This window comes from Rutidosis leptorrhynchoides, chromosome 10 (genome assembly GCF_046630445.1).
Source record: "Rutidosis leptorrhynchoides isolate AG116_Rl617_1_P2 chromosome 10, CSIRO_AGI_Rlap_v1, whole genome shotgun sequence".
Classification (NCBI taxonomy): domain Eukaryota; kingdom Viridiplantae; phylum Streptophyta; class Magnoliopsida; order Asterales; family Asteraceae; genus Rutidosis; species Rutidosis leptorrhynchoides.
In genome coordinates, this window is record NC_092342.1 from 269,710,931 (window position 1) to 269,783,019 (window position 72,089).

Genomic DNA, 72,089 nt, shown 5'->3' on the forward strand with positions numbered 1-72,089 from the left:
CAAAGCTTAACATTCCGTCCGTTGAATACCCCATAAATTAGTGCTAGAACTACACTGTTTCTCGAAAATATATTTCACCCGTAGACGGTAGCGAACCGTCAAGGATGAGGGCTGTCAAACCCATATGGCCATATAACATAAGTTCTCGCTTACACCATCTGATGTAACTAATGATAATCGGATTGAGGATTTCTGTTCTAAACTCGTATGTAGAATGTTTGTTTTCCCGTTCTTGTGTTCGCTTAGTTCAAAAGAAATGTTTATGTTTTCTCATCCCAAAAGTTTATATAAAAGAGTAAAAGTGGGACTATGATCTCACCTTTGATTGCAAGTGTAAATAGGTACTTCAACAAGTAATGTGCGCAAAGGACAACGCTAGTCTCGACCTAAACAAAGGTTGTATCAATAACGATAGTCACGAAGGGTCAAAGTTGTTCAATTAGTCATATGGCTCGACACGACTCGATTATGTAGCATGTGAAGCAAATTGTCAAGTTTCATGCAAGATACAAGTATAAAAGCATGTTAGGAAGATTGCATAAAAGTTTGGTTAAGTTTGACTAAAAGTCAAACTTGGTCAAAGTCAACGAAAAAGTCAACACGTTCGGGTCGGGTCTCGGACAAATTTTCTATGCTAGTTATTCATATATAAGCATGTTAAAACAAGTTGCATGTGAATTGGAGGTCTAGAACATGGCAAACATTTTTGATAGAATGGAAAAGTTGGACAGAATCTGGACAAGGCAAATGTCGCGCCGCGGCAAGGGGTGTCGCGCCGCGACATAACACATGGTCTGGTGTCAGGTCGTTTTCAAGGTTCAAGTCTTGGTCAAAACTTCAAACAAACGCAAAATGCAAACCGCAAACAATTAGAGGACGTATCTTATACCGTTGGAAAGCTCTTTTGACAAGGAACATAACTAAACACAAATCCTCAAACAAAAACATCATTTACAACAATCGAATTCTCGTCATGTGATCAATAAACGCTCATTTCAAAGCCTCAAGTTCATCAATATGCATTTTAAGTTCCGGGAATCCAATTTACACATATGATATGCCGTTTTGAAGGTAATGAAGCATACATTACAACTAATCACTAACAATTAACATTTCATGGCATTCAAGCATCCAAAAATTCATTTCAAGAACTAGCAAACCCTAGTCAAGCAACACCAAAATCAATAATCACGTTTTTGAAGTTTCTTTGATCAATCTATATATCAACATGAAGCTAATGATGCTAGTAACACTTTTAAAACATGAACTTTAACAATCTAACAACCTTTAATCATCCAAATCAAAGATTGAGCATACAATTTTCATTTTCAAGCTAGTTACACCAAAATCAACAAATCAAGCAAACAAATCATATATTCATGTTATACACGAGCCATAGTCACTAACTAACAACATTTCAAGTAATTAAAACGAATTTAGAGAAATTTAGTGTTTTAGAAATGTTACCCAAAATCAATGAGGTTGGTATCAAATCGAAGAGGATGAAACGAGGATTCCAAAAGTACAATTTGTTTTGATGTTTGATTCCTTGCTTGAATTTGGATGATGATTGAAGATGATGAAGAATTTAAGGTTTGAGTTTTTGGTTGAGAGAAAAGAAGAAAGAAAAGAAATTAAAAATGTGGGGAATGGTGGAGAAGTAGTTGACTTAGTCAACTACTAGTGATTAGTTTGGCCATATGGCAAAAATGGTCCCTCGAGTTTGTAGTCGGGTGCGGGAATTATCCAAACGAATATTTTAAAAACGCTCGAGTAAACGGGTGACGTTATATTTAAATAACGAGGATATTATGAACGTTAGTTAATGAAGATACAAATTTAAATCGCGAAAGATATTATTTAAAAAAAAAGACGGTGTTAAAATAAATTTAACGGAAAAACGCGGGATGTTACATTATCCACACCTCAAAAGAAATTTCGTCCCGAAATTTAGTTGGAAGTAGTATTTGTTGAATCTTCCTCCAGATCTCGTGTTGCCAATTCTACGAATAAGTGAAGGTACGTCCTTGGACATTTCAGCGAACTTGACGGTCGGGATCATATTTTGTTTTAAGGTTTGGTTTCACGATCCCTGGTTTTAACTGGTTTTCCCATGAAGAGAAGTTTGTCATCAATATTTGGTGTATCTGGCAGGATTGCACGTTCCTGTTCCGCAGGACACGTTTCCAAATTTGTTACACGAAATGTAGGGTAAACGGAAACTTAATTGAGTCGAAAGTTCTAAGCGGTAGGAAGCGGTCCCAATACGCCCCAAGGTTTCAAAAGGTTCGATATTGCGGCTAGCCTTTCTCGATTTCCCCAAAATGGATTACACCTTTCCAAGGTGCGGTTTCTCAACATTATGCGGCTACACACTGGGATTTGTGAGGTTTTCATCTAAGTTTGGTATAACTCTTCTGGCGACCATGGGTTGTCTCGAGCCCTTCTCGGACTTGAAAGATCTCAATTGTTGCTTCTTGATGGAGTTCAGATTCGGTGATTTGCTTTGATTGAATGAACAGGGGTATGACATTAGCAGTCATATGGGGTTTCGGAAAGTGCGTGCGAACACACGAGTGGTAACTACTGTTGTAAGAGTGATCTACTAAAGGTGACAATACGAGTTCGTGACATGTCTTTTCAAGACGTAAATCGTTCGTTTGCTTGGTTCATCGGTTTGTGGGTGGTACGCGGTGCTCATGTCTAAGCGGGTCTCCAAGGTTTCTTGTAAAACTAGAAGTGAAACGAGTATTTCGATACGGGATAATTGACAAGGATACACCGTGTTGGAATAGAATCTCTTAAGATATGTTTGAACAAGTCAGTTAGGGTTCGAAAAATGTTCGTTAGGACTATTCACCCTCGTGGCGAATACTAATGTAATATGAGGAGTTTCTCTATCCATGGAGAAATGTTACAAGGAGTTTCCTTAAACGGAAATGTGAGCGATAAAGATAGGAGTGAAATGAGGACTTAGAATAGGATGAGCTTACATCTCGAGGTTGCCATATCGTGCCTCTAGTTGTCAAAAGTTGAAGTCTGAAAGAGAAACGAGATCGTACACGTAGTTGTTTAGTTCGGGGTTGAATAATAGTTGGCCGATTATTAGAAACACAATGACATTAAGTCAAAGAAGAGTGAAGTATCATTGGATCGTGTGTTATCTTAAGTTCCAGTAATATCAGACGGTAACGGTGAAATAACAGAGATATGTAGCGTGGTATGTGATGACGAGAAAATTGATCGGATCCACAATTTAGTATTAGAATTCTTCGCGCAAAATAACGAATTTCAGTTACACTGATTTTGAGTCGAGAGAGCATGCCTTCCGGCGTTCATGTAGAAATATTTTCATAATTGAGTTCCATCTGGTGCTATACGATTTTAACTAGAAATGTTGGTGTGAAGTATCACGCTCAAGGTTCGGACATGGGGGGGGGGTTTAAATTTTTCCCTCAGTGAGTTAACGAGGTTAAAAGTCGTGTAACACGAGAAAAGGCAGAAATGAATCTTCGGTAATAACCGGCGAGATCTAAGATTTTACGAATACAAGTCTGAGTCGGGGGAGTTTCCTGATTACATGTGGCTTGATTTCGAGATTGATTGAAATGCCTAGACCATTCACATCATGGTTTAGAAAATTGTACTTCGTTCAACAGAAATTCTCACTCGGAGAATTTGGTATAGAGTTGCTCTTTTCTCAAAAGTTCGAGCGTAAGATGGTGATGTTGTTCGTTTTCCTTCTTTACTTGAATAACTCAAGATGTCATCTATAAATACGATAACCGATTTGTCTAGATAAGTTTGCATACGTGGTTTAGGAGGTTCATGAATACGGACAGAGTCCTAAATAAATCGAATGGTACTAAGAGAGATTTACAACTAACGTTGTGAGTTCGGAAGATGGCTTAGGAGACATCGTCTCCCCTAACCGGAACGGAGGTCGATTTAGGACGCACACGGGATTCATGCAATAATCATGAGGTCATGGATACAAGGAAGAGGGTATCGGTTTTCAACCGAAAATTACTTAGTTCACAATGATCTATACAAGACGTCGGGGAAACAATTTCTTTCTAACGAATAGGTTTTGAGCTCCTTAGTTCTATAGGTGTCAAGTCAAAATTCTTAACGTATATCCTCCGATAAAATATATAGGCACACAATATTTTCCGTTGGTCACTTAAATTGCCTAAGTAGTGTTCTAGGGGAAAAAGGTGGAGTGCAAAGAGCACGAGTCAAAGCCTTGGTTACAAAACGTCTAGCGGTAACCGAATCGAATAAGTATGAAATATACGGTTTGTTGTGAAGAAACGTACCCGTGACTAGTCCATCGTTGTCTCGGGCATCCTAAGGGTCGATGTTGATAGTTCAACGGCGTGCTTTGGGGTTGATTTCTTCTTTGGGCACACATTCCTAAAATGACCCAGTTGGCCACATTCGAAGCAAGCACCCGTCCTGTGTGCGTTGGGCACCTTTCGAGCGACGGTAGCGGTACTCTTACAGGCATGGGCCACATGTCCACTTATGTGACACTTGATGCAAAATGGTTTGCCACACTCACCAAAATGATGTTTGCGACACTTGTTACAATAAGGTAGATTTCCGGCATACCCTTTCTTGCCGCCGGGGGTGAGAGGCTTCTTGGAGAGGTTGTTATTGTTGTGGTTGCTTGGTTGCGAGGCTTCCCATTTTCTTTTGTTGTTACTCGAGTGGTTCTCGACCATTGGTGCCGGTGCTTCCATTTCATTCACCGTTTCTAAAGTTTGGTGGGCCTTTGTTAAAGCCTCTTGTAGGTTAGTGGGTTGGGATGCCATTACCCCGTGTTGAATGCTCTTAGGGAGGCCATCCATGTAAAGTTCGACTCTTAGGGATTCGGGAGTCATGAGATTCGGACACATTGAGACTAGTTCGGTAAACCGTTGATTATAAGCTCCGAGGTCATTCCCGACCGTTTTTAAATTCCTTAGACCCTGTTCGAGCCTTCGAGTCTCGTCGCGCAGAAAATATTCGGTGATCATTCTTTCTCTTAATTCGGTCCATGAGAGTGTGTGGGCTTCATCGATACCCACCGATTGTACGTACTTGTTCCACCACGAGAGAGCAATGCCGGTGAAAGTGAGAGTGGAAAACTTGACCTTATCTTGGTCTCGACAACCGCTTGTGTTAAAAACGGTCTCCATTTGTTCAAACCATCGGTTGAGAGTAACCGGTCCTCCGGTTCCATCGAAAGTGGGAGGGTTGTATTTCATGAAGTTCTTGTAGGAGCAACCTTCGCTTGAATTACCGGATCCATGATTGTTGTTGTTAGAAAAGTGATCGGCCACGGCCGTACCCACGGCGGTGGTTATCATTCGTTGAAGAGTTTGTTCCAGAGTTTCGAGAGGAGTATTGTGTTGACCTTGGTAAGCCATTGTTCCTTCATGACACAAGAATATCGTTGGTTAGTATTTTCAACAATACTAACCGGAGTATGGAATAAGGATAGAGAGAAAAATTTTCCTTGACTCGCCTTAAATTCTTTATGTCATAATGTCGGAACGTCCATGTGAATCACCGTAATATAATCCCGGAAATTATATTACCCTGATTCTCATGTGCATTTAACATTACTTCATAAAGTCAAGGTGGCGCATCAACAAAATTTATCAACGTAAGATCAAGATCGAATACGAGTCAGATATGATAGAAGAGTTCGAGTATAAATGCACAAATAGTCAAGTAATTCCTACTTCAGTCTATATGCCGGTTGTAGTCTAGATTCACCTATGTACCCTATGACTCGGGGTTGACACAAATGAACTCTAAATCCCTACAACCAAGGCTCTGATACCACTTGTAGCGACCCCGACAAATCGTCAAGTGACGGCGTCGACTACGTGGGTCCCATTACCTGATTATAAGTCTTTAAGATAACGTTTGACCAAAATATGTCGCCTTCATTTCAAAATAAGGATTGTTTCAAAGTTTACAAGAATTGTTCAACCAAAAGTTAAGTTACAACGTTATAAGTACGATTGAAATCTAGGCGACACAGTTTAAGGTAAGTCAAAAGACGCTCCATGAAATGCACGTATACTCGACATCCAATGCAAGTATCATATAGTAAGCGGAAGCATGTTTCACATATCGTGTAGTGACCTGAGAAAAACATAGAAATCTGTCAACGAAAACGTTGGTGAAATCATAGGTTTAAGTAAGTAGTTGAGTAAAAGTAAAGTAAGCCGAACCACAAGATTTGCAAAATTGAAATGATAATAGTACATTCTAAAAGTTAATATTCACGAGCACCCAATTATCAAAGCTTAACATTCCGTCCGTTGAATACCCCATAAATTAGTGCTAGAACTACACTGTTTCTCGAAAATATATTTCACCCGTAGACGGTAGCGAACCGTCAAGGATGAGGGCTGTCAAACCCATATGGCCATATAACATAAGTTCTCGCTTACACCATCTGATGTAACTAATGATAATCGGATTGAGGATTTCTGTTCTAAACTCGTATGTAGAATGTTTGTTTTCCCGTTCTTGTGTTCGCTTAGTTCAAAAGAAATGTTTATGTTTTCTCATCCCAAAAGTTTATATAAAAGAGTAAAAGTGGGACTATGATCTCACCTTTGATTGCAAGTGTAAATAGGTACTTCAACAAGTAATGTGCGCAAAGGACAACGCTAGTCTCGACCTAAACAAAGGTTGTATCAATAACGATAGTCACGAAGGGTCAAAGTTGTTCAATTAGTCATATGGCTCGACACGACTCGATTATGTAGCATGTGAAGCAAATTGTCAAGTTTCATGCAAGATACAAGTATAAAAGCATGTTAGGAAGATTGCATAAAAGTTTGGTTAAGTTTGACTAAAAGTCAAACTTGGTCAAAGTCAACGAAAAAGTCAACACGTTCGGGTCGGGTCTCGGACAAATTTTCTATGCTAGTTATTCATATATAAGCATGTTAAAACAAGTTGCATGTGAATTGGAGGTCTAGAACATGGCAAACATTTTTGATAGAATGGAAAAGTTGGACAGAATCTGGACAAGGCAAATGTCGCGCCGCGGCAAGGGGTGTCGCGCCGCGACATAACACATGGTCTGGTGTCAGGTCGTTTTCAAGGTTCAAGTCTTGGTCAAAACTTCAAACAAACGCAAAACGCAAACCGCAAACAATTAGAGGACGTATCTTATACCGTTGGAAAGCTCTTTTGACAAGGAACACAACTAAACACAAATCCTCAAACAAAAACATCATTTACAACAATCGAATTCTCGTCATGTGATCAATAAACGCTCATTTCAAAGCCTCAAGTTCATCAATATGCATTTTAAGTTCCGGGAATCCAATTTACACATATGATATGCCGTTTTGAAGGTAATGAAGCATACATTACAACTAATCACTAACAATTAACATTTCATGGCATTCAAGCATCCAAAAATTCATTTCAAGAACTAGCAAACCCTAGTCAAGCAACACCAAAATCAATAATCACGTTTTTGAAGTTTCTTTGATCAATCTATATATCAACATGAAGCTAATGATGCTAGTAACACTTTTAAAACATGAACTTTAACAATCTAACAACCTTTAATCATCCAAATCAAAGATTGAGCATACAATTTTCATTTTCAAGCTAGTTACACCAAAATCAACAAATCAAGCAAACAAATCATATATTCATGTTATACACGAGCCATAGTCACTAACTAACAACATTTCAAGTAATTAAAACGAATTTAGAGAAATTTAGTGTTTTAGAAATGTTACCCAAAATCAATGAGGTTGGTATCAAATCGAAGAGGATGAAACGAGGATTCCAAAAGTACAATTTGTTTTGATGTTTGATTCCTTGCTTGAATTTGGATGATGATTGAAGATGATGAAGAATTTAAGGTTTGAGTTTTTGGTTGAGAGAAAAGAAGAAAGAAAAGAAATTAAAAATGTGGGGAATGGTGGAGAAGTAGTTGACTTAGTCAACTACTAGTGATTAGTTTGGCCATATGGCAAAAATGGTCCCTCGAGTTTGTAGTCGGGTGCGGGAATTATCCAAACGAATATTTTAAAAACGCTCGAGTAAACGGGTGACGTTATATTTAAATAACGAGGATATTATGAACGTTAGTTAATGAAGATACAAATTTAAATCGCGAAAGATATTATTTAAAAAAAAAAGACGGTGTTAAAATAAATTTAACGGAAAAACGCGGGATGTTACAAATACGGAGTCTAAAATTAATGTATCGATGAGAGGAACACATATAAACACTTTAATTTAACAAAAACATCAGTTAAGTTTACAGAAATGATCAAATAATCCGTTGTCCAAAATCAATCAAACCGAAATCATGAATTAACGAGTGATTCTATGCATACAATCAACAATCCAACAACATACAAGCACTATACTATCACAATAATATATAAAAACAGAAAAATTAAAGAAAAATCAAAAAGTTAGGGTTAGGGTTTATACCCTAATCAAGAATCAAAGAGTATGAACTCGTAGAGATCGTTGTGTAGAATCCGATTATGTGTAAAGCCCTTTGATCCAAGCTATAATTGATTGAAGATGATGATGATGGTGTGAGGTTGGGTGACGGCCAAGGAAAAAGAAAAAGGAAGAGGAGACAAATGCTAGAGAGAAATTTAGGTTTTAGGAAATGTGTTAAAATGAATGTAAAAATCAAAAATGAGATAACACCCCTTCCCCATGGGGTATTCGGCCGAATGGTGTGGGGTGGGCCCCATTTTTGGGCCAAATTTTTGTTATATGGTGATTTGCTTTTAGCCCGAACGCCCGACCGAAGCCCGAAACGCGAAAACGTATTACGCGATTGATTTTTCAGAGAGTTAATAAATAAGTGACGAATAAAATATATAAACACTATATATAATCATATGACATTAAAATATCATATTTAAAATAATTTGGATTTAAAAATCCCAAAAGTATGATCGTTGGTTTGAAAACCGAAAAGATTCGCCGGATAGTAATCCACGATTCGTATAAACGTACATTTTAAAGTATGAATACAAATATTCATTTAACACATAATAAATAGTATATTATCATACAATAATAATATAGGTCATAGAAATGACGTGGCATGAATAACAATTAACGGACGTTAAATAATAAACGGTAAAAGATAACGGAAAAAAGTAGGGTCGTGACAGTACCTTCCCGTTACGGAAATTTTGTCCCGAAATTTAAGCAGGTGCAGGGGTTGACTCGGCATCTGGGAACAAATGCGGGTACTTATGCCTCATCTGATCTTCACGCTCCAAAGTGAACTCGGGTCCGCGTATGGCGTTCCATCTAACTCGGACAATAGGAATTCTATTCTGCTTGAGTGTCTTAACCTCTCGATCCATAATCTCGACAGGTTCCTCAATAAAATGGAGTTGTTTATCAACATGAAGTTCGTCTAGAGGAATAGTCTCATCGGCCTCGGCCAAACACTTCTTCAAATTCGATACATGAAAAACGTCATGAACGGCACTGAGTTCTTGTGGCAATTTCAAATGATAAGTCACGGGTCCAACTCTCTCGGTAATTTCAAACGGTCCAACAAAACGAGGATTCAACTTTCCCCTTTTAGCAAATCGAACCACACCTTTCCAAGGTGATACCTTCAACATAACACGCTCACCAACTTGAAATTCTAAATCTTTTCTTCTCTTATCGGCATAACTCTTTTGCTGACTTCTGGCGGTTCTCAATCTTTCTTTAATCTGTACAATTTTTCGGTAGTCTCTTGAATAATCTCTGGGCCTATGAGTTGAGCATCCCCAACCTCATTCCAACAGATAGGAGACCTACACTTTCTACCATACAGAGCTTCAAATGGTGCGGCTTTAATACTTACATGATAGCTGTTATTATAAGAAAACTCAGCCAACGGCAAATATCTATCCCACCCATTACCAAAATCAATAACGCACGCTCGTAACATGTCTTCCAATGTTTGAATGGTCCTTTCACTCTGACCATCCATCTGCGGATGATAAGCGGTGCTCATATGCAACTTAGTACCCAAAGCTTCCTGTAAGGATTGTCAAAACCTCGATATAAATCGACTGTCTCGGTCAAAAATAATAGATAGAGGAACACCATGTCTAGAAACAATTTCCTTCAAATACAATCGGGTAAGCTTCTCCATCAAATCTGTTTCCTTAATAGGCAAGAAATGAGCTGACTTTGTTGTGGCGACCCGACAAATTCGTCATTAACGGCGCCGTCTACTTAGGTCCCGTTACGTGGTCATAATTCTTTTAAAACAACGTTTGACCAAAATATATCGCATTCATTTCAAAAGTGAGGATGTTTTAAGGTTTACAAAATAGTTCAACAACTAGTTACATTACAATGTTTAAAGTATAATTGAAACATATGCGACACAATTTAAGAATAAGTCAAAAGACGCTCCACGTATGCATGTATACTCGACATCCAAGCAAGTATCAAAAAGTATAGTGCGGAAGCATGTATCACTTAGCATTCAAGGACCTGAGAAAAACATAGAAAAATCTGTCAACGAAAACGTTGGTGAAATCATAGGTATATTTGTAAAGTATGTATTTGAACCACAAGATTTAGTATAAAATGATTATCAAGCGTATACATCTCAAAGATGTTATGTGACGACCCAGAAATTTTCGACCAAATAAGTAAATAAAAAAATATATATAAATATAAATATAAGTGTATATATTAAGTTGAATTAATATAATACCATTTAATCATTTGAATTAAATATGTAGAGTAATATACAAAATCATTAAGATGTTACAAAAATAAAGATATACAGATATATATATATATATATATATATATATATATATATATATATATGAATCCTATACATAATTAATATAATATGTATGTTGTAATAAATATACAAATCAATATATAGGAATTCTATGTATAAGTATTATTATATGTAATAATTCAATTAGATACTGTATAATTAGTAAATCTTACATAAGTAGTAAATGTGACGACCCGAAAATTTCTGACTAAATTTAAATCTAATCTTATTATAATTTCAACACGAGAAGCAAAGTCTGTAATGTTGAGTCACAAAACAATTTAAACTGTATTCATATAAGCATTTGAACCTCGACCAACTCCCGGCGATTCACGAATAATGATGTGTAAATAATTATGTAAATAAATATATATATGTAAATAAATATATGTATATGTGTATTAATATAATACCATTTAATCATTTGATTTAAACATGGAAAGTAAATTAAAAATAAATAAGATATTATTAAAATAACTATATAAATATATATATGAATTCTGTACACAATTAATATTATATGTATGTTGTAATATATCTAATATGTTTAAATATTAAGTATTCAAATATGTAATTATAGGTATTACATCACTAATAGAATATAATTATATTAATTCATAAGTTGAAATATAGTAATTATATTACTTTCATTATCAATGTTGATATCTGTATTATTAATAGATTAGTTTAATATATATATATATATATATATATATATATATATATATATATATATATATATATATATATATATATATATATATATATATATATATATATATATATATATATATATATATGAAATTTGATATGTATAAATTGTTATATCAATATTATTATATTTGCTTTCATTATTAATATTAATGTTAATATCAGTATACAATTATTTAATATAAAGTATAAAGTTAATACATTTAGTTATCATTAAAATTAGTAGTAAAATTATAATTTTAAGTTATTATGATTATTTGCTTTTATTTTCTTTGTCAACAGTATTATTATTATTATTTTCATTTTTGTCACTTTTATTGTTTTTATCATTAATTTTACTACTTCTAGTGTTATTTTGATATCATTATTTATTATTATTATTATTATTATTATTATTATTATTATTATTATTATTATTATTATTATTATTATTATTATTATTATTATTATTATTATTATTATTAGGATTCTTTTTATTATCTGTATTATAATTAATAATATTATTATTATTTATTTATCTAAATTACCTATAAAATTCATTACAGATACACAATCGATTAAGTATACCTATCTGTTTTTATTCTTTTGTTTTCTCCATCTGATTAACCACCCTTGTACTTCTTGTTTGCTAGAGTGGAAAAGGTCGACCTCATTTTCAATACCAAACAACGATTAATCACATGGTATTACTGCATCAAATTTTTGATTTTCCTCATTATATATACAGCTAATCACTTCTGCAATTGGGGAATTTAAAAGAGGTTTTAATAGAAACTGAAAACAAAAACTCTGTACCTGTAATTTTTTTTTTTCAAAAGCTCGAATTCATTTTAGTTTTTCAAAATCTATGATTTCAGTTGTGTTAGGAATCTTTTAAACAAACTATCTGCAAAATATCACGATCCAATTCATTATATCGAATGCGAATTCGAAGAGTCAAAGTTTGGTTTCAAAAGTCAACCGATTTGTTTATGAAGAAATTCGAGTTCTTTGTTGTGTTTCAAGTTCAATTAATTATTGAGATAGTTTCTAAGAAAGGTTTACCACATATTTCATGTAGAAATCTAAAGCTAAAACCTCTTGTAATTCAAAATCACGAATTTAGTTGTTCATCGAGTCTTTTTAGTTACAGTTTGATTTTATTAATTTTTTTCCTTTTTGCTGTTTTAAATTAATTCAATTACTCACTAAGGAACGTTTCTATTTTAATTGCTTATATGATTCGAATTTTAAAACCTGTTAAAACCTTAGTATGATCTTTGGTCGATTTTGATTTGGTGAAGAAGAAAGAATAATCAGAAAACCAGACGGGTTAAATGAATTTAGATCGGGTACAATAACAGAAAAATAGAATAGCTTGGATGGTTTGGGTATTGGGTCGGTTAACGAGAGGTCACGGGTTCGAATCTTGTTTGGACCATTCTTTTTATAAAAGCTATTAAAAGGGGTATACTTTCTAATCTAATTCTTTATTATTATTATTATTATTATTATTATTATTATTATTATTATTATTATTATTATTATTATTATTATTATTATTATCATTATTATTATTGTAGTATTGTTATTATGATTATTATTGTTATTATTATATTTATCATTAATGTTATTATAATCATTAAGAATTAGAACTATTATTATTATTAAGTATTACGAATATTAACTATTAATATTATTGTTGCTAAAATATGTATTATGATAAAAATTCTCATTTATTACAAATATAAATACCAGTATGAAAATTATTATTATCACTAGATATTTGTATTATTATTATGATTAGGATTATTATTATTATTATTATTATTATTATTATTATTATTATTATTATTATTATTATTATTATTATTATTATTATTATTATTATTATTATTATTATTATTACAAAAATAATACAAGTTACCATTATTCTCATTAATATTAGTATTAGTATCACTTTTGTAACTAATACTATTATTATTATTATTATTATTATTATTATTATTATTATTATTATTATTATTATTATTATTATTATTATTATTATTATTATTATTATTATTATTATTATTATTATCATTAACATAGGTATTATTATTAATATTAACATTATTATTAGTAATAATACAATGTATCATTAATAGGCTTATCAGTTAAACATTAATATTAGTAATACTGTATAATTACTGAAATTTCTATTAAAAACTATTAAAAGCTACCATAATTGTTAAAAGTATTATTTTCACTAAAACTATCATTATTACCGTTATCAGTATTATCTATATCATTAATATTAAAATAATTACGATTATGAAAATAAAAGTTTTAATGACATTATTAAAGCTATAAGCACAAAAATAAAGATTATATATATATAAATATATTTAATACACATAACTTAACTATATTAATATAGCTGTATATAAAAATGAAAGTATATATAATGAAACTTATTAATCTACTATATATATATATATATATATATATATATATATAAAGTACATCACTAATAGTAATATATTTGTTCGATTACAATTATGTGTATTAATAAATATATAAATGATATAGGTTCGTGAATCCGAGGCTAACCCTGCATTGTTCAGTATAGTCATATGTATTTTTACTACAAAATACATTAGGTGAGTTTCATTTGCCTTTTTACCCTTTATATTTTTGGGCTGAGAATACATGCGCAATTTTTATAAATATTTTACGAAATAGACACAAGTAATCGAAACTACATTATATGGTTGAATGATCGAAGCCGAATATGCCCCTTTTACTTGGTAACCTAAGAATTAGTAAATCAGTCTACTAATTGACGCGAATCCTAAAGATAGATCTATTCGGCCTACCGAACCCCATCCCTTGTAGCGGATGCTTTAGTACTTCGATGTTGTTTTATCATGTCTGGTGGATGTCCCGGAATGATAGGGGATATTCTTATATGCATCTTGTTAATGTCGGTTACCAGGTGTTCAATCCATATGAATGGTATTTTTGTCTCTATGCATGGGACGTATATTTATGAGAACTGGAAATGAAATTCTTGTGGTCTATTAAAATGATGAAAATGAATGATTATGATAAACTAATGAACTCACCAACCTTTTGGTTGACACTTTAAAGCATGTTTATTCTCATGTATGAAAGAAATCTTCCGCTGTGCATTTGCTGATATTAGAGATATTACTTGGAGTCATTCATGACATATTTCAAAAAGACGTTGCATTCGAGTCATTGAGTTTATCAAGAATATTATCAAGTCATTTATAGTTTAGATATATTATGAAATGGTATGCATGCCTGTCAACTTTCGATGAAATGAAAGTTTATCTTTTAAAAACGAATGCAGTGTTTGTAAAATGTATCATATAGAGGTCAAGTACCTCGCGATGTAACCAAATGTAATGTATTCGTCCAGATGGATTAGGACGGGTTGTTAGAGTTGGTATCAGAGCGGTGGTCTTAGCGTACCAGGTCTTGCATTAGTGTGTCTAACTGATAGTTGATTATGTAACGACCCGACCAAAACCGTTATTGACGGCGCCGTTAACTTAGGTCCCGTTGCGTGGTCGTAGTCCCTATATGAGACTCGTTTGACCAAAATTATGTCGCATTCATTTGAAAGGTGCAAGACTTGCAAGTTTAGTTTACAAAAGTCATAAAGTATAAATGAAATAACTTGCGACATAATTTGTTTAAAAACACAGTTGCTATAAATAGAGTAAGTATGTAAACAAAAGTTTGAATCCAAAAGTGCTATCCCTAGCGTATGTATGTATGTATCTTGACTCCAAGCAAATGATCAGAGTGTATGCATGTATGCTTGACCCCAAGCAAGTATGAGTGAACGCGGAAGCATATATCAAATAGCCAAGGATGAACCTGAGAAACATATAGAAAACTGTCAACGAAAAACGTTGGTGAAATCATAGGTGTTTGTAAACGTTGTTTTTGAACCACAAGATTTAGTATTCCCATAGTTGATTATCAAAATCGTTTGCATTCCAAAAGTATTGTTCGCGAGCACCCAATTATCAAGACTTAACGTTTCCTTCCATAGAACCCCATCACAATAGTGTTAGAACATACACTGTTTCTCGAAAATATATTTCATCCGTAGACGGTAGCGAACCGTCCGTAATGAGGGTTTGTCAAACCCGTATGGCCACACAATATAATTTCTCGCTTACACCCTGCAAGTGTAACTAATGATAATCGAATTGAGGATTTTTGTTCTAACTCGCTGTGGAATGTTTGTTTCCTTGTACTTGTGTTCAAAGTAATAAAGTATGTAGTATAAAACTGTATATGTTTCTCATCCCATAATTTAAAAGTATAAAAGTTGTTGAAAGATGGGACTATGATCTCACCTCGAGTGCACGAGTATAAAAGTACTTCACAAAGTAACGTATGCATGAAAGTTGCTTAGCCTTGACCTAAACAAGTAAGTTGTGTCAATTAACCGGTTACGATACAAGGTCGGGTGAAATGTGTTCAATTAGTCCTATGGCTCGTTACGACTCGAAAAGTATAGCATGTGAATCACGTTGTCAAGTTTCATGCAAGAATCAAGTATAAAAGAAAGACTAGAACGATTGCATAAGTGTTTAGTTAAGTTTGACTAAAAGTCAAACTTGGTCAAAGTCAAAGTCAACGGGGTCGGGTCGGGTATCCGACAATTTTCCCATGATGAGAAATCATTTATGAGCAGAATGGCCAAGTTTCATGTTAATCGGAGTTACGGTTAAGCGAGAAACATTTTGAGAACATTTAAAAACACAATAGCCTGGCCTGGGGGTTTTGCGCGGCGCGCAATGGGTTGCGCGGCGCGCACCCAAGTGTAAAACCAGGTCAGAACTTGACTTAAAGAGCCATTCATCCGGGATTTTGGATTCGCGCGGCGCGCGGTGGTATGCGCGGCGCGCATACCTGAGAAAAATGCTGTTTGCAGAAAAAAAATGGTCCAAGTCACGAACCAAAACATTTTCCAACCCAACTCTTGACCCGCAGACACTTATAATGCCTATCATATATCGTCGAAAAGGTATTTTGACGAGGAATACAACTAACTACCTTTCACAAGCAAAAACATCAATTACAATAATCGAAAACTCGTCAATTGATCAAGAAAGGTTTATTTTCAAAGTTTCAAGTTCGTAAAACGTATTTTATGATTCGGGAATCCAATTTACACATACGATATGCCGTTTCGAAGGTAATTAAGCATACATTGCATCTAAACACTTACTAATAACATTTCATGGCATTTGAAACATCAAAAGCTTGTTTTAAGTCTATCAAACCCTAACCAAAATCCGCAAAAATCAATATTCATGTTTTTGAAGTTTCCTTAATCAACCTACGCATCAAAACGAAGCTAGTGATACTAGTAACACAATTAAAACATGAACTTTAACAATCAAACAACATTTAATTTTTCAAAATGCAAGATTAAGCAAACCCATTTCCAAGTTCATACTAGTTACTCCAAATCAACAAATCGAGCAAACAAAACATATATTCATGTTATACACGAGCCATAGACACTAACTAACACAATTTCAAGTCAAAAACACGAATTTATAGAAATCTAGAGTTTTTAGAAAGTTACCCAAACTTGATGAAATTGGTATCAAAATGTAGAGGATGAAGAGAGGATCACGAATATGTAATTTGTTTTGAAGTTTGCTTCCCGATCCGAATTTAGATGATGAATGTTTGAATTGGGTGTTTGTGTGTGTGTTCTTGCTAGAGAGAAAGAGAGAGAGATGGAGGTGATTGAATGGTGAGGAAGGTGGGGAGGTGGTGACTAGTTGCCCCAATTTGGCCAAGTGACGAGATTGGTCCCTCAAGTTTCAAAGCGGGTGCGGGAATTAACCAAACGAATATTTTAAAAACGCTCAAGTAAACGAGTCATGTTATAATTAATAACGAGAATATTATGAACGTTCGTCAACGGAAACTACGAATTTAAATAACGAAGGATATTATTTAAAAAAAAAAGACAGTGTTAAAAATAAATTTAACGGAAAAACGCGGGATGTTACATTACCTACACCTTAAAAGAAATTTCGTCCCGAAATTTAGTTGGAAGTAGTAGTTGTTGAATCTTCCTCGAGATCTTGCGTTGTAAATTCTACAGATAAGTGAAGGTACGTCCTTGGGCATCTCAACGAACTTCGACGGTCGGGATTTTTACGTTGGATTGAAGTTTGGTTTCACGATTCATAATTTCAACCGGTTCTCCTAGGAAGTTGAGTGTTATCGTCGACAGTGAGTTCATCAAAGGAGATAACAAGTTCTCGTTTCGCAAAACACGTCTTTAAGTTGATACATCGAATGTAGGATAAACGGAGACTCGAAATGAGCCGGAAAATCTAAACGGCTAGCAACGGGTCTAAAACGCCCCAAGATTTCAAAAGGATAAAATATCACGGATTTAGCTTCCTACGTTTTCCCGAAACGGATTGCACCTTTCCAAGGTGCGACTCTTAACGTGACGCGGTTTCCCACGTGGAATTTGAAATGTTTACGTCTAAATCGGCGTAGCTCATTTGGCGACAACGAGTCGTGTTGGGTCTTTCTTGAATATGAATAAATCCTCTCGATTGCTCATGAATAAGCTCGGCCCCGGTGAATTGATCATCGTTTACTTGGTTTCGACAAAAAGGAGGATGACGTTTCCGGTCACATGTGGTTTCAAAAGGTGTGACGTTAAAACTCGAATGAAAATCATTGTAGTACGAGGATTAAGCTAAAGGAAAATACTTTTCTCAAGTAGATTTGAAGTTAGTAATACAACTCGTATTACGGTTTCCAAGGTTTGAATCGTATGTTTGTTCGGTCCGTCGGGTTTTGGATGGTACGCGGTACTCATGTCTAAACGTGGTCTCGAGGCTTTTTGTGAGGCACTCCAAAGTCTAGAAATGAAACGAGGATCTCGGTCCGAAACGGAGTACATTCCGTAAGGTATATTTGAACAAATCCGTTAGGACTCGAAAACGTTAGTTAGAACAAGTTTCTCAAGAAATTTGCGTTGCGGAAGATTTATCGGTTTCCAAATACGTTCGTCGAGACTATTCACCCTCGAGGTGAATACTAGTATAACGTGAAGAGTCTCTCTCCATTGAGAATTTAAAATAAAAGATTTCCTGAACCAGAATTACGAGTGTAAGGCGAGAGAAGTTTCCGCCTCGATGCGAGCATAACGAGTAAATTGTAGTTAGTCAATAAGACTGTGCGAGGACGAGATAGTATACACGTGTAACATACGGTTGAAGTCGAAAGGAATCGGTAATTCATTCGGAAGCATAAGTATAGTTCGACAAAAATCGAAGGTGTGTCCCCGGTATGGTTGTTATCAATATTCTCGGAGTTTTCAGATGTCCAACATGAATAGATGAAGTCATGTACATGGCTCATGGTGGTGTTTAGGTTGATCGAGTCTAACCACCATCACGTGTCACTAGAACTTTGGTATGTCTTACCGTAATATAACCACGTTGATCGAGTGTCGTTACATTACGCTAACTCATACTTCCATTCCCACATCACTCCATAGATTCAAGTTCGTGTAATCGTGAAGTTTAAAATAAACAAAGTGTAACGACGTCTCTAACGTGACTCGTATTGAATCGAAAGATTTAGTGCAACTATAAAGAAGCGTTCCCCGAGGAAAGTGTATAAATGATTGTTCACGTCAATGTGGTTCGAGTCAGACAATAAGGTATTCAGGTATGAAAAGAGTAACGAGTCATGATAACGAGTAGCACGCAACCGTAGTGATAAATGTTGATGACGATACTCACCTAGAGTAGTGATGGTAGTAACACCAAAAAGTAGATAGTAAGAAACACCAGCGGGAAACCGATAGTAAGTTGAAACAGTGGCAAATAACAATCCGGGAGACAGAGTTCCCGAACAAGTGTGACTAATGAAGTCGTCGTCATCCATACGTGTATGAATCATGAATTTACGTGTGTTACCAAAAAGTGGAGGAATACGAGTTCGTATGATGAAGGTTGGGTACCATTAAAAAGTTTGCCTAAGAATGATTCAAGTATAATGCACAAGTAGTCAAGTAAGTGCTATCTATAGCAAATGTATGTCAGAATGCAAATGCTAACTATCCGGTTGTAGTCTAGACTCACTAATGCGTCCTAACGACTCTGTTAGACACACTAATGCACGTCCTAGTTCCCTACAACCAACGCTCTGATACCACTTGTAACGACCCGACCAAAACCGTTATTGACGGCGCCGTTAACTTAGGTCCCGTTGCGTGGTCGTAGTCCCTATATGAGACTCGTTTGACCAAAATTATGTCGCATTCATTTGAAAGGTGCAAGACTTGCAAGTTTAGTTTACAAAAGTCATAAAGTATAAATGAAATAACTTGCGACATAATTTGTTTAAAAACACAGTTGCTATAAATAGAGTAAGTATGTAAACAAAAGTTTGAATCCAAAAGTGCTATCCCTAGCGTATGTATGTATGTATCTTGACTCCAAGCAAATGATCAGAGTGTATGCATGTATGCTTGACCCCAAGCAAGTATGAGTGAACGCGGAAGCATATATCAAATAGCCAAGGATGAACCTGAGAAACATATAGAAAACTGTCAACGAAAAACGTTGGTGAAATCATAGGTGTTTGTAAACGTTGTTTTTGAACCACAAGATTTAGTATTCCCATAGTTGATTATCAAAATCGTTTGCATTCCAAAAGTATTGTTCGCGAGCACCCAATTATCAAGACTTAACGTTTCCTTCCATAGAACCCCATCACAATAGTGTTAGAACATACACTGTTTCTCGAAAATATATTTCATCCGTAGACGGTAGCGAACCGTCCGTAATGAGGGTTTGTCAAACCCGTATGGCCACACAATATAATTTCTCGCTTACACCCTGCAAGTGTAACTAATGATAATCGAATTGAGGATTTTTGTTCTAACTCGCTGTGGAATGTTTGTTTCCTTGTACTTGTGTTCAAAGTAATAAAGTATGTAGTATAAAACTGTATATGTTTCTCATCCCATAATTTAAAAGTATAAAAGTTGTTGAAAGATGGGACTATGATCTCACCTCGAGTGCACGAGTATAAAAGTACTTCACAAAGTAACGTATGCATGAAAGTTGCTTAGCCTTGACCTAAACAAGTAAGTTGTGTCAATTAACCGGTTACGATACAAGGTCGGGTGAAATGTGTTCAATTAGTCATATGGCTCGTTACGACTCGAAAAGTATAGCATGTGAATCACGTTGTCAAGTTTCATGCAAGAATCAAGTATAAAAGAAAGACTAGAACGATTGCATAAGTGTTTAGTTAAGTTTGACTAAAAGTCAAACTTGGTCAAAGTCAAAGTCAACGGGGTCGGGTCGGGTATCCGACAATTTTCCCATGATGAGAAATCATTTATGAGCAGAATGGCCAAGTTTCATGTTAATCGGAGTTACGGTTAAGCGAGAAACATTTTGAGAACATTTAAAAACACAATAGCCTGGCCTGGGGGTTTTGCGCGGCGCGCAATGGGTTGCGCGGCGCGCACCCAAGTGTAAAACCAGGTCAGAACTTGACTTAAAGAGCCATTCATCCGGGATTTTGGATTCGCGCGGCGCGCGGTGGTATGCGCGGCGCGCATACCTGAGAAAAATGCTGTTTGCAGAAAAAAAATGGTCCAAGTCACGAACCAAAACATTTTCCAACCCAACTCTTGACCCGCAAACACTTATAATGCCTATCATATATCGTCGAAAAGGTATTTTGACGAGGAATACAACTAACTACCTTTCACAAGCAAAAACATCAATTACAATAATCGAAAACTCGTCAATTGATCAAGAAAGGTTTATTTTCAAAGTTTCAAGTTCGTAAAACGTATTTTATGATTCGGGAATCCAATTTACACATACGATATGCCGTTTCGAAGGTAATTAAGCATACATTGCATCTAAACACTTACTAATAACATTTCATGGCATTTGAAACATCAAAAGCTTGTTTTAAGTCTATCAAACCCTAACCAAAATCCGCAAAAATCAATATTCATGTTTTTGAAGTTTCCTTAATCAACCTACGCATCAAAACGAAGCTAGTGATACTAGTAACACAATTAAAACATGAACTTTAACAATCAAACAACATTTAATCTTCCAAAATGCAAGATTAAGCAAACCCATTTCCAAGTTCATACTAGTTACTCCAAATCAACAAATCGAGCAAACAAAACATATATTCATGTTATACACGAGCCATAGACACTAACTAACACAATTTCAAGTCAAAAACACGAATTTATAGAAATCTAGAGTTTTTAGAAAGTTACCCAAACTTGATGAAATTGGTATCAAAATGTAGAGGATGAAGAGAGGATCACGAATATGTAATTTGTTTTGAAGTTTGCTTCCCGATCCGAATTTAGATGATGAATGTTTGAATTGGGTGTTTGTGTGTGTGTTCTTGCTAGAGAGAAAGAGAGAGAGATGGAGGTGATTGAATGGTGAGGAAGGTGGGGAGGTGGTGACTAGTTGCCCCAATTTGGCCAAGTGACGAGATTGGTCCCTCAAGTTTCAAAGCGGGTGCGGGAATTAACCAAACGAATATTTTAAAAACGCTCAAGTAAACGAGTCATGTTATAATTAATAACGAGAATATTATGAACGTTCGTCAACGGAAACTACGAATTTAAATAACGAAGGATATTATTTAAAAAAAAAAGACAGTGTTAAAAATAAATTTAACAGAAAAACGCGGGATGTTACAGATTATATGCATTAGTGAGTCTGGACTTCGAACGTGTCTGCATGTCAAAAGTTTTGCTTATCATTTCGTGTCAAAAATTTCCTGCTTATCATTCTTAGGGAATCACTTGCTTATCATTCTTAATCTAGACATATCTTACTGCTTGGATTGCATGAATAGTGTACAGACAAAATTCATATCTTAGCGTATCTGCTAATTCATATCTTAGCATATCTGTTACTGTAAACTTTGCCTAACATATTCCGTAGATTCTTCTGTAACTTATGGGATTTTAGTATTATATATGTATATGTAAATTATGTATTGCAGGGCACTAATCTACATCCTATAATCTATTTATTATCGAAAATCCTTCATCTGATCGTACGAGATGACTCAACCAGTCCGAGTCCCTCAGATTTCGATAGCTATTCTGATAGTTATTCCGACAGTTATTTTGAAATGGATATTCACCTAAGCTCCGGAAGCAGCGTCACCAGAATGAATCAACCAATCAGCCATCCCCAATTCATCTGATGAGTTCGTAGCCTACTTAATCATTGGAAACAAGAAGAAGGCGATCCTTTCCATCCACCACATCCACCTCTTGGCGAAGAACCTGAAGCACTTACCGGCGAACCTGTTCGTAACACCATTTTCTCTCTCATTTCCAGAGTATCTCGCCACGATTATATTCTATCTAAAATTCTAAATCTTATTCATCCGCTCGTCCCGACCGAAAATCATTTCGGAATAATGGAAGAAGTTAATGAGCTTCGCGCTCGAATAATCAATTTAGAAATCGTGGTGCAAAACCTACCAGTTTCAGCAACAGCACCGGCAACACCAGTACCATCAACAACCCAGGTTTCAACATCACACGCCTCAACATCTCATTCCGTACCTCGAGTATAATCATCGTTCTACGTATCATTCTACATCAATTATCTTCGTTCAGTATGGCGATTATGTAATCTCTAATGTTTTAGAGATTATATATTCTTGTTCTAACAATAAATCAAATGAGATTAATATCACATTAACTCATTAAATCCATGATTATATCTGAAGAAAATATATATGTATATATATTTTCATAAAGATTGTAATTAAAAATTCTTTCGTACAAACTGTTAATGGTGAAAATATTTTAACGGGTAGGTAATACACGAGGAATATTTAGTTTTCACATTATTAAGTTACACTGTACATTCTTCAAATCTGATTCAATAGTCATTTACAAACCTACTTACATCCATCGATATACGTATCCGTTCACCACAGAATAACTATTTTCATTCAATTTCATATTTGGATTTTGACCTATCAGAATCCGACAAGTGGCATAATGAAGAAAACATTGGACAAAATAAAATTTGTTAGAAACAAACAAATTAACTATGAGAAATTTTGTTAAGAATCCACGCTAACTGTTCCTAACTAACTGTTCCTAGCTAACTGATTACATTTTATTTATCGCAATTTAATTATCGCAATATTATTTATTGTCATTTAATTTCTGTTATTTATTTTACGCACTTTAAATATCGGGACACGCATACAAGGTTTTGACATATCATATCGACGCATCTATATATATTATTTGGAATAACCATAGACACTCTATATGCAGTAATGCCGGAGTTAGCTATACAGGGTTAAGTTTGAAACTACAATAATATATATACTTTGAGTTACGATCGAGTCTGAGACATGTACACGGGTCACGATACGTATTAATTAATTCGAATATTATAAGCTATATATGGATTATTGGACTGTTAATTGTGGACTATCAACTGTGGACTGCCGACATTGGACAATTAAAATGAATTAAAATATTGATTATAACATATGAAACTAAACAATTCTTCAAGTTTGCCACTTGATTTCGTCTTAAACCTCATTTGTATCTTGACGATTGCAATCCGCGTTCAAACCTTTCATGATTCTTGAAAACACCTGAATCGAGAGGATGAACCAACTGCACTTCGTCTATGGAAGAAAAGATTGATGCATATAGTTATGCACTTGAAAACTCTCGAAAACTGAGTAAACGTTTAACACTTAGCTGTTCTAATTCCTTTGGCGTTATTATTACCCAAAATAATTTTACAATTCCTTCTCAAATTAGCCAATTTTGTCACAGCTTCAGCAAGTCAACTTCGACTTTTCATTCGAAACAACCTTATTATAACCTTGATGTATATGTGAACTCTTTTATTGTTACTGGGGAACCTTTTATATTCCACGATATTATCAGTAGATGTACCAGCAACTCCGTTGATCTTTGATTTTCCGAAAATCATTATATTCATTGAAACCCTATCATATACTCATCCGCATCTTGTAACGAGTATTGCCATACCAATTACCGGAAATCAGCAATCAGTATTTTGAATCTCGCAACAATTCTACAACAACAGTTATATGTATATATATAACATGTATCTCTTAAAATCATGATCTTCAATTCTGAAATTTTGAACAGTACCCAGTTTACAAATCAGTTCTCTGAATGTTAGGAGGTGCTGATGAAACAACTAAAACTGTAAACGACTTTAACAATCGAAAGTTTGATGATGAAGGATGGAGTGTTGGAAACACTCAATGGAAAATATGTAATGGAAAACGGATTGAGCTAACCCTGAAGGAGACCGAGGACAAATATAAGGATCAAACCCTATATTTAAAGAACCCAAGTAATTCTGGATCCGTTGAAATCTTTAGAGAATATCTTGCTCCAAAATCATGTTAAAATCTTGCGGAAAATCTTTCTTCAACAACCATCGAACTTAGAAATTCCAAAATATCATCATAAATATCTTTGATATTTCTGAAGATATTTTCATAAATATTCTCGTCCGAAATTATTTATCTCTTCATGCTATCTATATTACATCATAAAGGAAACTACTTTAGTTTCTAAATTTCTTTAAAATTCGAGTTTGAATTATGAATGATTTTGAAGTAGTGTTGGAAATTTATGCATGAGTTAGTATAATATAATGACACTTGATCAACGTGATTATATTACAGTAAGTCATGCTGAGTTTCTAATGGAACGTGATGATTCACAGATCATAACGTCATCATGTGCCATGTTACATAACTCTTTCATTCTGCTTAACTTCTGAACAAATCAAGAAAGTATATTCTTGATAGTTCTATTCTCAGTGATTCTGGTAATTTGACAAATCAAATCGTGCTATTACGTTCTTTCTTATTTGGAACATTAAGTTCATTCGAAACTCCATACTTACAAATTCTGGACCATTACTCGCGTTACTAGAGGTCGAGAGGAGAATAAAAAGGCAAAAAGCTCCAAAACATAAGAGAAAATATAAAGCCCAATAACAACACAGAGGTTACAAACTGTGGATATTAATACGAATAGCAATATAAAGACACGGTAGAATTAAGAATAGTATCACCCCAAGGTAATAGTAAAAGTAAACAGATTCTTCTGGTGGAAGATTGAAAGGAAGGATGACAGAAATGATAATTAGGAAAAACATCAAGGATTAGAACGAGATTAAGCATTTTCACAATGTTTTGGATGTATGAACTAAGAAAGAAAGCATAGGAATGCTGAGAATAATGGAACGCAAGAGTTTAATTTATAATGGGAATATCAGACAGAGTAATCGAGGCAGATCACCGTATTTAATTATAGAGATCTTAATTTCCTTACTCGCCGAAAAATCAAATCTTTTAGATTTCGAAGATTTTCTTTATATCCCTTGAATTTCGGAATTTAACCTAGACAACGTCAAAAGTTAAGATGAAACTTCATTTCTTCAATTCACTCTTTTATGATAGCTTCATTCGTACTCTTCGAATAATCGAATTGTTTTATCCATATTACTCAATGATGATAAAACTATATTTATCAGCTCATATTCGTCATGAAAACATTTTTATTGTTAGCCATGACCACATCACTCAAATTTCAGGACGAAATTTCTTTAACGGGTAGGTAATGTGACGACCCGGAAATTTTCGACTAAATTTAAATCTAATCTTATTATAATTTCGACACGAGAAGTAAAGTCTGTAATGTTGAGTCACAAAACAATTTAAACTGTATTCATATAAGCATTTGAACCTCGACCAACTCCCGACGATTCACGAATTATGATGTGTAAATAATTATGTAAATAAATATATATATGTAAATAAATATATGTATATGTGTATTAATATAATACCATTTAATCATTTGATTTAAACATGGAAAGTAAATTAAAAATAAATAAGATATTATTAAAATAAATATATAAATATATATATGAATTCTGTACACAATTAATATTATATGTACGTTGTAATATATCTAATATGTTTAAATATTAAGTATTCAAATATGTAATTATAGGTATTAAATCACTAATAGAATATAATTATATTAATTCATAAGTTGAAATATAGTAATTATATTACTTCCATTATCAATGTTGATATATGTATTATTAATAGATTAGTTTAATATATATATATATATATATATATATATATATATATGAAATTCGATATGTATAAATTGTTATATCAATATTATTATATTTACTTTCATTATTAATATTAATGTTAATATCAGTATACAATTATTTAATATAAAGTATAAAGTTAATACATTTAGTTATCATTAAAATTAGTAGTAAAATTATAATTTTAAGTTATTATAATTATTTGCTATTATTTTCTTTGTCAACAGTATTATTATTATTATTTTCATTTTTGTCACTTTTATTGTTTTTATCATTAATTTTACTACTTCTAGTGTTATTTTGATATCATTATTATTAATTCTATTATTATTATTATTATTATTATTATTAGGATTCTTTTTATTATCTTTATTATAATTAATAATATTATTATTATTTATTTATCTAAATTACCTATAAAATTCATTACAGATACACAATCGAATAAGTATACCTATCTGTTTTTATTCTTTTGTTTTCTCCATCTGATTAACCACCCTTGTACTTCTTGTCTGCTAGAGTGGAAAAGGTCGACCTCATTTTCAATACCAAACAACAATTAATCACATGGTATTACTGCATCAAATATTTGATATTCCTCATTATATACAGCTAATCACTTCTGCAATTGGGGAATTTAAAAGAGGTTTTAATAGAAACTGAAAACAAAAACTCTGTACGTGTCAAAAAATTTTTCAAAAGCTCGAATTCATTTTAGTTTTTCAAAATCTATGATTTCAGTTGTGTTAGGAATCTTTTAAACAAACTTTCTGCAAAATATCACGATCCAATTCATTATATCGAATGCGAATTCGAAGAGTCAAAGTTTGGTTTTAAAAGTTAACCGATTCGTTTATGAAGAAATTCGAGTTCTCTGTTGTGTTTCAAGTTCAATTGAGTATTGAGATAGTTTCTAAGAAAGGTTTACCACATATTTCATGTAGAAATATAAAGCTAAAACCTCTTGTAATTCAAAATCACGAATTTAGTTGTCCATCGAGTCTTTTTAGTTACAGTTTGATTTTATTAATTGTTTTCCTTTTTGCTGTTTTAAATTAATTCAATTACTCACTAAGGAACATTTCTATTTTAATTGCTGATATGATTCGAATTTTAAAACCTGTTAAAACCTTAGTATGATCTTTGGTCGATTTTGAATTGGTGAAGAAGAAAGAATAATCAGAAAACCAGACGGGTTAAATGAATTTGGATCGGGTACAAGAACAGAAAAACAGAATAGCTTGGATGGTTTGGGTATTGGGTCGGTTAACGAGAGATCACGGGTTCGAATCTTGTTTGGACCATTCATTTTATAAAAGCTATTAAAAGGGGTATACTTTCTAATCTAATTCTTTATAATTATTATTATTATTATTATTGTCATTATTATTATTGTAGTATTGTTATTATGATTATTATTGTTATTATTATATTTATCATTAATTTTATTATTATCATTACGAATTAGAACTATTATTATTATTAAGTATTACGAATATTAACTATTAATATTATTGTTGCTAAAATAAGTATTATGATAAAAATTCTCATTTATTACAAATATAAATACCAGTATGAAAATTATTATTATCACTAGATATTTGTATTATTATTATGATTAGGATTATTATTATTATTATTATTATTATTATTATTATTATTATTATTATTATTATTACGAAAATAATACAAGTTACCATTATTCTCATTAATATTAGTATTAGTATCACTTTTGTAACTAATAGTATTATTATTATTATTATTATTATTATTATTATTGTTATTATTATTATTATTATTATTATTATTATTATTATTATTATTATTATTATTATCATCATTATTATTATTATTATCATCATTAACATAGGTATTATTATTAATATTATCATTATTATTAGTAATAATACAATGTATCATTAATAGGCTTATCAGTTAAACATTAATATCAGTAATACTGTATAATTACTGAAATTTCTATTAAAAACTATTAAAAGCTACCATAATTGTTAAAAGTATTATTTTCACTAAAACTATCATTATTACCGTTATCGGTATTATCTATATCATTAATATTAAAATAATTACGATTATGAAAATAAAAGTTTTAATGACATTATTAAAGTTATAAGCACAAAAATAAAGATTATATATATAAATATATTTAATACACATAACTTAACTATATTAATATAGCTGTATATAAAAATGAAAGTATATATAATGAAACTTATTAATCTACTATATATATATATATATATATATATATATATATATATATATATATATATATATATATATATATATATATATATATATATATATATATATATAAGTACATCACTAATAGTATTATATTTGTTCGATTACAATTATGTGTATTAATAAATATATAAATGATATATGTTTGTGAATTCGAGTATAGTCATATGTATTTTTACTACAAAATACATTAGGTGAGTTTCATTTGCCTTTTTACCCTTTATATTTTTGGGCTGAGAATACATGCGCAATTTTTATAAATGTTTTACGAAATAGACACAAGTAATTGAAACTACATTATATGGTTGAATGATCGAAGCCGAATATGTCCCTTTTACTTGGTAACCTAAGAATTAGTAAACCAGTCTACTAATTGACGCGAATCCTAAAGATAGATCTATTGGGCCTAACGAACCCCATCCGTTGTAGCGGATGCTTTAGTACTTCGATGTTGTTTTATCATGTCCGATGGATGTCCCAGAATGATAGGGGATATTCTTATATGCATCTTGTTAATGTCAGTTACCAGGTGTTCAATCCATATGAATGATATTTTTGTCTCTATGCATGGGACGTATATTTATGAGAACTGGAAATGAAATTCTTGTGTTCTATTAAAATGATGAAAATGAATGATTATGATAAACTAATGAACTCACCAACCTTTTGGTTGACACTTTAAAGCATGTTTATTCTCAGGTATGAAAGAAATCTTTCGCTGTGCATTTGCTCATATTAGAGATATTACTTGGAGTCATTCATGACATATTTCAAAAAGATGTTGCATTCGAGTCATTGAGTTCATCAAGAATATTATCAAGTCATTTATAGTTTAGATATATTATGAAATGGTATGCATGCCTATCAACTTTCGATGAAATGAAAGTTTGTCTTTTAAAAACGAATGCAGTGTTTGTAAAATGTATCATATAGAGGTCAAGTACCTTGCGATGTAACCAAATGTAATGTATTTGTCCAGATGGATTAGGACGGGTCGTTAGAGTAAATTGTAAAATTAATATATTAAATGTAATTACAAGTTTAATTATAGTTATTACATTATTTTTACATTCATTATTATTATTATTATTATTATTAATATCAGTACTATTGACATTATTAAAATTATAATATGCAATTTGATACATTTGTTTTTTTATTGTATTATTATTATTAATATTATTGTTACCATGGTTAATATTATTATAACTAGTAGTAAAATTATAATTTTAGATGTTATGATTAATATTAGTATTATTATTAGATATTTTTATTATCATTACCATTAAGAATCATTATTATAAAAGTAATACAATTTATTTTGATTATCATTTGTAATATCATTTCTAATATTATTATAAGTAGTGTTATAACTAGTATTAGTTATAATATTAGTGATACCAATTTTATTAGGATTATTATTATTAAACCTATTAACATTATCATTTTTAGCATCATTATTATTTATTATTACTATTAATATATTTATTATTATTATTATTGATATTATTATCATTATTATTAGTTATCATTAATAATACTATTATTATCAGTTACACTAAAAATTATTATTATTATGAATTAATATTGTTATTACTCTTGTTATTATTATAATAATTATTATTATTAATATTATTATTATTATTGTAATATAATTATAATTATTAATTATTTATCATAAATATATAAAATCAAGATCAGATTCAGTTCATATCTTAATTAAGCACTATTTTTTTTCTTCTTACTTTCTTGTTATTTATATTCTGCTCGTACGATCCTGTCTAATTTCTGTTAGGCATCCAAATCAAAATATAATACGACCAAATAAGATTACTGCTTCAATTATTCATTTATCATCTATATATAATGCTATTACGTTTGCAAATTTAAATTTAAAAACAGAAATTATTAAAAAGCAATGTCGATACCTCTGTCTTTCAACTTTATAACCAAATCCCAAATTCTAATCCAATTTTAAAAACGAAAAATGTAGTCATGTTAGGAATCTCGTGCTCAAACTATCTGGAAAGTTTCATATCCTAATTTCTTATATCAAGTAAGAATTTTCAAGTCAAAGTTTATTTGTAAATGTGACGACCCAGAAATTTTCGACCAAATTTAAACTTGATCTTTACATGAGTTCGACACGATAAGAAAATTCTATTAGGTTGAGTCTCAAAAATTTTAAACTGTTCAATTGACCATCGACCGTTCCCGACGATTCACGAACGACTATTTGTAAATGGATACATATATATATTAATTTGAAATATTATATGATTTAGTTGTTAGAACTAATTATGTAAAATAATACATGTATCTAAAATGGGATATATATATATATATATATATATATATACTTTTACTTGTCATTAATTAGCAACAAAGCATTTCTACTACCAAATCATCAAATATCATATCCCACCATCATCAATTATCTTGCATATCATTTTTTTTAATCTAAACACTAGAAGAAATATAATTGTTTATTATCCACTAACTACTCCTCATCAAACTTCACATATATCTTCTAAAAACTAAATGACTGATTCTGAAATTGATATATGGATAATTTGTCGTTTGACAATATAATAAAAAGTTGACATAATAAAATAATATAACATCACGGATGTAAGATGGAAGGGAGTACTATTCTTGTTTTTCTTCTATCATATTATTATTGATCATTATTGTTTATCCTCTAATCATAGATGTAGTGCATTTCACTATAAAGTTAGCATATGCTTTTAGAACTCAAACCCACTAAACTTTGCCTTAAGATTTATATACTCCGCACTTGGCATATCCAACACTTTATCTACTAACCAATATTAATGGTTATCACAAACATATCTTATCAAAATTTATTTAATAATAATAATAATTAATTTAAGTTAAAAGGAGGATAAATTAGATTAGAAGAGGCCAAAGAACACGTTTTTAAACTTTCCAACTTTCCTCTTATTGCCCGCTAATTTCGGTTCACACATATTCTCTATGATTTGAGAAAAAGAATATTATACTAGTATACTAATATATATATATTTGATACATTCATTGCATGAATAATTCCACCCACTTGCAAATTGTTGCTTTTCAATTTGTTTCAACATCCAATATTCCCTTAAATTATGGTACTGTGAATTGATTAAACATAAAGATTGAATTGATTGGTGTTATTACTGTTGTCTTTTAGAATTTATTTCCCAACTGCATATTGTACTGTATATGTATATATATAATATATATACATATCACTTATAGATACATAGGGATAAACTTGAGCATATAACCACCACAACTCGAAACCAACACAAATACCCACCATCTCGTCACCCTTTTATGACAGCACAACCGCCACCATTCCATCACCATTACAACCTGAAGTCCATCCAAGTCACAACCTTCACCTGCATGTTACTGTTTTCGGATAAAACCCAACCTAGAAGACCTTGATTGTCCGACTAATTGCTGCAGCCATATATCTCTCTATGTAGTTAATCGACCCAACCCACGATCACACAAACATGTTTTTCTGTTACACCACCGATGGCAGCCATGGTGTTATCATATATGTTACTGTTTTGTTCGAGTAACACAATCGAGTTAACTACTACTTGTTTTCTTTTCTGTCGAATAAAGGATCAAACCGAAACAATCACCTTTGCACCACAACCATCTTTAACCCTAAACCAACCAAAATCGGATGAAGACAACTGATTTACTGATGCTGTAGTGATGATACTGCTGCTACGATCTGGTGCAGCTGCGTTGCCTCTTCTTTCTCGATTCCCGTTAAAAAAATGAAGAAAATGATGTGGATTGTGAATGAATAAAGATGATGATGAATATCACGATTAAAGACGATAGGCGTTTGAGATATACTACCACACGAACCTCACCACCATTAATTCATGGTACAAATTAAATTGAAACAAAATCGCTGCTTTTATGTTCTTTTATTGATTAGCCGATAATTCATAACCCCACCCATTATTTTCCTATTGACCTATTTAATTTGGAAGCTGGATTAAATCGGTTATGGACTGAGCAAATCCTTTTGGCCGTTAACTTGTGGACGGGGTCATTCTTCTTGGGCTGCTGTTGGGCTAGCAGAAAACCCACCAGTTATTGTCCTTGCTAGTCGATGTATAAACTGATATGTTGTTATCTGCTTCCTGTTTTCTAATCTGTTCAAACCCAACTACTATCCATCTGTTTCTGTTGATGATAAAAGCCAAGAACCACTAAAAATCCATTCAATTTTCCACTAAATTGCTGCGTAAATTCCTGCAGTTGCTGTTGTTACCATTGTGATATAAAATGCAAAATTTAATGAAGAGGATGATGGAACATGGTGATAAAGTTAAAGCAAGACCTGCTACCACTAACTTGTGTTTGTTCCTATTATCCAGACAAACCCCACACGTCTTTTAACTTTTGGGTCGAGAACACTCAATTTAAGTTATGGTTTAGTTATATTTTTCTTTTTGTTGTTTATGGGCCGAGACCCATTTAATATTTTCAGGTTGGACTTTCAAAGGTTACATGGTGCTCGATAATAATATAAGATAAATAACGATGATGAAGAGGTTATGATGTCGAGTTAGTGGTAATATATGAGATACGATGACGATGATAATAAGATTAGGATGATATCCGGATAATTACATGACGATGATGAACGGGTATGATGATATTTTGATGACCATAGCGAGATGATGATAAGAATGATGATGATGGGTATTAGGATTATAATGATGATGGAAGAATGATGATGATAATCATGGAGTGATAATTGTATGATGATGATGATGATATTATGATAGAGATGATGATCATGACATGAAAATGATGATGTAGAGATGATAACATAATGATGGTATAAATTCTTATTATTATTATTATTATTATTATTATTATTATTATTACTTTTATCATAGGATTATTATTACAACTAAACTAGTATCATAATTATTATTAGCAGAAAAATTATTAGTTTTATAATTATTATAATTATCAGTATTATTATTATCAAATAATATTTTTAAGTATTATTATCACCATTATTTTTTCTATTGTAAAAATAATATAACTTTTTATTTAGTATTATTATTATTATTTTTACCAAACAAATATTAAGTTAGATGTATTATATTTATTATATATCAATTATCAATAAATTAGTTAATTAAAGTAGTTTAATAATTATTTGATATACTAATATTAAGAACTTACTTAAGTTAAAAATAGATATAATTATTTATTAACAAGATAGAAAATAAAAATATAAATATATTACTAATATTAATATATAAACTTATTCGATTACGATTATATGTGTTAATATATATAATTGATATAGTTTCGTGAATCCGAGGCCAACCTTGCATTGTTCAGTTCCGTCGTATGCATATTTTTACTTCAAAATATTGTATAGTGAGTTCATTTGATTCCCTTTTACTCTTTACATTTTTGGGACTGAGAATACATGCTCTACTTTTACAACTGCTTTATTAAATGCTTTTGAAATACATTTTGAACTGCGAATACATGAAATGCTTTTATAAATGTTTGACGAGATAGACACAAGCAAAACATTCCTCGAATGAATTATGTGGACGTGACAATTGCCACAATTGATATGAATATTTTTTCCCTGATTATTATTTGCTTGGCAACCTAAGAATTAGGGAACATCACTAATTTTGAGAATTAGTGCACGCCTAATTGACGCGAATCCTAAAGGTAGCTACCGGGTTTAACACCCCCACCCAGAATGTTCACTAGACGGAAGGGCTAGTGGGCGTGGTGTTTAGTACTTCGAAGTTTATATGATTATTATACAGACGAGATGTTCTGTTTTGGGGATATTATTATGCGCATTATATGTTAAGGTCGGTTACCAATCCAAGCTATGAAAGCAATGAAAAGTGAATGTTATGTATCGAGAGAATGAATTTATACACAGGTTATGTGTATGTTATTTTTGTGCACGAGATATGTGTACGATTACTAAGATTTATGAAAGATGATTTTGTACACGAAAAAGATGTACTGTATTTAAAAGATATCGCATGTACATTACATGTGGGTCTAGGATTCGGGCCCATTTATACCATGCATCATTTAAATCTTGTGGTCTATCAAAATGATGAATTTTATTGTTTTATGATAAACTTATGAACTCACCAACCTTTTGGTTGACACTTTAAAGCATGTTTATTCTCAGGTATGAAAGAAATCTTCCGCTGTGCATTTGCTCATATTACATGGAGTCGTTCATGGCATATAGAGGTCAGAACCTCTCAATGAGACCAACTGTTAAAGACTTCGTCCAGATGGATTAGGACGGATCACTAAAGTAAAAAGTCAAACGATTTGTTTTTCATGAAATTCAAATCTGTGTTAGAGTTTTTGGATCAATTGTTGATTGAGAAAGATTCTAGGAGTGAATTAAAACCTATTTCGTGTTGTAACATTTGTCCAAAACGAGCTCGAAATCAAAATCAAATTTTTTTTTTCTTCTATAGCGACGAGAAGGCAGCAGCTTTTCTTGATTTTTTTTTTTCTCTTCTAGTGGTTGTTAATTAGAAATAACAATTACCAGCATTTTTTTGTTTTTAAGAAATCCCAAAAATCAATTCGTTGTGTTGATAAGTGTCATAACTCTAGCTTTTCGACCTAAGTTGTCTAGTTCGACTTCTTTAAGTTACCTTTTCCGATATGACTAGTAAATTTATTAATCTATGTCTTGGTTTATTTTAGGGTTTGTATAGCCCTAAGGATGCATTTTAAACTTTACTTGATTGGGTATTACTTTACATATTTGCATAAAGTTATAAACCCTAACTTATCATCATAAACCCTAGTTCATTACTATGAACCCTAATTCATTACCATAAACCCTAAAGTTGAAAATTATACTTTTATGTATATATTAATTTAATAAATAAACTTGTTAACTAAGTATTTAGAATAATGACTTGAGACAATTTCATTTGAACATTTGTTCATAAGATAGAAACTTTTCTACACCTCTTCATTTTCACAACTAGTCTTGAATTCCTTGAACTTAACCATTTCTATCAACTTTAACCTATCTTGATTAGAACCTAACTTTAGCTTACTTCCTAAACCCTAAACATACAAGTAAACATCTTAGGATTTAACATTAGAAAACCTACACAAGTACATGTACACTTGCAATGTAAGACCCTATTATTTCATCGTACATATGTGTAAATACGGTATGGGTTGAGTGGGTGTTCGTTTCATATTTTAAATAAAAGGCAGAATCTGGACTGGGCGACTGGCACGTCGCGCAGCCATTTGGCGCGCCGAGCCGATATGCTGTGACAGCTCACTTCCTTTTAAAATTAGATATTTTGGGGGTAAATTGGTAAAATCACATGGGGTCCGACTTTAAGGCCCTAAACCAGTTGTTGGGGCATCATTAACTCCATTTCTACCTACATTAACCTCATCCATTCAATTTTAGAGAGAGAGGGTTTTTCTAGAGTGAGAGAGCTAAAAATAAGGAAGAAGAAGGTTGAATCGGGTCTAAGTGCAAGCTTTAAAGTTGTTCATCTATCCTCTAGCTTCGTTTTGGTAGTAGTGGTATGCTCTAATCTTAACTTCCTTGTTTAATTGTATTAAGGGTTAGGGTTTGGGTAGTGTTGCACATAAAACCCATTTGTTAGTGAATTAGGGGTTTTTGGGTGGAATTGGGTCATGTAGACCCAAAGGTGACTAACTAGGGTTTTCAAAGTGTTAAATTGATGTTTATGAACTTAATTAGTTAGTAAATTGCTAGCACACCAATATGTATGTAAATGGGTGTTGTGTGGGTTAGTGAATGACCCAAAATGGGTGTGTTGACTTTAAATTGGTCAAATGGGTCAAAATGGACCTAAGTTAGTTAATGTTTGTGATTAATGCATAAACCTTGCGTTGAAATGTGTTTTAAACCTATCTTGGTTAATATTAGGGTTTTGGTGTGAGTTGACCCAATTTTAGGGTTAAGTGTCCAAATGGGTCAAAATGACCTAGTAATGGTGAGTGTGTGAGTTTGACCAACTTGAATGAATGAATGATTATATGTACTTTGTAATAGGTGCGTTACCTTGAAGTTCCAAGCTTGGTTATCGATTCACCGAAGGCGTAAGGTGAATGGAATAATTATATGTGTAGGTATATAATGTATCTATTTGTTGTAGCGTGAAATGTGTAGTGTCGAGGTGCTAAGACACCACGTTTCACGTGATGAGTGAAGCATCGAGGTGTTAAGATGCCACTCGGGGTGAAGCATCGAGGTGTTAAGATGCCACCTAGGGGTGTAGTGTCGAGGTGTTAAGATACCACTCCGTAAAATAATAAAGGGTGAAGTGTCGAGGTGTTAAGACGCCACCCGAGGGTGAAGTATTGAGGTGTTAAGATGCCCCCCGGGGGTTAGTGATACGAGGTGCTAAGTACACTAATGGATGTTGTGAACTCCGATGGCCTTTCGCGGGCGCCATTCCCTTGTACGATTGGTTAACCATGGTTATTGTGTTGTAAGTGTAAGCATATTATATTATTCGAGTTATATTTATATGCGTTGCTATGCTAGCTTGTGGTATTGGAGATTTCTAGCTCGTATTCGAGATTATAAGCTAATTGTGTTGCTAGCATGTATGCGGTGTTTGTGTAAGTGATTGCAAGTAGGTATATTATATATGTATGTGTATAATTATTGCATTCACTAAGCGTTAGCTTACCCTCTCGTTGTTTACCTTTTTATAGGTTCGGTTGTGGACAAGGGTAAGGGCATCATCGTGGATTAAAGATCCCGTTGTTATTAGGGAACGCTTTTGGAGATATTAGCTTTTGGAGTTTGACCGAGACTTGGGTAGTTTAATCCCAAAAACCATGCTCGTAGTGTAGTTTGGTACTTCAACTTTTGATGGTCGAAACTCATATTTTGTATTAAACTCGTAAAACGGCCGATATGGGCCCCGCTTCGTAAAACTCATTTTTATTAATGGAATGTGTTAGTTTTACATATTTGAATATGTTGTTAAAAGCGTTTTGTCTAATTATGTCGGGAAGTGGCCAATCTTTTTCGCATTTCAAGACTTTTGGGACAGACCAGTTTGGCGCGCCGCGCGGGGGTCTGGCGCGCCGCGCCAGATGCTGAACAAACAATTTTTTTTTATTTTGATATATTCCGCGGGTTCGTTTGTGTTTTGGTTTGGGTTGTTACATGCAAAACCAAAAATTGACTAGAACACCATCATCATCATCATCATCATCATCATCATCAACGTTTTCATCAGCATCATACACCATCATCAAAATATCTTCTCAAATATCTTCTCTAATGATTCTCCATTAAGCTAAGCATCATGCAAGACACAATCATGATCTTCATTAATGAGCAAGGATGAGTCACTCCCTCCCCCTCTTCTCCTTGTGCCACGTCCCACACCACCACCACCATGATCTCTATATAAAGCTCACTTCTACCTCTCATTCATCCATTTCTCCATTCCCCTTTCCCTCTCTACTCTTTCTTACTCTTAAATACAGATCTTAGGCTATCTAATAATCATATTCTTGAAGCTTTATAAGTAGATTTAATCAAGGTATAACTAGCTAACTTAATCTCTTCATCATTTCTAGTCAAAAATCAAGAACCTTCATGGTGTAAAAAGCAAGATCTAGAGTGTTAATTTACTCAAGGATGATTATAAAGTTAACCTTGATTTTGATACTAGATCAGTATACTTAAGATCTATATATGTCCAATCTCTTAAAATGAAGTTAAAGTAAGAACCAAAGTGATTATAGTATGTAAAACTATTTTGTCTTTGAGCTGTCCAAATTTTTACTTAAAGTCTATGACCTAAACACCAACTTATGGTTGCTCTTTGGAACTCATGAATTTATATGATGTTCGTATATGTGTTTGAGACTTCTAGTAAAAGTTTCATGATTTAAATCAAAGGGAAAGTTATTTTAGAATTTTATTTTGTGAAACAGGTCCAGATTCATGGCAATCTAACCAAGGGTGAAAGAATCATGCATAGCTTAAAATATAAAATAGATTTCGAACCAAAGTCTTCTGATCTAAGTAGTACCTTAATAAGGAAACCAAGGACAGTAAAATCACCTAAATCCATTAAGAAATCACCAAGATATAGTCCTATCTAGTTGACACAAGAATTTGTTGAAGTCAGAAATTAGTCTAAAACCTTATCTCTAAAGACAAGGTTAATGAAGACTTTGAGACTATTACTTTTGGGAACAAACACTTTTATATGTTCTAAGGCTTCTGTAAGGTTATTGAGTCTAATAGATAATTTCTTCTATTTTTAAATTTGCAAAAGATTGTATAGTGTAAAACTGAACTGTTTTGCACACTTGTATAGAAATGAACTTTTGACCAACTTATGTTCTGAGTTTAGAGGCTAAACTTACATGGTTAGAACCTACACTCAAGGAGCTTTACAAATATACTAAGTTCACTTAAAATGGATGTCTAGATCTTTAGAAACACCTACACTTATATCATGATAAAACTAGTCGAAAACAGTCTTTTTCTAAAACTACGAACTAGTAACTTTTGAAACCAAGAATCGATTTGGACATGTAAGATTACTTAAGGGATTGATCTTAGACTTTAAATTAAGTACTATATCATATAGTAAGACCTCTTACCTATTAACATTTCATTAGGTCTCAAGCCCGGAACACCGAACACAATCTGACCAATTACCGTGAACGATTCGCACCGCTTTGCTTGTGAGTTCGTAGTCCCATTTTATTCAATCTTTTATACTTTTGGGATGATATAATACTTGTTTATTGTTTTACATATTGGAATCAAGTACTTACAACTATATTCTATGTTGAGTAACAAAGGTCATTTTAGAAAGCCTGATTTTGATATCGTTAATTACCGGTTTGGTAAACGCGAATATTATGAATAGATCTATTTGAGGATGACTCCTCACATCAGGATAGGCCTACTAGGCTATCGGATGCATAACCTTCGACCACTTGCACTTATACCTTAAGTGACGCTTGTTTTCGGGTACTTTTACGTTAACGTTCGATATCGAAAGCTCATGAACTAGAATAACTTTTTAACTGTTTTATACATGAAATCTTGATGTCCATTAACTTATGCATTGTAACTAAACCTATGAACTCACCAATATTTATATTGACGTTTTTAAGTATTTATCTCAGGTACTTAGCTTTTGGAAGCACTTTCAGGTCGGGCATCGTGGAAGTTTTAAAAATGTCTTTTGTTAAATCTAGTATTGATAGGCTAGATTATGATGTATTTGTATTTGTACTATGTCTGTACTTGTATTTTGTAACCACGATGTACCAAAACTAAAAACAGAGACCATGATGTAATAATATTTATGTTTCCGCTGCTATGTTGACTATAACCTGGGACACTATGTTGAAGTTCACACCACGTCTTGGGAAATCGAGACGGGGGTCGTGACAGACATGATATCAGAGCTTGGGCTATAGAGAATGTGGACAACATTAGTGTGTCTAGACCTGACCAACTAGGATTGCATTAGTGTGTCCCGTCTATAACCGAGTCAAAAATTTTTCGGTCTCTACTATTTTTCGAGTCATATATTATTACTTTTACTCGTCGGAAATTCTATAGGCTAACTTTTATATGCTGTGTATGTTAAGATGGCTTCGTCCAGTTCTATGGGATCCAACACCGTGACTGCACCTATCATTGTTAGTGATGATTCAGACGATAACTCTAATAGGAACGAGTTCGAGATGTATCGACCATTCTGGCGACGATGGATCTGGGTTAGGGAAATTTTGGGTAGATGGAACCAACAAGAAGGAACCCCTTATCATGAACATAATGTGCCTCCGACCATTAACGACAGGGACGGATTAATGGGTCAAACACAACAGGACACAATTTATACCTTATTTGCTAGGATGTTTAGGCATGAGAGACGCATTTAACGACTTCAAGGGACGGTTGATTATTTATATGTTCAGGAGAATCAGGATGGTAACTATTCCCGTTTTAACGAGATCGAGGGTGTTCAGTGTACACAGCAGGAGGAGATTGAGTTGTTGAAGCATCGTGTTGATGATTTATCGGCTAGGAATCGTGATCTTGCGGAGCAAGTTACTTGTTTGAACATCCGTTTGAACGAAGTGATTTCGGTGATTAACACCATTGCACCACCTTAGACTCATCGTTTGTGATTAGGAGTGTTGATTTTCTAGCTTACACTCTTAGATGTTCATAATTCGGATATTATATATTAAGTAATTATTGTATTAGTTGTTTATATGTATGAAAGGAACTAACGGGTAGGTTAGATACCCAAATTTTGTAATATTGAAAAGCCTATCTTAATCGATAACTTTTATATTATGATTGCTTGAGTTCATTTTCATATTATGAACAATTATATATATATTACTTATAATATCTCGAATATTTGAATTGTCTGTAGTTAGAAAATGCCTCCGAAGAGAAATCCAAACGCGGGAATGAGTGCTGCTCAAATTGAGGAGATGGTAACTCAAAGAGTAGCTGAAGCAATTGCTAATGCTGAAGCAGGACGTGCAGCAAATGCCGCGAATGAAAGGAGACCCGAGGTGGCAAACGTTCAGCAACGATGCAATTACAAGACATTTATGGGTTGCAAGCCCCGGAGTTTTTCAGGAACGGAAGGACCCATAGGGTTAATGAGGTGGCTTGAAAAACTAGAATCAATATTCCAAATCAGTGAGTGCGCAGACAATGATCGAGTGAAGTTCGCATCATGTACTCTCATGGATGTAGCATTAAATTGGTGGAATTCTTTTGCCAAGTGTGTGGGTATTGATGTTGCATATAATACGCCATGGGAAGAATTCAAGAAGCAGATGATCGATGAGTATTGCCCAAGGAATGAGATTCAGAGGCTAGAAACTGAGTTGTGGAACTTAAAGTTACAAGGAACGGATATCTCAGGATATACTAATCGATTTCTTGAGTTAGCTTTAATGTGCCCAACCATGGTCACTCTCGAATATAAGAGAGTTGAGAGATATATTTGGGGTTTGTCAGAAGACATTCAAGGTAATGTACTGTCATCAAAACCAGGAACGATTCAGAGTGCTATTTGTATGGTGCATGATTTAATGGCGCAAGTAGTGCAACGTCAAACAATCAATGCTAAGACAGATGTGAAGGTTACGACTGAGAAGTGTAAGTGGGATGGAAACCAAGAAGGCAATTCTAAGAAGCAAGGAACTGCTAAGGTGGAGAGTTCGAATAGCAAGTATGCAGGAAAGAAACCCTATTGCAGCAGATGCACGAAACATCATTTCGGTGTGTGTACTGTAGTTTGTGAAAGATGCAAGAAGCAAGGGCATCTCTCAAAGGATTGTAGAGTTCATTTATCAGGGAATGATAAGAACGATAAAAACAATCAGAATGTTTGCTTTGGATGTGGTCAAGTAGGGCATTTCAAGAAAGAATGTCCTAAGATTAAGAAGGGTGAAACGGCTAAGGGCCGAGCTTTTCAGATTACCACGAAGGAAGCTCGTGAAGACCCAGAGTTAGTCACGGGTACGTTCCTCATCAATAATCATTTAGCATCTATTTTATTTGATACCGGCGCTGATAAAAGTTTTATAGCTTAGGATTTTAGTGTTGTGATAAATAGGCCTTTAACTGCCTTAGACACTAGATATGCTGTAGATTTGGCAAACGGTAAGTTGATAAAAGTAGATAAGATTATGCGTGGTTATGCCTTAAATTTGTCAAACAATCTGTTCGAAGTTGATTTAATGCCCATTGAGTTTGGAAGTTTCGATGTTGTTATTGGTATGGACTGGTAATCTAAGAATCGTGCGGATATTAATTGTAGGGAAAAGCCTATCCGTATACCTCTTGAGAATGGTGAGAACTTAGTCATCTAAGGAGATAAGAGTAAGATAAACCTTAATATTATTTCCTGTATGAAAGCTCGAAGGTATCTAAAGAAGGGATATCCTTCCATTCTCGTGCACGTGAAAGAACTCAAAACCAAAGAAGTTGGATTAGAGGATGTTCCAGTTGTTCATGAGTTTCCTCAAGTATTCCCAGAAGATTTTCCAGGATTACCTCCGCATAGACAAGTTGAATTCCAGATTGATTTAGTTCCCGGAGCCACACCAGTTGCCAAATCGCCTTATCGATTAGCTCCTTCAGAATTACAGGAACTATCCAATCAACTCCAAGAATTGTTGGATAAAGGGTTTATTCGACCTAGTGTTTCTCCGTGGGGTGTTCTAATCTTGTTTGTCAAGAAGAAGGACGGATCTTTCAGAATGTGCATTGACTACCGAGAGCTGAATAAGCTTACAGTCAAGAATCGTTACCCTTGCCAAGGATAGATGATCTATTTGACCAATTGCAAGGGTCAAGTGTTTATTCTAAGATCGACCTCAGATCAGGGTACTATCAATTAAGAGTCAAAGAGGACGATGTGCCTAAGACAGCATTCAGAACGCGCTGTGGCCATTATGAATTTTTGGTAATGCCATTTGGTTTAACCAACGCCCCTGCAGTATTTATGGATCTGATGAACAGGGTATGTAAGCCATATCTAGATAAATTCATCATAGTATTTATCGATGGTATTTTGATCTACTCCAAGAATAAAGAAGAGCACGAGCAACATTTGAGATTAGTTTTACGACTTTTGGAAAAAGAGCAATTATATGCTAAATTTTCAAAGTGTGGTTTTGGCTCAATTCAGTCCAATTTTTGGGTCATGTGGTTGATTGAGAAGGCATCCACGTTGATCCTACCAAGATCGGGGCTATTAAGAATTGGGAAGTACCTAAGAACCCGTCTCAAATTCATCAATTTCTAGGACTTGCTGGATATTATAGAAGATTTATTCAGAATTTCTCCAAGATAGCAAGACCGTTGACTGTGTTAACACACAAGGATAAGAAATTTGAATGGTCCTCAGCACAGGAATCTGCTTTTCAGATGCTGAAATAAAAGTTGACAACCGCACCTGTACTATCACTACCTGAAGGAAATGAAGATTTTCTGGTTTATTGTGATGCGTCTAGGCAAGGGTTAGGATGTGTTTTAATGCAACGACAGAAGGTCATTGCGTATGCATCTCGTCAACTGAAGAACCATGAGCAGAATTATACAACCCATGATTTGGAGTTAGGAGCAATTGTGTTTGCGTTGAAAATATGGAGACATTATTTATATGGGACCAAGTGTACCATATATATAGATCATAAAAGCCTTTTGCATATTTTCAATCAAAAACAGTTAAACATGCGACAAAGACGTTGGGTGGAGCTTATAACAGATTATGATTGTGATATTCGATATCATCCAGGGAAAGCGAACATTGTAGCTAATGCATTGAGTCGCAAAGAAAGGGTTAAACCTCTGAGAGTTAGGTCATTGAATATGACTATTCAGACAAACCTTGTGTCTCGTATTCAAAATGCACAATCGGAAGCTATGAAGGAAGAGAACGTGAAGAAGGAAGGAATTAGTGAGAAGGATAAGAACTTTGAAGTTAAGACTGACGGAACCTGATATTTTGCAAACAGAATTTGGATTCCAAAGATTGGTGGATTGAGAGAACTTATGATAGATGAAGCACACAAGATGAGATATTCAATTCATCCAGGGTCTGGGAAAATGTACCATGACTTAAAAGAATTCTATTGGTGGCCAAACATGAAGGCTGAGATTGCAACTTATGTTGGGAAGTGCTTGAAATGTTCGAAGGTCAAGGCTGAGAATCAGAAACCGACAAGATGGAAAAGTTGGCAGATTTGTATATCAAGGAGATTGTCTCTAGATATGGAGTTCCAATTTCTATTATCTCTGACCGAGATAGCATATTTACTTCAAGATTTTGGCAATCTTTACAAAAAACCCTAGGTACTCGTCTGGATATGAGTACGGCTTATCATCCCCAAACTATTCTGACGTTTGAAGACATGCTCCGAGCATGTGTAATTGATTTTGGAAGTGGCTGGGATCAGTATTTACCTTTAGATGAGTTCTCGTATAACAATAGTTATCACTCAAGTATAAAGGCTGCTCCATTTGAAGCTTTGTATGGAAGGAAATGTAGATCACCATTGTGTTGGAGTGAGATTGGTGATTCACAATTGACAGGACCCGATATTATCCAAGAGACAACCAAGAAGATCTTTCAAATTCAAGAAAGACTAAAGACAGCGAGAAATAGGCAAAAGAGTTATGCCGATGTCCGAAGGAAATTTTTAGAATTTCAAGTGGGTGACAAAGTTATGCTAAAAGTTTCTCCATGGAAAGGAGTAATAAGGATTGGGAAGCGAGGAAAGCTGAGCCCAAGATATGTAGGACCTTTTGAGGTTATTGAAAGGATTGGTCCAGTTGCATATAGATTGAAACTACCACAGGAGCTTGGTGGTATTCATAATGCTTTCCATGTATCGAACTTGAAAAAGTGTTTGTCTGATGAGAATTTAGTAATTCCTTTAGAAGAATTAAGCATCGATGACAAGTTGCATTTTGTCGAGGAGCCAGTAGAGGTATTGGATCGTGAGGTAAAAACATTGAAGCATAGTAGAATTCCAATTGTTAAAATTCGTTAGAATGCCGGGAGAGGTCCAGAGTTCACATGGGAATGTGAGGATCATATAAGACAGAAATATCCCCATTTATTCGACAATCAAAGTACCTCCTAAATTTTGAGGACGAAATTTTTCTTAACGGGTAGGTAAGGTCATAACTCTAGCTTTTCGACCTAAGTTTTCTAGTTCGACTTCTTTAAGTTACCTTTTCCGATATGACAAGTAAATTTTTTAATCTATGTCTTGGTTTATTTTAGGGTTTGTATAGCCCTAAGGATGCATTTTAAACTTTACTTGATTGGGTATTACTTTACATATTTGCATAAAGTTATAAACCCTAACTTATCATCATAAACCCTAGTTCACTACTATGAACCCTAATTCATTACCATAAACCCTAAAGTTGAAAATTATACTTTTATGTATATATTAATTTAATAAATAAACTTGTTAACTAAGTATTTAGAATAATGACTTGAGACAATTTCATTTGAACATTTGTTCATAAGATAGAAACCTTTCTACACCTCTTCATTTTCACAACTAGTCTTGAATTCCTTGAACTTAACCATTTCTATCAACTTTAACCTATCTTGATTAGAACCTAACTTTAGCTTACTTCATAAACCCTAAACATACATGTAAACATCTTAGGATTTAACATTAGAAAGCCTACACAAGTACATGTACACTTGCAAAACCAAAAATTGACTAGAACACCATCATCATCATCAACGTTTTCATCATCATCATACACCATCATCAAAATATCTTCTCAAATATCTTCTCTAATGCTTCTCCATTAAGCTAAGCATCATTTAAGACACAATCATGATATTCATTAATGAGCAAGGATGAGTCACTCCCTCCCCCTCTTCTCCTTGTGCCACATCCCACACCACCACCACCATGATCTCTATATAAAGCTCACTTCTACCTCTCATTCATCCATTTCTCCATTCCCCTTTCCCTCTCTACTCTTTCTTACTCTCAAATATAGATCGTAGGCCATCTAATAATCATATTCTTGAAGCTTTAGAAGTAGATTTCATCAAGGTATAACTAGCTAACTTAATCTCTTCATCATTTCTAGTCAAAAATCAAGAACCTTCATGGTGTAAAAAGCTAGATCTAGAGTGTTAATTCACTCAAGGATGAGTATAAAGCTAACCTTGATTTTGATACTAGATCAATATACTTAAGATCTATATATGTCCAATCTCTTAAAATGAAGTTAAAGTAAGAACCAAAGTGATTATAGTATGTAACACTATTTTGTCTTTGAGCTGTCCAAATTTTTACTTGAAGTCTATGACCTAAACACCAACTTATGTTTGCTCTTTGGAACTCGTGAATTTATATGATGTTCATATATGTGTTTGAGACTTCTAGTAAAAGTTTCATGATTTAAATCAAAGGGAAAGTCATTTTAGATTTTTTTTTTGTGAAACAGGTTCAGATTCATGGCAATCTGACCAAGGGTGAAAGAATCATGCATAGATTAAAATGTAAACTAGATTTCGAACCAAAGTCTTCTGATATAATTATTACACTTAATAAGGAAACCAAGTACATTAAAATCACTTAAATCCATTAAGAAATCATCAAGATATAGTCCTATATATTTGACACAATAATTTGTTGAAGTCAGAAATTAGTCTAAAACCTTATCTCTAAAGACAAAGTTAATGAAAACTTTGAGACTATTACTTTTGGGAACAAGCACTTTTATATGTTCTAAGGCTTCTGTAAAGTTCTTGAGTCAAATAGATAAGTTCTCCTATTTTTAAATTTGCAAAAGATTGTATAGTGTAAAACTGAACTGTTTTGCACACTTGTAAAGAAATGAACTTTTGACCAACTTATGTTCTGAGTTTAGAGGCTAACCTTACATGGTTAGAACCTACACTCAAAGAGATTTCCAGAGATACTAAGTTCACTTAAAATGGATGTCTAGATCTTTAGAAACACCTACACTTATATCATGATAAAACTAGTCGAAAACAGTCTTTTTCTAAAACTATGAACTAGTAACTTTTGAAACCAAGAATTGATTTCGACATGTAAGATTACTTAAGGGATTGATCTTAAACTTTAAATTAAGTACTATATCATATAGTAATACCTCTGACCTATTAACATTTCATTAGGTCTCAAGCCCGGAACACCGAACACAATCTGACCAATTACCGTGAACGCTTCGCACCGCTTTACTTGTGAGTTCGTAGTCCCATTTTTAATCAATCTTTTATACTTTTGGGATGAGATAATACTTTTTTATGGTTTTACATATTGGAATCAAGTACTTACAACTATATTCTATGTTGAGTAACAAATGTCATTTTAGAAAGCCCGATTTTGATATCGTTAATTACCGGTTTGGTAAACGTAAATATTATGAATAGATCTATTTGAGGATGACTCCTCACATCAGGATAGGCCTACTAGGCTATCAGATGCATAAACTTCGACCACTTGCACTTAGACCTTAAGTGACGCTTATTTTCGGGTACTTTTACGTTAACGTTCGATATCGAAAGCTCATGAACTAGAATAACCTTTTAACTGTTTTATACATGAAATCTTGATGTCCATTAACTTATGCATTGTAATTAAACCTATGAACTCACCAATATTTATATTGACGTTTTTAAGTATTTATCTCAGGTACTTAGCTTTTGGAAGCACTTTCAGGTCGGGCATCGTGGAAGTTTTAAAAATGTCTTTTGTTAAATCTAGTATTGATAGGCTAGATTATGATGTATTTTTATTTGTACTATGTCTGTACTTGTATTTTGTAACCACGATGTACCAAAACTAAAAACAGAGACCGTGATGTAATAATATTTTTGTTTCCGCTGCTATGTTGACTAAAACCTGGGACACTATGTTGAAGTTCACACCACATCTTGGGAAATCGAGACGGGGGTCGTGACAATAAGTCTCTGGTCAACGAAACTGTTGGGGAAGAAGAAAAACACAGACAGGAGGATTAAATAAATAAGGGAGTGGTATAATTTCAGAAAAACACGGGTAGCTAGATAGTTTAGTAGCGTGTCGGGTTTCGAGAGGTCAGGGGTTCGAGTCCCTGGAGTTGCAGTAATTTTTTTAGGCCGATCTCCTTTAAGGTAGCTTCAATTTTTTTTCATTTGTATTATTATTATTATTATTATTATTATTATTATTATTATTATTATTATTATTATTATTATTATTATTATTATTATTATTATTATTATTATTATTATTATTATTATTATTATTATTATTATTATAATTATTATTATTATTATTATTATTATTAGTATTATTATTATTATTATTATTATTATTATTATTATTATTATTATTATTATTATTATTATTATTATTATGTGTATTAATGATTATTGTTATTATTATGATTATTAATATTATGAATGTTAGAATTATAATTATTATTACTAAAATCTTATTATTATTTATAATAATTAAAGACGTTATTATCATTAGTATATTTTTTTTATCATTCAAGTATTATTATTATTATTATGATTATGATTATTATTGTTATTATTAAACTTATCATTTTTGTTATTATTATTATTATCATTAAGTAATAAAAATTTTATTAGTATTAGTATTATTAATAAGTATTATGAATATTAGTTATTATTGTTATTACTGCTAATAAAAGTAGTAGTTACCAATTATTATTATCGTTATCATAACCCTAGTTACAATTATAATTATTATTATTAGTATTATTATTATTATTATTATTATTATTATTATTATTATTATTATTATTATTATTATTATTATTACTACTACTACTATTATTACTAATATTATTATCAAAATAGGTATTATTATTAAATAATATGATTATTAATATTATCTTTATTAATCTCAAAAACTACCTTTTTAAGCAGATAAATATTTTGTACATAAAATATATTTATTACGTATACTATAATTATATTGAAATTTCACATAACTATATATAACAAACTTACTAATATTAATTATATAAATACTTACAAATAACAGAATATCGATTTTTCAATATAACATTAAACAAGTATGGATATATTAATATAACTATATAAATAATAACCATTTTGAATATAAACACAAATTAAATATATAATATATAAATTAAGATATAATAAATTGTTCGATTACGATTATACGCTTTAATATATACATACCAATGATATAGGTTCGTGAATCCGAGGCCAACCCTGCATTGTTCAATGTCTTCATATGTATTTTTACTACAAAATACAGTATTGTGAGTTTTATTTGCTCCTTTTTTAAATGCTTTTGCAATATATATTTTTGGGACTGAGAATACATGCGCTGCTTTTATAAATGTTTTATGAAATAGACACAAATAATCAAAACTACATTCTATGGTTGGATTATCGAATCGAATATGCCCCTTTTTAGCTTGGTAGCCTAAGAATTGGTGTTTATGATAATTGCCAACAATTGACGCGAATCCTAAAGATAGATCTATCGGGCCCAACGAGCCCCATCCGGGTTACGGATGCTTTAGTACTTCAATTTATCATATTCGATGTGAGTCCCGGAATGATAGGGATATTCTATATGCATCTTGTTAAGGTCGGTTACCAGGTGTTCACCATATGAATGAATTTTAATTCGCAAGTTACGCGTGACAATATATGAAATCTTGTGGTCTATTAAAATGATGGAAATGAATGTTTAGATTAACTAATGAACTCACCAACCTTTTGGTTGACACTTGAAAGCATGTTTATTCTCAGGTATGAAAGAAATCTTCCGCTTTGCATTTACTCATTTTAAAGATATTACTTGGAGTCATTCATGGTATATTTCAAAAAGACGTTGCATTCGAGTCATTGAGTTCATCAAGAATATTATTAAGTCATTTATAGTTGGATATATTATGAAATGGTATGCATACCGTCAACTTTCGATGAAATGAAAGCTTGTCTTTTAAAAATGAATGCAATGTTTGTAAAATGTATCATATAGAGGACAAGTACCTCGCGATGTAACCAAATGTAATGTATTCGTCCAGATGGATTAGGACGGGTCGTTAAAGTTGGTATCAGATCGGTGGTCTTAGCGAACCAGGTCTTGCATTATTGTGTCTAACTGATGGTTGTTTAGATGCATTAGTGAGACTAGACTTCGACCGTGTCTGCATGTCAAAAGTTTTGCTAATCATTTCTTGTCAAAAATTATTTGCTTATCATCCTTAAAGTCTAGACACGTCTTACTGCCTCTATTGCATAGATAGTGTATAGATAAATTCATATCTTAGCTTATCTGTTATTGTTACCTTTGCCTGACAGTTTCCGTAGATTCCTCCGTAACTTATGGGATTTTAGTATTATATATGCATATGTAAATTATGTATTGCAGGGTACTAATCTACATTCTATAATCTATTTTCTTACCGAAAATCCTTCATTTGAGCATACTAGATGAATCCCTCAACCAGTTCGAGTCCCTCAGATTCCGATAGCTATTTCGATAGTTATTCCGACAACTATTCCGACATGGATATTCACCTAAGCTCTGAAAGCAGCGTAAACGAAATAGATCAACCAATTAGTCATCTTCGATCCTGGATGAATTGGGGATGGGTTCGTAGTCGACTTAAACGATGGAGACGATAAGAAGGCGATCCTTTCCACCAAACAAATTGCTCTCTTGACAAAGAATCTGAAGCACTTACCGGTGAACCTGTTCGTAATACCATTTTCTCTCTCATTTCCAGAGTATCTCGTCATGATTATATACTATCTCAAATTCTAGATCTTATTCATCCACTCATCCCAATCGACAATCATTCTGGAGTAATGGAAGAAGTCAACGAGCTTCGCGCTCGAGTAATCAATTTGGAGAATATGGTGCAAAACTTACCAGCTTCAACATCAACACCAGTACCACCAACAACCCAAGTTTCAACATCACATGCCTCAACATCACAATCTATAACTCAAGTATAATCATCGTTTTACATGACGTTCTACATCATTTATCCTCGTTCGACATGACGATTATGTAATCTCTAAAGTTTTGGAGATTATTCATTCTAGTTCCAACCGAAAATCAGATGAGATTAATATCATATTAACTCATAAATCCATGATTACATCTGAAGAAAATATATATGTATATATGTTTTCATAAAGATTGTAATTAAAAATTCTTTTGTACAAACTGTTAATGGTGAAAATATTTTAACGGGTAGGTAATACCCGAGGAATATTTAGATTTCACATTAGTAAGTTACACTGTACATTATTCGAATCTGATTCAACAATCATTTACTATCCTACTTACATCCACAGATATATGTATCCGTTCACCACATAATAACCATTTTCATTCAATTTCATATTTGGATTTTGACCTATCAGAATTCAACAAGTGGCATAATAAAGAAAACATTGGACAAAAATAAAATTTGTTAGAAACAAACAAATTAACTATGAGAAATTTTGTTAAGAATCCACGCTAACTGTTCCTAGCTAGCTGATTACATTTTATTTATCGCAATTTAATTATCGCAATTTATATTCTCGCAATTTTATTTATCGTCATTTAAATTCTGTTATTTATTTTACGCACTTTAAATATCGGGACACGTATACAAGGTTTTGACATATCATATCGACGCATTTATATATATTATTTGGAATAACCATAGACACTCTATATGCAGTAATGCTTCAGTTAGCTATACAGGGTTGAGGTTGATTCTACAATAATATATATACTTTGAGTTGTGATCGAGTCTGAGACATGTATACAATGGGTCACGATACGTATTAATTAATTCGAATATTATATATATTAAACTGCATATGAATTATTGAACTACTAACTGTGGACTACCAACATTGGACAATTAAAATGAATTAAAATATTGATTATAACATATGAAACTAAACATTTCTTCAAGTTTGCCACTTGATTTCATTTTAAACCTTATTTATATCTTGACGATTACAATCTGCGTTCAAACCTTTCATGATTCTTGAAAACACCTCAATCGAGAGGATGAACCAACCGCACTTCATCTACGGAAGAAAAGATTGATGCATATAGTTATGCACCTGAAAACACTCGGAACCTGAGTAAACGTTTAACTCGTATTTGTGCTAGCTCCTTTGGCATTGTTATTTCCGAAAATAACAATGCAATCCTTTTTCAAATTAATCAATTTTGTCACAACTCCAACAAATCAACTTCAACTTTTATTCGAATTAGCCTTATTATAACCTTGATATATAAGTTTGCCTTTCATCAACGTTACCGGAGAACCGTTTATATCCCACCACATTAGCAGTAAACTTAGCAACAACTTTGTTGATCTTTGACTTTCTGAAAAGTCATTATACTTATCGAAACCCTATCATACATTCATCCGCATGTTGTAACGAGAATTTCCATACCAATTACCGGAAATTAACAATCAGTATTTTGAAATCTCACAGCATGTCTACATCAACAGTTATATGTATACATATAACCTTTATCTCTTAGAATTATGATCTTTCATTCTGAAATTCTGAAAAGCACCCAGTCTACGAATAAATACTCGGGAGGACGATAATGCTGATGAAGCAGCAAAAACTGTTAACGACCTTAACTATCAAAAGTTTGATGATAAAGAACTGTATGTTGGTAAAGCTCAGAAATGTTGGAACTGAAAAACGGATTAAGCAAACCATGAAGGAGACTCTGAAAAAATCACGAGGACTAAACTTGTACATAAAGAATCCAGATGATTCTGTTTCTGATGAAATCTTTAGCGAATACCTTACTCCTTAATAGCTCTAAATCATCGTGAATGAATTTCTTCATCGCAATTTGATTCTGAAATTCTAAGATATCATCGTATCTTTCTTTATTAATATCCTCAATATTTCTGAAGATATTTTCATAAATATTCTTGTCTGATATTAATTATCTCTCCGCTCTATCTGTGTTATATAGTAAAAGAAACTGTTTTAGTTTCTAAAATTCTGAAAAATTCGAATTTGAATTATGAATGATTTTGAAGTAGTGTTGGAAATTGATGCATGAGTTAGTATAATACAATGACACTTGATCAACGTGATTATATTACAGTAAGTCATGCTGAATTTCTAATGAAACGTGATGATTCACAGATTATAACGTTATCATGTGCCATGTTACACGACTCTTACATTCTATCTAATCCATAAACATATCAAGAACATAATTTCCTAATAATTCTATCTTTTCTCTTGAATTCTGGTAATTTAACCAATCAAGATCATGCTATTACAATCTCTCTCTTAGAACAGCAGTCATGTTCATTCGAAACTGCATACCTACAAATTCTGGACCATTATTCGTTTGACTTGAAGTCGGGAAGAGAAAACCAAAGCATGCAACTCCGAAATATAAGGGAGAATATAAAGCCCGGTAACAACATATAAATTACAAACTGTGGATATCAATGTTTATCGCAACATAAAGACACGGGAGAATTAAAAATACTATAACCCCAAGGGTGAAGTAGAAGTAAACAGATTCCTTCGGTGGAAGTTGGAAAAGGAGAATGATTGTTGTGATAGTTAGGATAAGGACAAGGATTAGAACGGGATTAAGCATTTTCACAATCTTTTGGGATGTATGAACTAAGAAAGAAAGTACATGAATGGTAAAAATAATGGAACGGAAAATGTTTTATTTATAATGGGAATATCAGACATAGTAATCGAGGTAGATCACCGTATTTAATTATAGAGATCTTAATTTCCTTATTCGTTGAAGAATCAAATCTTTTAGATTTCGAAGATTTTCTCTAAATCCCTTAAACTCCGGAAATCAACCCTATATGCGTCAAAAGATATGACGAAACTTTATTTCTCTCATTTCACTCTTTCGTGATAGCTTCATTCGTACTCTTCAAATAATTGAATTGTTTATTCATATTACACAACGGTGATAAAACTTTATTTACCAACTCGTATGCGTCATGAAAATATACTTATTATCATTCATGACCATCTCAATCAAATTTCGGGACGAAATTTGTTTAACGGGTAGGTACTGTGACGACCCGAAAATTTTCGACCAAATTTAAACTTAGTCTTTATATGATCTCGACACGATAAGCAAAGTCTGTAATGTTAAGTCCTAAATTTTTTTAGCTGTTTAGATGGATTCATTTGACCTTTGACTATTTCTGATGATTCACGAACAATTGTGTGTAAATAAATAAGTAAATAATATATATATATATATATATATATATATATATATATATATATATATAAATATAAGTGTATATATTAAGTTGAATTAATATAATACCATTTAATCATTTGAATTAAGTATGTAGAGTAATATACAAAATCATTAAGATGTTGCTAAAATAAAAATATACAGATATATATATGAATCCTATACATAATTAATATAATATGTATGTTGTAATAAATATACACATAAATATATAGGAATTCTATGTATAAGTATTATTATATGTAATAATTCAATTAGATACTGTATAATTAGTAAATCTTACATAAGTAGTAAATTGTAAAATTAATATATTAAATGTAATTACAAGTTTAATTATAGTTATTACATTATTTTTACATTCATTATTATTATTATTATTATTAATATCAGTACTATTGACATTATTAAAATTATAATATGCAATTTGATACATTTGTTTTGTTATTGTATTATTATTATTAATATTATTGTTACCATGGTTAATATTATTATAACTAGTAGTAAAATTATAATTTTAGATGTTATGATTAATATTAGTATTATTATTAGATATTTTTATTATCATTACCATTAAGAATCATTATTATAAAAGTAATACAATTTATTTTGATTATCATTAGTAATATCATTTCTAATATTATTATAAGTAGTGTTATTACTAGTATTAGTTATAATATTAGTGATACCAATTTTATTAGGATTATTATTATTATTAAACCTATTAACATTATCATTTTTAGTATCATTATTATTTATTATTACTATTAATATATTTATTATCATTATTATTGATATTATTATCATTATTATTAGTTATCGTTAATAATACTATTATTATCAATTACACTAAAAATTATTATTATTATGAATTAATATTGTTATTAGTCTTATTATTATTATAATTATTATTATTATTAATATTATTATTCTTATTGTAATATAATTATAATTAATAATTATTTATCATAAATATATAAAATCAAGATCAGATTCAGTTCATGTCTTAATCAAGCACTATTTTTTTTCTTAATTTCTTGTTATTTATATTCTGCTCGTACGATCCTGTCTAATTTCTGTTAGGCGTCCAAATCAAAATATAATACGACCAAATAAGATTACTGCTTCAATTATTCATTTATCATCTATATATAATGCTATTACGTCTGCAAATTTAAATTTAAAACCAGAAATTATTAAAAAAGCAATGTCGATACCTCTTTCTTTCAACTTTATAGCCAAATCTCAAATTCTAATCCAATTTCAAAAATAAAAAATGCAGTCATGTTAGGAATCTCGTGCTCAAACTATTTGGAAAGTTTCATATCCTAATTTCTAATATCAAGTAAGAATTTTCAAGTCAAACTTTATTTGTAAAAAGTCAAACGATTTGTTTTTCATGAAATTCAAATCTGTTTTAGAGTTTTTGGATCAATTGTTGATTGAGAAAGATTCTAGGAGTGAATTGAAACTTGTTTCGTGTTGTAACATTTGTCCAAAACGAGCTCGAAATCAAAATCAAATTTTTTTCTCTTCTATAGCGACGAGCAGGCAGCAGCTTTTCTTGATTTTTTTTTATTTTTTTTTCTCTTCTAGTGGTTGTTAATTGGAAATAACAATTACCAGCATTTTTTGTTTTTAAGAAATCCCAAAAATCAATTCGTTGTGTTGATAAGTCTCTGGTCGACGAAACTGTTGGGGAAGAAGAACAACACGGACAGGAGGGTTAAATAAATAAGGGAGTGGTATTATTTCAGAAAAACACGGGTAGCTGGATGGTTTAGTAGCGTGTCGGGTTTCGAGAGGTCGGGGGTTCGAGTCCCTGGAGTTGCAGTAATTTTTTTAGGCTGATCTCCTTTAAGGTAGCTTCAATTTTTTTTTCATTTGTATTATTATTATTATTATTATTAATATTATTATTATAATTATTATTATAATCATTATTATTATTATTATTATTATTATAATTATTATTATTATTATTATTATTATTATTATTATTATTATTATTATTATTCTTATTATTATTATTATTATGTGTATTAATGATTATTGTTCTTATTATTATTATTATTAATATTATGAATGTTAGAATTATAATTATTATTACTAAAATCATATTATTATTTATAAGAATTAAAGACGTTATTATCATTAATATATATTTTTTTTATCATTCAAGTAATAATATTATTATTATTATGATTATTGTTATTATTATTATTATTATTATTAATTATTATTATTATTATTATTATTATTATTATTATTATTATTATTATTATTATTATTATTATTATTATTATTATTATTATTGTTGTTGTTGTTGTTGTTATTATTACACTTATCATTTTTGTTATTATTATTATTATCATTAAGTAATAAAATTTTTATTAGTATTAGTATTATTAATAAGTATTATGAATATTAGTTATTATTGTTATTACCGCTAATAAAAGTAGTAGTTACCAATTATTATTATCGTTATCATAACCCTAGTTACAATTATAATTATTATTGTTATTACTATTATTACTAATATTATTATCAAAATAGGTATTATTATTAAATAATATGATTATTAATATTATCTTTATTAATCTCAAAAACTACCTTTTTAAGCAGATAAATATTTTGTACATAAAATATACTTATTACGTATACTATAATTATATTAAAATTTCACATAACTATATATAACAAACTTACTAATATTAATTATATAAATACTTACAATTAACAAACCATCAATTTTTAAATATAGCATTAAACAAGTATGGATATATTAATATAACTATATAAATAATAACCATTTTGAATATAAACACAAATTAAATATATAATATATAAATTAAGATATAATAAATTGTTCGATTACGATTATACGCTTTAATATATACATACCATTGATATAGCTTCGTGAATCCGAGGCCAACCCTGCATTGTTCAATGTCGTCATATGTATTTTTACTACAAAATACAGTATTGTGAGTTTCATTTGCTCCTTTTTTAAATGCTTTTGCAATATATATTTTTAAGACTGAGAATACATGCGCTGCTTTTATAAATGCTTTACAAAATAGACACAAGTAATCAAAACTACATTCTATGGTTGGATTATCGAATCGAATATGCCCCTTTTTAGCTTAGTAGCCTAAGAATTGGTGTTTATGATAATTGCCACCAATTGACGCGAATCCTAAAGATAGATCTATCGGGCTCAACGAGCCCCATCCGGGTTACGGATGCTTTAGTACTTCGATTTATCATATCCGATGTGTAATGACCCGGAATTTTCTGACCAAATTATACTTATGAGATTAATATTTACATAAATTAAACCATACCAACATGATAAGCAATCCAAATTATTGAGACTTGTGTTTTTGAAAAGAGTTTTACACAACGTTTGACCGTCCAATATGACCGATGATATCACGAACTATATAACATACGATAATTATACGTTTGTGTATATATATGTATTTATATATATTTAACATGATCTAAGGATCGTTTAACATCTCATTGTGTACTAATGACAATGAGTTATAAGTATATTTTGAAACTACTAACTTAAGTTTTCAAAATGATAACTATACGTAACATTCTTTGATATATATACTTATAATCTATAATGCTTATACATGTATCGTATATATAATGTATTTAATCATTTTTTAAGGACTTAAATACATAAAACAATATAAGTATATTCACAAAAGATAGCTATATTTGAATTCTCGTTCCGTTTCCTCAAGATTTCTATACGTATATCTCGGGTATATGTACCCGTATCATACCCAGCTTCTATATGTATTTACTATTGGTATATACACATCAAATCAATATCCTAATCAACATTATTACTGCCCTAGATATGAGGTAACTAGAATTTGTCAAGTAGTATGAATTATTAGTAAGAAAACAAAATTAGGAATCCTTTTCTTTCTTTATAATTTAAAAACGTTTTTATAAATGAACACCATTTCTTCACTCCATTTTCTCATACCTATACCCTCATTTCTCTCTCAAAATACTCCTAACTTCATACTTGATCATCTCCAAGCATCTTCTCCATCATTTAGCTTCAATTACAAGCCTTAAACACCATAAGAAAACTCTTTCAAGAACATATCACCACCCATTTGAAGAAGTTTACTTCCAACTTTTTGATCTAACTCCACCACTCTTTGATTCCAAGATTATTTCTTATATTTTGCAGTAACTTTGTCCAAGTAACTTGAGGTAGTAACCTTGTTCATAATCTTATTCAATTCATATTCATATAGCTATCTTATTTTGTGGTATAAAATTTTAACAACAAGAACATAGTTTGAATGATTTCAAACTTGTTCGCAAACTAAATAGATCCTTCTAACTTGACTTTTAAAACACTTCAAGACCTGTAATATATCATAATGATATGCTAACCTAATAAGATATGACTTGGTTTTACAAAGAACATCTTAAAAACTGAATCTACGTCGTCGGAGTGCAACCGGGAGCTGTTTTGGGTTGGATAATTAAAAATCATCTTGAACTTTGAATTGGAAGTTCATGTTCTGGAAAAATGATATTTCTTATGAATATGTTAACACATAAAAATTTCATGGTTTAACTCAAAGTGTAAGTATTTTTAGAAAAATGATCATTAAATGTTGTTTTTATGATGGAAAATGATCACTTTCATAAGTTTCACCAAAGTTTGACCTATAACCTATGATTTCGAATACAAACTTAGGTATTTTCAATTCATATTCTTAAAATTTGACTCGATCCAAGGAAGTGGAAAGTTGAACCAACAAAAACGGAGTTGTAATGAAGAAACTACGACTAAAACAAGATTGGGTATCCGAAGCTAGTTTAGCTACAAAAATATTTAGAGAAAAAGTAAATTAATCATATCTTTTCTAATTAATATGATATTTTATATATAATTACTTATGATTTGATTTTATATATTTCAGGACCACCCGTAAACAACACGAGAAGATTAATCATAAGACCTCATGATTGTACGCAACACGTCATTTGACAACACGGTACTTTATGTACGCAACCCGTCATTTGACAACATGGTACCATGGGTCGAGATTAATTCTGATCAATACGAATACGATGGGGTCTTCATTTATTTTATTTAAGTAACTAATTGTGGACCACTAACATCGGACTGCTAACTACGGACTAAGAAAATATTAAAAGTATTAAAAGTATATATATATGTAACGATTACTTAAAAAGAAAATATGTTGATATATTATATATATGGTTAGGTTCGTGATATCTATCGGAGACCAAGTCGAATTAAATACCTTCAAGGCAAAAGTGAGTTTCATTTGCTCCCTTTTTAATTGCTTTTGCAATATATATTTTTGGGCTGAGAATACATGCGCTGCTTTTATAAATGTTTACAAAATAGACACAAGTACTTAAAAATATATTCTACGTTGAGTTGTACCACTAGCATAATTCCCTGTAGCTTGGTAACTACTATTTACATGGGTATTGTAAACGCGAATCCTGTTGATAGATCTATCGGGCCTGACAACCCCAACCGGACTGGACGACCAGTATTCAACGGTTGCACAGTACTTCGTTTTGGTGACTGCACTTGGTACGGTGTAGTGAGATTTCATAATAAAGGGAATATGCGACGTTGATTAAATGTTAAGTATGGTTACCAAGTGCTCAACCACTTAGAATGCTTTACATACACTTGCGAGTGTATTATGTTTATGATTATGAAATCTTGTAGTCTATTAACATATTGAAATGATTGTTATGATAAACCTATGAACTCACCAACCTTTTGGTTGACACTTTAAAGCATGTTTATTCTCAGGTACGAATTATGTCTTCCGCTGTACATTTGCTCAATATAAGGACATTACTTGGAGCCGATCATCGCAATGGGACCAAATGTTGATGACTTCGTCCAGGTGGATTAGGACGGGTCCTTTCAGTTGGTATCAGAGCGGTGGTCGTAGCGAACCAGGTCTTGCATTAGTGTGTCTAACTAGTAGTTGTTAGGATGCATTAATGAGTCTGGACTTCGACCGTGTCTACATGTCAAAAGTTTTGCTTATCATTTCTAGTCGGAAATCATCTGCTTATCATCCTTAGGAAATTACCTGCTTATCATTCATAAGTCTAGACACGTTTTACTTCATTTACTGCATTGATAGTGTATAGACGAATTCTTATCTTAGCATATCTGTTATTGCGAACTTTGACTGATATCTTTTCAAAGATTCTCCGTAATTTACGGGATTTTGGTATTATATATACATATGTAAATTATGTATTGAAGAGTACCAAATCTAACTCCTATAATCTATTCCATACCAAAAATTCATTTTCCCCATTATACAAGATGGATTCCGCATCTAGTTCGAATTCTTCAGATTCCGACAGTTATGCCGATATGGATTTCCATTCGGGCTCCGAAAGCAGCGTCATCGAAATGGATCAACCAATTTCCCATCATCTATTCTGGATGAATTGGGGATGGGTTCGTAATATACTAAATCACTGGAGACAAGAAGAAGGTGATCCATTCCATCCACCAAATTGCCCTCTTGGCGATGAACCTGAAGCACTTACCGGCGAACCTATTCGAAACACCATTTTCTCTCTCATTTCTAGAGTATCTCGTCACGATTATATACTATCCCATATTACAAATCTTGTTCATTCGCTCGCTCCAACCGCCAATCATCCCGGTGTACTAGCAGAAGTTAACGAACTTCGCGCTCTCGTGACGGCTTTGGAGAACATGGTGCGAAGGTTGCAAACACCAGCAGCAGCACCAGCAGCATAATCAGCACCACCATCAATAACATTAACAATACCATCATCACCACTAACAAACAACATCCGCATCACACGTCTCGACATCATAATCTGTCCCACAAACATCAACATCATACGCACCATAGATACCAAGGAGTACCAACAATAATGAACGATGAAGTATTGATCCATAACTTCATTGATATTCTGCGAAGAATATGTGGTTTCAAAAAGTTTTAGAGATTTCTTATTCTAGCTCAAACCGAAAAGCAAATGAGATTAATATCATATTAACTCATTAAATTCATGATTTCATCTGAAGAAAATATATATGTATATATGTTTTCATAAAGATTGTAATTAAAAGTTCTTTTGTACAAAATATTAATGGTGAATTTTTTTTTTTAACGGGTAGGTAATACCCGAGGAATAATTAGATTTCATCTTAATAAGTTACATTGTATATTCATCGAAGCTGATTCAACAGTCATTTACTATCCTACTTACAACCACCGATATACGTATCCGTTCACCACAGAATAACCATTTTCATTCAATTTCATATTTGGATTTTGACTTCCCAGAATCCAACAAGTGGCATATGAAGAAAACATATGACAAAATAAAATCTGTTAGAAACAAACAAATTAACTATGAAAAATTTTGTTAAGAATCCACGCTAACTGTTCCAGCTAACTGTTCCTAGCTAACTGATTACATTTTATTTATCGCAGTTTATTTATCGCAATTTAATTATCGCACTTTTATTTATCGTCATTTAATTTCTGTAATTGTTTTACGCACTTTAAATATCGGGACATGTATACAATGTTTTGACATATCATATCGACGCATCTATATATATTATTTGGAATCACCATAGGCACTCTATATGCAGTAATGATCGAGTTCTCTATACAGGGTTGAGGTTGATTCTACAATAATATATATAGTCTGAGTTGTGATCGAGTCTGAGAGGTATACGGGTCACGACACGTATTAATTAATTCGTATATTATATATTAAACTATATATGAATTATTGGACTGTTACTGTGGACTATCGACTGTGGACTAATGACATTGGACAATTAAAATGAATTAAAATATTGATTATAACATATGAAACTAAACATTTCTTCAAGATTGCCACTTGATTTCATCTTAAACCTCATTGTATCTCGACGATTACAATCAGCGTTCAAATCTATCATGATTCTTAAAAACACCTCAATCGAGGGGATAAACCAACCGCACTTCATCTACGGAAGAAAAGATTGATGCATATAGTTATGCACCTGAAAAACCCTCGAAAACTGAGTAAACGTTTGACACGTATATGTTCTAGTTCCTTTGACAATGTTATTACCGAAGATCGTTTTGCAATCCCTTTCCAAAGTAGCTAATTTTGTCACAGCTCCAGCAAGTCAACTCCGACTTTTCATCCGAAACAACTTTATTATAACCGCGATATATATGCGTACTCTTATTTATTACTGGGGAACCTTTTATATTCCACAATATTACCATCAGCGATTAATCATTCTAAAAACACAATTCTCCTGAAACTACCTCGGTTTGATAACCGATGACCCAGATCAGTTAACTTTGAAAATGCTGACGAAGCAGCATGTTGTAGATGATCTTAATGGCCAAAAGTTTGATGATAAAGAAAGGAGTGTTAGGAATGCTCGATAGAAAATTTAGTACCGAAAAGCGGATTATGTGAAACTATGAAGAAAGCCGTGGACAAATCACAAAGAATATGTTTGCCTTCAAAGAATTCAAATGATTCTGTGCCTGCTGAAATCGTTAGCAAACATCTTATTTCTCATTCTAAACCTTCACAGACAAATCTTCTTCATCATCCATTGATATTAGAAATTCTAAGATATTCTCGTATGTTCTATTATAAATATTCTCCATATTTCTGGCGATATTTTCACAACTATTCGTATCTGAGATCATTTATCTCTCCGTAATATCTGCAACATAAAAGAAACTGTGTTAGTTTCTAAATTCTGAAACCTTCGAGTTTAAAATATGAATGTTTTGAAGTAGTATTGGGAACTGAAGCATGGATTAGTATAATATAATGACACTTGATCAACGTCATTATATTACAGTAAGTTATGCTAAGTTTCTAATGAAGCATGATGATTCACAGTACCGTCATCATGTGCTATTTACACGACTCTTACATTCTATATAATCTCTAAACATATCAAGAGAATATTTTTCTGGATGACTCGGTCTTCTCCAGGGTATTCTGGTAATTTAACAAATCAAAATCATTCTATTACCATTTTCTTCTTAGAACATTAGCTATGTTCATCCTGAATTTCATACCTACGAATTTCGGACCATTACTCGCTTGACTCGAAGTAGGGAAGAGAAAACGAAAGCATGAAGCTCCGAAAAATAATGAAGAATATAAACTTCGATAATAACCCCGAAATTACAAACCGTGTATATCGATGCAGATAGCAATATAGAGACACGGGAGAATTAAAAACACTATAAACACAAGAGTATAGTAGAAGTAAATAGATTCTTCTGGTGGTAGATGAAAAAGAAGAATGACAGATATAAAAGTTAGGAGTATATCAAGAATCAGGACTGGATGGAGCTTATTGATGAATGCTTTAAAGTAAGAATCAAGGGAGAAAGAATAGAAGGTGTGAGTCGTGGAAAATATGGAAACGAAGGGGTGAATTTATAGTGAAATATCCGACAGAGCAATCGAAACAGATTATTGCATATAATCAAAGAAGATCCTGATTTCCTTAATCACTAAAGAACCAAATCTTATTACGTAAGATTCTCTTTAAATCCCTTAAATCCCGGAAATCAATCATAACTACGTCATCGGTTAAGACGAATATATTTTACTCATCTCACTCTTTTACGATAGTCTCATTTATATTCTTCGCATAATTGAATCGTTTTATCTACATTACTCAATGATGATAAAACTCCATTATCACCTTATATTTGTCATGAAAACCTTCTTATTGTTATCCATAACAACCTCTATCAAATTTCGGGGACGAAATTTCTTTAACGGGTAGGTACTGTAATGACCCGGAATTTTCTGACCAAATTATACTTATGAGATTAATATTTACATAAATTAAACCATACCAACATGATAAGCAATCCAAATTGTTGAGACTTGTGTTTTTGAAAAGAGTTTTACACAACGTTTGACCGTCCAATATGACCGATGATATCACGAACTATATAACATATGATAATTATACGTTTGTGTATATATATATATATATATATATATATATGTATTTATATATATTTAACATGATCTAAGGATGGTTTAACATCTCATTGTGTACTAATGACAATGAGTTATAAGTATATTTTGAAACTACTAACTTAAGTTTTCAAAACGATAACTATACGTAACATTCTTTGATATATATACTTATAATCTATAATGCTTATACATGTATCGTATATATAATGTATTTAATCATTTTTTAAGGACTTAAATACATAAAACAATATAAGTATATTCACAAAAGATAGCTATATTTGAATTCTCGTTCCGTTTCCTCAAGATTTCTATACGTATATCTAGGGTATATGTACCGTATCATACACAGCTTCTATATGTATTTACTATTGGTATATACACATAAAATCAATATCTTAATCAACATTATTACTGCCCTATATATGAGATAACTAGAATTTATCAAGTAGTATGAATTATTAGTAAGAAAACAAAATTAGGAATCATTTTCTTTCTTTATAAACTAAAAACGTTTTTATAAATGAACACCATTTCTTCACTCCATTTTCTCATACCTACACCCTCATTTCTCTCTCAAAATACTCCTAACTTCATACTTGATCATCTCCAAGCATTTTCCCCATCATTTAGCTTCAATTACAAGCCTTAAACACCATAAGAAAACTCTTTCAAGAACATATCACCACCCATTTGAAGAAGTTTACTTCTAACTTTTTGATCTAACTCCACCACTCTTTGATTTTAAGATTATTTCTTATCTTTTGCAGTAACTTTGTCCAAGTAACTTGAGGTAGTAACCTTGTTCATAATCTTATTCAATTCATATTCATATAGCTATCTTATTTTGTGGTATAAAATTTTAACAACAAGAACATAGTTTGAATGATTTCAAACTTGTTCGCAAACTAAATAGATCCTTCTAACTTGACTTTTAAAACACTTCAAGACCTGCAATATATTATAATGATATGCTAACCTAATAAGATATGACTTGGTTTTACAAAGAACATCTTAAAAACTGAATCTACGTCGTCGGAGTGCAACCGGGGGCTGTTTTGGGTTGGATAATTAAAAACCATCTTGAACTTTGAATTGGAAGTTCATGTTCTGGAAAAATGATATTTCTTATGAATATGTTAACACATAAAAATTTCATGGTTTAACTCAAAGTGCAAGTATTTTTAGAAAAATGATCATTAAATGTTGTTTTTATGATGGAAAATGATCACTTTCATAAGTTTCACCAAAGTTTGACCTATAACCTATGATTTCGAATACAAACTAAGGTATTTTCAGTTCATATTCTTAAAATTTGACTCGATCCAAGGAAGTGGCAAGTTGAACCAACAAAAACGGAGTTGTAATGAAGAAACTACGACTAAAACAAGATTGGGTATCTGAAGCTAGTTTAGCTACGAAAATATTTGGAGAAAAAGTAAATTAATCATAACTTTTCTAATTAATATGATATTTTATATATAATTACTTATGATTTGATTTTATATATTTCAGGACCACCCGTAAACAACACGAGAAGATTAATCATAAGACCTCATGATTGTACGCAACACGTCATTTGACAACACGGTACTTTATGTACGCAACACGTCATTTGACAACATGGTACCATGGGTCGAGATTAATTCTGATCAATACGAATACGATGGGGTCTTTATTTATTTTATTTAAGCAACTAATTGTGGACCACTAACATCGGACTGCTAACTACGGACTAAGAAAATATTAAAAGTATTAAAAGTATATATATATGTAACGATTACTTAAAAAGAAAATATGTTGATATATTATATATATGGTTAGGTTCGTGATATCTATCGGAGACCAAGTCGAATTAAATACCTTCAAGGCAAAAGTGTGTTTCATTTGCCCTTTTTAATTGCTTTTGCAATATATATTTTTGGGCTGAGAATACATGTGCTGCTTTTATAAATGTTTACAAAATAGACACAAGTACTTAAAAATATATTCTACGTTGAGTTGTACCACTGGCATAATTCCCTGTAGCTTGGTAACTACTATTTACATGGGTATTGTAAACGCGAATCCTGTTGATAGATCTATCGGGCCTGACAACCCCAACCGGACTGGACGACCAGTATTCAACGGTTGCACAGTACTTCGTTTTGGTGACTACACTTGGTACGGTGTAGTGAGATTTCATAATAAAGGGAATATGCGACGTTGATTAAATGTTAAGTATGGTTACCAAGTGCTCAACCACTTAGAATGCTTTACATACACTTGCGAGTGTATTATATTTATGGTTATGAAATCTTGTGGTCGATTAACATATTGAAATGATTGTTATGATAAACCTATGAACTCACCAACCTTTTAGTTGACACTTTAAAGCATGTTTATTCTCGGGTACGAATTAAGTCTTCCGCTGTACATTTGCTCAATATAAGGACATTACTTGGAGCCGATCATCGCAATGGGACCAAATGTTGATGACTTCGTCCAGGTGGATTAGGACGGGTCCTTTCACGATGTGAGTCCCGAAATGATGGGGATATTCTATATGCATCTTGTTAAGGTCGGTTACCAGGTGTTCACCATATGAATGAAGTTTAATTCGCGAGTTACGCGTGACAATATATGAAATCTTGTGGTTTATTAAAATGATGGAAATGAATGTTTATGATAAACTAATGAACTCACCAACCTTTTGGTTGACACTTGAAAGCATGTTTATTCTCATGTATGAAAGAAATCTTCCGCTGTGCATTTGCTCATTTTAAAGATATTACTTGGAGTCATTCATGGTATATTTCAAAAAGACGTTGCATTCGAGTCATTGAATTCATCAAGAATATTATTAAGTCATTTATAGTTGGATATATTATGAAATGGTATGCATGTTGTCAACTTTCGATGAAATGAAAGTTTGTCTTTTAAAAACGAATGCAATGTTTGTAAAATGTATCATATAGAGGTCAAGTACCTCGCGATGTAACCAAATGTAATGTATTCTTCCAGATGGATTAGGACGGGTCGTTAAATGTTATTTGTATCACGAGCACCCAATTACCAAAGCTTAACTGAATCTTACCTCTGCATAATAGTGTTAGAACATACACTATACCGATAAAATTATATTTCATTCGCTAACGGTAGCGAACCGTCCGAATGAGGGTTCGTTAAACCCGTATGGCCACACAACATAAGTTCTCGCTTACACCTTACAAGTGTAACTAATGATAATTGGACTTGAGGATTTTTGTTCTAACTCGTATGTATCTTTGCTTTCGTATTTGTGTTCAAAGTATAAAAGTATGAATCGTTTATGTTTTCTCATCCCAAGTATAAGTATAAAAGAGTAAAAGTGAGACTATGATCTCACCTTGAGTGCACGAATGTAAATGTACTTCACAAAGTAAACGTGTGCAAGAAAGAATGCTAGTTTTGACCTAAACAATAGGTTGTATCAATATCGGTAAGCATGAAGTTGGTCAAAGTGTTCAATTAGTCATATGGCTCGTTACAACTCGATTAATAGATAGCATGTGAATCACGTTGTCAAGTTTCATGCAAGATACAAGTATAAAAGCATGTTAGAACGATTGCATAAGTATTCGGTTAAGTTTGAATAAAAGTCAACTTTGGTCAAGTCAAGGTCAACGAAAAAGTCAACACGTTCGGGTCGGGTCTTGGACAATTTTTCTGAGTTTTATAATCATATATGAGCGTGTTAGAACAAGTTACATGTTAATCGGAGGTGCGTAGCATAGTTAGAATTAAACGGTGAACGAACATCCAAAGCAGAATCTGGTAGTTCATCTAGACGGCGTCCAGATTGGCTGGACGACGTCCAGCAATGAAGGGCTAGACAGCGTCCAGGATTTTGGACGGCGTCCAGATTGGTACACAGACCCCGTTGCTGAAATCACACAAGCACACGAACCAAACTTCAAACAATCACATTTTATGATCCGCAAACAATCAAAACATGTAACTTATGTCATCGGAAAGGTATTTTGAAGAGGAAAACAACTAAACACATTTCATCAATTAAATCAACATTTAAAACAACCAAAACACATTAAATGCTCACCATTTATTACATTCTAGTTCATTGAATGCGTCTCATGATTCGGGCAACCAAATTACATGTATGATATGCCGTTTCGACGGTAATTAAACACACATTGCAACTAAATAGTCACCAACAACATTTCATGGCATTTGGTGCATCAAAAATTCATTTTACTACTATCAAACCCTAACTCAAAATCATAATTTCATCAATCATGTTAATGGAGTCTTTCCAAGTCAACCTACACATCAAATTGAAGCTAGTGATGCTAGTAACACATTTAATACATGAACTTTTAACATCTAACAACATTTAAGGAACCAAATCACAAAATCAAACACACCAATTCTCAAGTTCATGCTAGTTACTTAAAATAACAAGATCGCGCATATAAATCACATATTCATGTTAGACTTGAGCCATAGACACTAATTTACACTTTTATAAGTTAAAAACATCAAGAACACAAAATCTAGTGTTTTTAGAAAGTTACCCAAATGCAAGAAAGTTGGTATGGATTCGAAGAGGAAGATGCAAGGATTCTGAATATGTAATTTGTTTGAGTTGATGCTTGTTAGATCTTGAATAGATGATGAATCTTGGTTTGGGTGTTTGAGAGAAAAAAGAATGGAAGTATTAGAGAGGGAGGTGATGAATGAATAGAGAGGATAAGGTTTGACCATTTGACCTAGTCAACTCTTTGGCATCTTGGCAAGTTTAGTCCCTCAAGTTTAAAAGCGGGTGCGTGAATTACCTAAATGAGATATTTTAAAACGCGTATTAACGGAAGATGTTATAATTATATAACGGACTTTAAAATAATATAATATAAGGTAAACGGAAAAAAGCGGGATGTTACATTACCTACTCCTTGAAAGAAATTTTGTCCCGAAATTTAAGTAGGCGTAGTAGTCGTTGTTTCTTCCTCGAGATCTTGCGTTTCCAAATCCACGAATAAATGAGGGTACTTATTTTTCATTTGATCTTGTCTTTTTCAAGTAAACTCGGGTCCTCTCTTGACGTTCCAACGGACTTTAACAATCAGAATTCGGTTTTATTTTAGCGTTTTAACGGAGTGATCCACAATTTCAACCGGTTCCTCCATAAAATGAAGTTTGTCATCAATAGTAAGCTCCTCGAGAGGGATGACGAGTTCGGGTTCGGCAAGGCACTTCTTCAAATTTGATACATGGAAAGTAGGATGAACGGAGCTCAATTGAGGTGGAAGATCTAAACGATAAGCAACGGTTCCAACACGCTCCAAGATTTCGAAAGGACCGATATACCACAGATTTAGTTTCCCGCGTTTCCCGAAATAGATTACACCTTTTTAAGGTGCGACTTTTAACATTACGCGGTCACCGACTTGAAATTCGAGGTCATTGCGTCTAATGTTGGTATAGCTCTTTTGACGACTACGAGCTGTCCTAAGCCTATCTCGAATTTGAACGATCTTCTCAGTTGTTTCATGAATGAGTTCGGGTCTGGTGATTTGTGTATCGCCTACCTCGGCCCAACAAAGAGGTGAACGACATTTTTGGCCATATAATGCTTCGAATGGTGTGGCGTTAATACTCGTGTGATAACTATTATTGTAGGAGAATTCGGTGAGAGGCAAGTGCTTGTCCCAAGCTTTTTCGAAATCGATAACGCAAGCTCGTAGCATGTCTTCCAAGGTTTGAATTGTGCGTTCGCTTTGTCTGTCGGTTTGTGAATGGTATGCGGTGCTCATGTCTAATCGTGTTCCCAACGCTTCTTTTAAAGTAAGCCAAAATCTAGAAACAAAATGGCCATCTCGATCAGAAATAATCGATAATGGTACACCGTGACGGGCTACGATCTCTTTAATGTAAAGTTGTGCAAGTTTCTCCATTTTGTCGGTTTCCTTCATGGCTAGGAAGTGGGCGGATTTGGTGAGATGGTTGACAATAACCCAAATGGTAACATAACCGCCTATTGTCTTGGGTAGTTTGGTGATAAAGTCCATCGTTATTCTTTCTCACTTCCATTGCGGGATTTCGGGTTGCTGAAGTAACCCGGATGGCCTTTGATGTTCAGCTTTGACCTTGGAGCAAGTTAGGCATTTTCCAACATAAGTAGCGACGTCCCTTTTAATGTTCGGCCACCAATATTGTTCTTTGAGGTCGTGGTACATCTTATTGGCACCGGGGTGAATCGAATATCTTGACTTATGGGCTTCGTCTAAAATAAGGTTTCGCAAGTCCCCATAACTAGGCACCTAAATTCTTCCGGTGAAATATCGGAGTCCGGTCTCCTTAACTTCAAATCGAGAGGTGAGGATGTTCAAGCGTTCAAGAGAAATGTTTTCATCCTTGAGAGCCTCATCTTGAGCTACCCGAATTTGGTTATTGAGATTGGTGTGGATGGTGATGTTTAAAGCTCAGGACACGAAGAAGCACCGCTCTTTCTTTTCGACTTAAGGCATCGGCTACTACATTTGCCTTTCCTGGATGGTAACGAAGCTCACAATCATAATCGTTCAAAGTTTCAATCCACCGTCGTTGTCTCATGTTTAGTTGCTTTTGATCGAAGATTTGTTGGAGGCTTTTGTGATCGGTGAAGATGGTACTTTTGGTCCTATAAACATAATGTCTCCACATTTTGAGTGCAAAGACAACAGCTCCGAGTTCAAGATCATGGGTCATGTAGTTCTGTTCATGAATTTTTAGTTTTCGAGATGCATAAGCAATGACTTTCTTTCGTTGCATCAATACACACCCAAAACCATGTTTCAAGGCATCGCAATATACAACAAAATCATCATTGCCTTCAGGAAGTGACAAGATAGGGGCGGTGGTTAGCTTTGTCTTCAAGATTTGAAACGTGGATTCTTGTTCGGTTGCCCAAATGAATTTCATTCCCTTGTGAGTTAACGCGGTTAGAGGACGTGCAATCAAAGAAAAGTTTTCGACGAATCTACGATAGTACTCGGCGAGGCCCAAGAATTGACGAATGTGAGTAGGAGTGGTATGAGTCTCCCATTTGCTAATGGCTTCGATTTTTGCGGGATCGACCATAATACCTTGATCGCTTACAACATGACCAA

The 72,089-nt window shown here is 32.6% G+C and overlaps 2 protein-coding genes across 2 annotated transcripts; both read left to right on the top strand.

Annotated features, from left to right (window-relative positions):
• Positions 1-41,514: 41,514 nt before the first annotated feature.
• Positions 41,515-43,419, top strand: LOC139871030 (uncharacterized). The gene is made up of 3 exons (XM_071858781.1): positions 41,515-42,599; positions 42,708-42,878; positions 43,017-43,419. Exons 1-3 carry the CDS (start codon positions 41,515-41,517, stop codon positions 43,417-43,419), a joined length of 1,659 nt encoding a protein of 552 aa, XP_071714882.1.
• Positions 43,420-44,823: 1,404 nt separating this feature from the next.
• LOC139871031 (uncharacterized) lies at positions 44,824-45,917 on the top strand. Its single transcript, XM_071858782.1, has 4 exons — positions 44,824-44,950; positions 45,068-45,282; positions 45,457-45,603; positions 45,888-45,917. Exons 1-4 carry the CDS (start codon positions 44,824-44,826, stop codon positions 45,915-45,917), a joined length of 519 nt encoding a protein of 172 aa, XP_071714883.1.
• Positions 45,918-72,089: the final 26,172 nt, after the last annotated feature.

Coding starts and splice junctions, on each gene's coding strand:
- LOC139871030 (XM_071858781.1), top strand. CDS start 41,515: ATGCCTCCGAAGAGAAATCCAAACGCGGGAATGAGTGCTGCTCAAATT. Junction 42,600..42,707: donor GAAGCTCGTGAAGACCCAGA/GTTAGTCACGGG, acceptor TGTGATAAATAG/GCCTTTAACTGCCTTAGACA. Junction 42,879..43,016: donor GTTGTTATTGGTATGGACTG/GTAATCTAAGAA, acceptor GAAAGCTCGAAG/GTATCTAAAGAAGGGATATC.
- LOC139871031 (XM_071858782.1), top strand. CDS start 44,824: ATGGAAAAGTTGGCAGATTTGTATATCAAGGAGATTGTCTCTAGATAT. Junction 45,283..45,456: donor GGCAAAAGAGTTATGCCGAT/GTCCGAAGGAAA, acceptor AAACTACCACAG/GAGCTTGGTGGTATTCATAA. Junction 45,604..45,887: donor TAGAGGTATTGGATCGTGAG/GTAAAAACATTG, acceptor GGTTTATTTTAG/GGTTTGTATAGCCCTAAGGA.